Source organism: Muntiacus reevesi, chromosome 11, assembly GCF_963930625.1.
Source record: "Muntiacus reevesi chromosome 11, mMunRee1.1, whole genome shotgun sequence".
Taxonomy (NCBI): domain Eukaryota; kingdom Metazoa; phylum Chordata; class Mammalia; order Artiodactyla; family Cervidae; genus Muntiacus; species Muntiacus reevesi.
This window is the reverse complement of record NC_089259.1, coordinates 25,242,019-25,314,107: the sequence shown is the minus strand read 5'-3', so window position 1 is coordinate 25,314,107 and position 72,089 is coordinate 25,242,019. Positions and strand designations below refer to the sequence as shown.

The window sequence follows — 72,089 nt, the reverse complement described above, 5'->3', positions numbered from 1 at the left end:
ATCTTCCAGCTGAGTTGTGTGAGGAGGAGGAGAAGGGGACGACAGAGGATGAGATGGTTGGATGGCATCACTGACTCAAGGGACATGAGTTTGAGCAAGCTCCGGGAGCTCTGATGGACAGGGAGGCCTGGCGTGCTGCAGTGCCTGGGGTCGCAAAGAGTCAGACATGACTGAGCGACTGAACTGACCTGCGTGGGCTCAGGAGCTGTGGCGTCAGCTTTCTAGTTGTTGCTCTGGCTTAGTTTCTCCACGGCATGTGGGGTCTTAGTTCCCCAAGCAGAGATGAGACCTGCATCCCCTACGCTGCCAGGTGAACCCATGACCACTGGACCACCAGGGAAGTCCCTGGGCATGTTCTTAATGTAGACATCTGTGCGTGTACCGAATTACATAAACTGGTTCATCATACAGACTATGTGTCATGTTTCACTCTGCTGTATCACTGTATGTCATGGACAAGTTTCCTCAGCATCAACACAGATCAGTCTCATAATCTATGCAGGCTGTGTGGTTCCACTTTGGGGATATGTTATCATTTATTCAACTAATTCCAAACTGATGGATATTTAGGTTGCTTTTAGGTGTTTTATAACATCTAAAATCCTAGGCATTATGAGCTTGGGCATATGTCTCTGGATCTCATGTGATAATCTAATCTGGAAAGTTTCTATAATTGGGAAAAAAAGGAGTGGGCATCTTTAAAGCTCTCTTGATTCACTCTGCCCTCTGTAATTCCATCTCCACCAACCTTAAGGATGCTTGTGTCCTCAAGCCTCTGACAAAACAATTTTCCCAAATCTTTTGACTCTTTGCCAACCTAATAAGAAGGAAACAAAGTCACCACTTTAATTTGCATTTCTCTTCTTACATTGAGGATAATAATTCAGTTCAGTTCAGTTCAGTCATTCAATTGTGTCCAACTCTTTGTGATCCCATGGACTGAAGCACACCAGGCCTCCTGGTCCATCATCAGTTCCTGGAGCTTGCTCAAACTCATGACCATTGAGTCTGTGATGCCATCCAGCCAGCTCATCCTCTGTCCTCCCCTTCTCCTCATGCCTTCAATCATTCCCAGCATCAGGGTCTTTTCAGAGGAGTCAGTTCTTTGCATCAGGTGGCCAAAGGGTTGGAGTTTCAGCTTCAGCATCAGTCCTTTCAATGAATATTCAGGACTGATCTCCTTTAGGATGGACTGGTTTGATCTCCTTCCTGTCCAAGGGACCCTCAAGAGTGTTCTCCAACACTTCAGGTCAAAAGCATCAATTCTTCTGTGGTCAGCTTTCTTTATAGTCCAACTCTCACATCAATACATGACTACTGGAAAAACCATAGCCTTGACAAGATGGACCTTTGTTGGCAAAGTAATGTCTCTGCTTTTTAATATGCTGTCTAGGTTGGTCATAACTTTTCTTCCAAGGAGCAAGTGTCTTTTAATTTCATGGCTGCAGTCACCTCCTGCAGTGATTTTGCAGCCCCCAAAAATAAAGTCTGTCACTGTTTCTACTGTTTCCCCATCTATTTGCCATGGAGTGATGGGACCAGATGCCATGATCTAAGCTTTCTGAATGTTGAGTTTTAAGCCAACATTTTCACTCTCCTCTTTCACTTTCATCAAGACGCTCTTTAGTTCTTCTTTGCATTCTGCCATAAGTGTGATGTCACCTGCATATCTGAAGTTACTCAGATTTCTCCCGGCAATCTTGATTCCTGCTTGTGCTTCATCTAGCCCAGTATTTCGCATGATGTACTCTGCATATAGGTTAAATAAGCAGGGTGATGATAAACAGCCTTGATGTACTCTTTTCCCAATTTGGAACCAGTCTGTTTTTCCATGTCCAGTTCTAACTGTTGCTTCCTGACCTGCATACAGGTTTCTCAAGAGGCAGGTCAGGTGGTCTGGTATTCCCATCTCTTTCAGAATTTTTCAGTTTGCTGTGATCCACACAGTCAAAGGCCTTGGCATAGTCAATAAAGCAGAAGTAGATGTTTTTCTGGAACTCTCTTGCTTTTTCTATGATCCGATGGATGTTGGCAATTTGATCTCTGGTTCCTCTGCCTTTTCAAAATCCAGCTTGAACATCTGGAAGTTCACAGTTCACGTACTGTTGAAGCCTGACTTGGAGAATTTTCAGCATTTCTTTGCTAGTATGTGAGATGAGTGTAATTGTGTGTTAGTTTGAACGTTCTTTGGCATTGCCTTTCTTTGGGATTGGAATGAAAACTGACCTTTTCCAGTCCTGTGGCCACTGCATATTTCCAAATTTGCTGGCAAATTTTCTGGCATTTTCTTTCTAATAAAAAAGAACAAAAAGTCACAGCTTTAATTTGCACTTCTCTTCTTACATTGAGGATAAAAATTACCTTATAGCATTTAATAGCCACAGTTCCTTGAGTAGTTACTGTTTTTGAAGGCAGAAAACTCAATCAAAACAATGTCCCTTTTAAGCTTAAAAAATTCAATCAAACTTTCCATGATTCAGAATCCCTCCTTCTTTTTTATGTATAAGTGTGAATATATGGGTGCATGTGTGTGTCTGTGTTTGGGGAAATTTTGTAAACCACTATTTGAAAGCACAGACTTAGGAACCAATCTACCCAAGTTTTGAATCCTGGCTCTGGAACTTAATTAGCTGTGTAATTTTGCCTCCATTTCCTCTTTGATAACATAGGCATAATACTACTTACCTTATGAGACTTCTGTGAGGATTAAAGGAAATTTATGTAAAGTACTCAGAACAATGTTTCACACCTACTAAGTTCCTTAAAAATGTTATTCTAATACTTTCCACAATGGTTTAAGAGGTCATAGTGTTCTTGATTCTCAGGGTAGTAGAGAATATGCTAATACAATATTGAGTTTTGTTTCTTTATAAATTTTCATCCCAGCATAATAAAACATAATAACTCTCCCTTTTTTTTAAGTCAGAGAAATTAGTGACAAAAGCTAAGAGAACTCTGTGCAAACACCATCCTAGTAGTGTGGGAGGGATGGGAGTGCACAAAGCTACTAGTGACAGAAGAGAAGACTTATGAGATCAAGTTTCTTGCTTAGAAATATGTAACCCACTTTGGTCTCAGGAATGAGCTCTCTGTCCCTGGTAAAATCGTAGGGCTCACTCTTGTAAATAGACTTCTTTTTAAACTTAAAAATAAATATGTTAAACTTAAGTAAAATGTTTAAAGTGAGCTTTTTACTTTCCAAACTAACATAAAAAACACCTATTGAAGTAAAATGCAAATTTTATATGATAAAAATACTTTTGATGGAATATTTTAATTAAGGAGCCTTGGAAATTAGCTCTTTGTATGTATCAGTTGTGAATCTAAGTCTAAAATGTGTTTGCCAGGAAATGAGTTTAGTGAGCAGTTTTCAGATATTAAATTCCTTTCAGGATCAATAGTTCTTTCTATAGATTTTTTTCAAATTTTATTCACCTTAAGGTAATTTAGACATCAAAAATTTAAACAATGCATACAGATTAAGCTTTAAGGAATAACCTATAAAGTTTCTTACAGAGGTTATAGGAAATATTTTGTAATTTCAAAGTCAAGACTTCAAAACATGGTGAGAGCTCTCTTATCACTGTGGTTTATTTTTGTCCTTATCTAGCCTTGCCCATGAAAATTTAGAAGACAGAATTTTATCTTTATTTAGCCAAGTACAGAGCTAAGTACTATAACTTTGTGTTAAGGACTGATCTGTGTTTCCCTGCCCCATTATCACCCCCTTCATCCCACATCAATTCATATATTGAAGCCCTAACCCCACTGTGACTGTGTTTGGAAATAGGGCCTTTAGCGAGGCTATTAAGGTTAATTGAGGCCATATCATAGGGCCCTGATCCAATAGGACTGGCGTCCTTGTAAGAAAGTGATGCCAGGAATGTGCAGACACAGAGAAAAGACCACATGAGCACATAGCAAGAAGATAGCTGTCTACACAACAGGGAGAGAGGTCTTAGGGAAACCAACCCTACCATCACCTTGACCTTGGATTCCCCAATCTTCAGAATTGTGGAAAAATAAATTCCTGTTGCATTGGTTACCCAGGTGGCAGAATCTTGTTATGGCAACCTGAGCTGACTAGTACACTTTGGTTCAGGTAGAAGCAAGTCAGAACCTTTTTTCTGTTTCATGGAATAGTTGAATTTAGGCTACCCAGAGTTGAAATGACAGTTCTATGCCATGAGCCATCTAGGAAACCAGGATCCCTCTTTGTTGACATTCCAGCATCACTTGAAACTTAAATTATGTCTGCAATTTAAGCAGCAGGATGAAGGAAGACAGAGAAGACACAGCTTCTCCATTTAAGTCCTTGTGCTCACATCTTGCTGATCATAATTTAATCCTATGGACATATTCAAACTGCAAGTGAGGCTGAGAAATACAGACACCATGCACCCAACTAAAGAGCAAGGCTTCTATTGTTGAACAAAAGAGGAGCAAGCAGCAATCTCTACAACAAGGAGTTGATGATGGTGTGAATCTGGCCTCAACCCTTCCCACCCCTTCCCTTACATATCTCCACAACCCACCAGCACACCGTGTTCTGTTAGACTTCCGTGAAGCTTTAGAAAAAAATACAGTGTGGGACAGACAGTAGATAAAGCCACCCGCTAAATCTGACTTTCCCTAAAGCCCAACATAAAAAAACACAAACACCCTTTCCAGGTGTCCTCTAGCTGCTAACCTCATTCTGCTGTCCCTGGGATACTCCTCACTCCATGGCAGCAACTCCCTTACTAGCCTTTACCAAGCAAATCTACGGACTTTCAGGGAAGCTTCACTTTTTCTCTATAGGAGTTGATCTGGTCATCTCATCTCTGGGCTTGTCACTCTCACCCTGCAGAAAATGCAAAAGATTAACTCAGGAATCATACTGTCCCATGGCTGAGCAATGGAGGGTGTACATGAGGCTTTCAAGAGTAGGAACTGAAGTGGCCTTTAACACATCTCGGGAGTGTCCTTTATACACTGAATCCCGTGAGGTTCACTAGTTCATTCTCTGCTCCCCCACCCCACCTCACAGACAGAGATCTCTTCCAAGGGAAAAACTGAATTCTCAGAAACTAAACAGCCTAAAACAGAGCTCAGAACTCAAGTGCTTCTTGCAAGAAGCACACAGATGAGTGAAGCGTGTTAGACCGGGAGTGTGGAAAGCATGCTGTCCTGACAGGACAGTCAACACTCACTCCAGTGGGTTTTGATCACATGGGACCAACATTTCTTCTCCTGATTTTGTATATATAAAGTAAGCTGGAAATTAGCCATTTTTTAGAGGACAAGTCAAGATTTTCAAAATGTTGGCACAGAATTAAAAAATGTAAACATTGCACAACAGACCTACTGGGTTGGAGCCAACTTAAATGCAACCCAGGAGCCTCCACTCTGAAACTCTTTAGTGAGCGCTGAAGGAAGGAAACCTTTCCTAACTGGCCTTGACAGCTCCATATAAAGTCACAGAGCGTCAGTGATGCCTCAGGCATCCATCACTGAACTCGGGAGAGCTAGTAGCAGTCTCTTCAACAGGGAGCTGCTGGTGGTGTGAACCTGGCTTCCAGCATTATCTTCCAGAGCCATAAGCTTCTTCCTTCAATTCTTTTTTTTTTAAAGTATACCCACTTGGGTGCACAGTAATAGGGCAGGGACTCATTTCTAGCTGTACACCTCTTGTGGGTGCTCCTTGAGCTTCCCAGACCCTAGCGGAAGCGGTGGCCTTAGCACCTGCTAGAGCCTGACTCAGTTATTCGGCAGGATGCTGCCGTCCTCATCAGTCTCTGTCTAGGGAGGGGCCGGCCTCTCCTTCTCAGGAGCTCAGCCAGTCACAGGAAGTGGAAAGTCACCCCGGGCAGCGCCAGGCCCACAGGGTGCTGTCTCTCCCAGGAGCATCTTCTGCCTCCTGCTACAGTTTTCACCTTCCCCTAGGCTTTGCGTTGGTACTCCTATTTCTGGATGTGCCCCAGAAGGCATGAGAAGTTCTGTGTTCAGCTTTATTCTAAAGCAATGGGAAGCAATGGATGGTGTTTAAGCAGGAGAGTGACATAAGCAAAAATGAGTCTGGAAACTGTTGATCTGGGAAGGCCAGACATTGGAGTCAGGGAGACCAGTTAAGGATGCTGGCAGCCGAATAGGCATGGACACTGCAGTGGGCAAGTGGCAGCAGTGAAGGAGAAAAGAAAGCAGAGGCAAAGACAATGTGGAGACAGAATCTCAAATTTTTGCAACTGTTATTAAAAATGAGACCCAGATTTCAAGCCTGGGTGACTGGAAGGATGGTTGTCACAGAAACAAACCAAATTATTAGCACTATGTATTTGTTTGCTTATTAAGTTTTTATATTTTTTTTTCTTTCTTTAAAAATAACTTTCAGGCTGTCAATTGATACTAACAATATTTGTGATTTTTTGTCCTGCTGGAATCCAAGGACTTTTTGTAAGCACCATCTCATTAATCCTCCTGAAAGCTTTGTGAGGTGAGTGGCAATGGTTTGAAAAGCCAAATATATAGAGGTTTGTTTTTAAAAAAAATATTCTTGACTGTCTCTCACATTCTCACTAAGATTTTTAGACTCTCAATAGCAATTAGTAGAGATCAAGCTTGGTGTGTACCGTGTTCCCAATTGTTATCAATAGATTCTAATTGAGAACATGTGTTCGTTTCAGCTGGGGTTATTATCTGGCTGATCACAATGAAGAGTCTGAAAGACAGCATCTGCCAGAGTTATTTTCTGACATCACCTCTCAGTCCCGACTTCCTTCATAGCTGCTTTCATTTAGTATATGACCCACCAAAACAGAGGGAGGTCTGCCCCAGAAACTGCCTCGGCTCCACCGTCCCCGTGAGCTCATCTATGCAATCTTCACGACGTGCACCAGGCACCAGGAATCAATCCTTAAAGTAGGCACCCGTTCCTGTGATCTATTGCTGTGTCACAAATCATCCCAAACCTAGTGGCTTAAATCATTCATCTGCAATTTGGGAAGGGCTTGGAAGGCATGCTTGTATCCATTCCATGCAGTGTTAGCTGGGTTGGTTGGCTGGCGATGGACAATCCACTTCCAAAATGACTCTCTCACGTGGCTGGAGGTTCTGGCTGTCAGATGGGAGCTCAGCTGGGGCGCTTGGCTACGGGCCTCAGTTTGTACTCCTGTTGATCTCTTTATGGGTGTTTGGCTTGGGCTTCCTCACAGTAAGAACACTTGATTTCAAAAGTAAGGGTTTAAGAGATAGAAAGTGGAAGCTACCAGTCTCTCAAGATTGACACCTGGAAGTTGTCAGAGTCACTACTCATTGTATTTTATTGGCCAAAAATGTCACAGAGCCTGCCCAGACTCAGGAGGGGACGTAGACTACACTTTTCATGGGAGAGTGACAGAGACTGCATAGCCAAATTTCGTCTCTCACAGTGCAGATTGTATTTAACATTTTGGAGGAAGAATAGTTTAGTTTGGCATCTCCAATTCAAGACTGATATATTAAATTGCACCAATGGCCAATAATTCTGGATTCCAAATATATATTTTTCTTAGTCTCCATAAAACTTATCCACATTCTGACTCTATTGTTTGTCTCTGACCCTTATTTCTCCTCAAGTTCCAGGCTCTTTTAAGGGCTTCCCTCATAGCTCAGTTGGTAAAGAATCTGCCTGCAATGCAGGAGACCCTGGTTCAAATCCTGGGTCAGGAAGTTCCCCTGGAAAAGGGATAGGCTACCTACTCTAGTATTCTTGGGCTTCCCTGGTAGCTCAGACGGTAAAGAATCCACCTGCAATGGGGGATACCTGGGTTCGATCCCTGGGTTGGGAAGATCCCCTGGAGAAGGGAAAGGCTACTCACTGCAATATTCTGGCCTGAAGAATTCCATGGGGTTGCAAAGAATCCAACAGGACTGAGTGACTTTCACTTTCTTTTCCAGGCTCTTTTACTTCTGGTATATTATATATACTGTGCCAACTCCTGCAACCTATCTACTAACTCTTCTGGAAAATTCTCTTGAGCTTCCAAATGGAAGTGCCTTTCCTGTGTGCCTTCACAGGTTTTGGTTGCACCTTAGGAAAAGAGTTATCACAGCACATTGGATCTTGGCTGCTGATCTGACTTCTCTTCTACAGGCAGGTAATCTGTCTTGTTCATTTTGATCTCCCCAGCACAGAAGATTATTTCTGGACAGTTGATACTCAATACATATTTGTTGAATGGTTGATCCACCTTTTGCCTAAATGTTTACATTCCAGGAAAGCTCTGCCATTATCAATTACTTTCACATGCTATTTGGCACTGTTAGAACTTACCCTAAGCTTCTTCATCTCCTAACTGGAGGGACTGGATTTTCTGTGATGTCAAACATGAGAAAACGAAAGGAGATGTCATTCAAGTCCTAGGAGAGGTGGCAATGAAAGGAGCTAGGCGAACAAAAGCCTGATCATTTGTGCTAAAGATGAGTCTTTCCATTGTGGGAGACCTGGGTTCGATCCCTGGGTTGGGAAGATCCCCTGGAGAAGGGAAAAGCTACCTACTCCAGTACTCTGATCTGGAGAATTCTATGGTCACTTTCCACAACAATGGTGTTGACTATATTGAGTAGGACATTTCTCCATGGTTTTCTATGTAAAGAGAAGCTGGGAAAGGCAGTGGGGATATTAATCTCTATCAGTCCCCTGGACATTTTGAAGCAGGATGTATAAGCCACTATCTAAATTGATAAGAGGTGTCTGATTCCAAACGCGTGTCACCAATCTTGCCCTTGATGCACTGTAGCAGAACATGATGGGATGTTAGCAGAGCAGCGGGGCATACCAGAAAGAGGAATGGATGTGGGGTTTGCTAACACCATCTTATCAATTGAACTTAAAGTGGATATTAATCTTGCTTATTGAACACAGGGACAGATGAACCAGTGAAATCTTGTATTAGAAGCTGTGGGTAAGGCATATTGTCTTCTATGTCAGGCAGTTAGGAGACATTGATCACTCTGTGAGAGACCTTTACTCAGCATGATGAGAGCCTGATTGGGAGATTTCACCCTTTAGCACTGATGTCAGGAGGGCATTTACTCCTATTTCATTTAACCTCAAAATTATATTGAGTTTTAAAGATGCTACTCATGGTGCAGGGTGGTATAGGGGCTAGAGAGAAAAATACGATACCATCCCTCCCCTCAAGGAGCAGTGGCCGATGCATGAGCATGAGGGTGAGGGGTTAGAAACAGATGGAGTAGTTGGCCCTGGGACTGGACCAGGAGGGAGGCGGAAGCAGCACTTCTTATCTCTGAGTTCTTGCTTGGGTTACTTAAGTGCTCCAAGCCTCGGTTTACTCGTCTTTAAAATGATGTTGAAACGTGAAAGTGAAGTCGCTCAGTCGTGTCCGACTCTTTGCAACCCCGTGGAATGTAACTGGCCAGGCTCCTCTGACCATGGGATTTTCCAGGCAACAGTGCTGGAGTGGGTTGCCATTTCCTTCTACAGGGGATCTTCCTGACCCAGGGATTGAACCCGGGTCTCCTGTATTGCAGGCAGATGCTTTACCATCTGAGCCACCAAGGAAGCATTGACTGCAGCAATACCTACCCACAGAAGATCATGGCAAGAATTAAGATAGAGAAGGTGTGAAGCTATAAGCTCTGTTTATTGTACCTTCAACACGTGCTGAGCACATGGCAGATGATCAGTGATTGTCTGGTGAATACACGTTGACTGAGAGAGCTTAAGCACAGTGCTGGGCCCACTGCTGAGAGAAACTGCAGTCTTAGACAGTCATGGTGACATCAAAGATAAGTACTAGCAACTGTGGTTGCTGGTGGTGAGAGTAATGCTAATAGAGGCGTTAGTCATGCTTAACTAGGAGTGCAGGAAAGGAACAAATAAATTATAAGAGCTAAACCTAAAATGATATGTTAGCTATGTTCCAAGCGGTATAGAATAGCACAGGGAAGAGTCCATACTTCATTGAGAAGGTGAGACTGCTTTTGAAATCCTCTGAGTATGCAGGACACTCTGCAGCCATCAGAAGATGGACTAAGGGGTAGAAATTTCTTAAGAACATCTTGATTTGAGTCTATGACAGAGGTTCAAGTAGGACGTGGTGCTGAGCTAGACTCGAGGCAGGGGGAAGGGAGAGGAGGGGAGAAGAGAGAGAGGATTCAGAATTGACAGCAGTGGGTGGTTGACATGTGATGTGGGAGAAGCAAAAGGACTGGAACACTGAGAGCCCAGAGTGCTATCCTGACATTATCAGAAATGGAGATGTTGGGATTTACAGGGTAGATGATTATTTTGGTTCAACACATGTTTGTGTTGCTAGTGGAGCACCCAGCAAGGAATGGGCTGTAGGCAAGTGAAACTTCTAGTCTGGAGAACAAAGGAAAGGTGGAGTCCAAGGTGAAGAGTTGTTTTTTTAAGATAAGAGAGTTAATGTTTGGCCAGCACATGGCATTGCTAAGGAGGGGGGATGGAGAGAAGATCAGGGCAAGGATCTCTGGGAAGAGCCATTCTGTGAGTGAGGGAGGAACAGCAGTGCTTGTGATGTATTAGAAGAAGCAGTAAGAAAGTCAGAAGAAAATCTTGAAGCAAGACCCTGAAACCCATCATATGACAAAGCCCTGCCATTTGAAAAACAGACCTGAAAGTTGTATCCTGTGCTGGAAAAGATGACAAAGGCAGTGGTCTAGTTCCAAGAACAAATGCCATCCAGACTTTGCTACAACTTTGGTGGCCTCTCTTTTAAACTCCCTCATCAATTCACAGCTTTCCCCAGTTTCTCACCTGAAAGCTCAGTGGAAATATCCTTTAGAGTGCATTGAATTACAGGTAAAAGAATGTCTAAATAAGAAGGAATTAAACCATAAAATTAAACCGTTTTTCTAACTATGCAAGAAACCCAGAGTTTATGGCTCAGTAGTGCTATATCAATGTGACTTTCCAGGTGGCTCAGTGGGCAGAGAATCTGTCTGCAATGCAGGAGATGCAGATTCGATCCCTGGGTCAGGAAGACTTCCTGGAGAAGGGGCATGGCAACTCACTCAACTATTATCTGGAGAATCCCATGGGACAGACGAGTCTGAACCAGGCTACAGTCCACAGGGTTGCAAAGAGTTGGACACAACAAGCAACTGAGCGTGCACAGTGCTATCAATGGCATTTTATCTTTTTGCTCTTCCATCCTCAATGTGTCAAATACGCTTCTTCTCAGGTCCAAAAAAAAAAAAAAAAAAAAAACCCACAGGGAGAGAGGGGGCTCCTGAACCTCCAAGAGTCACATCTTCAAGCAGCAAAGAATGGAGAAAAAGTTTTTCCTTATGTCACTCATACCACTTTCCATGGAGAAGAATCTTTCCTAGATGCCCCAGCAGATTTACCTTGTCATCTCATTGCCAGGGTCTGAGTCAGATGCCAACCCCTGGACTGTGCTCTACTGAGGGAAAAAAGGATGATCGTGATTGGTTTAAGAGTTAGACCAATCACAATTGCTTCTGGACCTGGCACAATGCTGTCCAAACAGGAAGAGGCTTCACTTTGTGAAGGAAAAGTGGTCAGTGTTGGACAGATTCCCAACAGTATCTACCATGTACCAGAGAGAGTGTAAAGCTAGAACTCTCTCTAGTGTGTTGAGGGGGAAAAAAAAAAGACAAAGGCCAGGCATGTTGGAATGTAGACAAATATCCCAATTCAAGCAGAGGATATTATGAACATAAAGCTATTTATTAGGGCCTTTCCAAGGTAACAGATGTACTCACCAAGGTTGCCAGGGCAACCTGGACATCTGAGAGGAAAATAATTTGTTTATCTTTGATTAGCATTCTTTATTCTGCTTAACTAATAAGAGTGATTTCCATATGTTCCTGTCTCACTCTTACTCTTCTCACTCTCCTCTACCGCACTTAGGGTTGTATAACCTTAATTTTGTCTGGGCTGACTCCATGGTGGGCAAAGAAAATACTAACAGAACACTGAGACCAGGCCAGTCCCACCCCCCATTACCCCCATTAGCTTCTTCCACACAAAGGACAAGATTTCTAAGACCATGGCACTCATATATGGCTCTTTCCTCACAGAATCAGAGAAGCATCAACCCTGTGCTATATGTCACCTCAGATCCATCTGGCCCTCCCAGATTTCATCCCTCAATTCATTTTTTTTTTTTTTTTTGCTAACAACATCAATTCTTGATATTGACCCATGGATTTAAAATAATAGTAGGCATCAAAGTTATCTCCTTGGTTTCACTTAAAAGATGCCAACCCACAGGTTCACTGAAGTTCATCCCTGGACATAGTCCCAGGGTCTGATTCTAATCTAGATCCTGGCTTTACTCTAAGGAAGCAGCTCTGACAAGTAAGGGGCTATCTAGGCTGCCCTGCCCTAGATTACAAATAAAACAATGATGAGGAGGCAAAATGGAAACAGAGAAATGCATGTCCACATATTTCAGCCCAGGTAATATCTGAATAGCCATTTATACAAGGAATGGCTGTTTTACAGTAATAAGAATTAAAGTATGTTAAAACATAAAGAAAACTGAGGGCTGAATAATTGATGCTTTTGAATAGTGCTGTTGGAGAAGACTCTTGAGAGTCCCTTGGACTGCAAGGAGATCCAACCAGTCCATCCTAAAGGAGATCAGTCCTGAATATTCATTGGAAGGACTGATGCTGAAGCTGAAACTCCAATACTTTGGCCACCTGATGTGAAGAGCTGACTCATTGGAAAAGACCCTGATGCTGGGAGAGATTGAAAGCAGGAGGAGAAGGGGATGGCAGAGGAGGAGATGGTTGAATGGTATCACTGACTCAATGGACATGAGTTTGAGTAAACTCCAGGAGTTGGTGATGGACAGGGAAGCCTGGTATGCTGCAGTTCACGGGATTGCAAAGAGTCAGACACGACTGAGTGACTGAACTGAACTGAAAAGATAAGTAGCTAAGAAAAGTAGAATTTCACCCTTACTAGCCATTAATGCTTTAGCATGAGTTAGTTTGTCAGATCAAGTCACTCTATTTAGTTAGGATAGAGAAAGGGAAGTTTGAAAAAAGCACTCAAAGCTAATTCCATCTGTTTTACTGTAATGCCCGAGGCTGACCTGAGCTGGTACAGTGTTGGGCAGAAGCCCACTGAATTCTGTCCTCTTATGTTCTTGTTTGGAGATGTCCAAAGGCCAAATTCCCTCAGGGCCCTGAAGAAAACCCTCTATGATCATCTCCCTCTTGCTCAGTAAAGACAGTTTTTCTCCTGAAAATCCTAGGAGGTATTGTTTACGTCTCTGTCATAGCATTTATAATGGTCTACTTTGCATGATGCTTTTTAAATACTGTTTCTTTATATGCATTATTTTTTCATATGAGAGATCATTTGTTTAAAACAGCATCATGTGCTCTATGAGAACAAGTGCCATGAACAGAATCCAACTGTGATTCATCTTTATCATCCGCATAGTGTCTTGCAAAGCCCCTTCAAGAATATGTACTCAAAATATAACTATTGATTGGCTATATGAATTATATTTGAGAACCCAGCCCATATGTTAATTTCAATTTCATTTGCTTTACTTGTTTTAATATTTTTTAGCAGTCAACTTTAAGTCATATATTTGCTAAAGGTGGTTTAGATCGTGAGGCATAGCAAGTAGAACATACTTTTCTTTCCATATATTTCAAAGTACGATGTGTCAACATAGACACACATCCATGCACACGCACACACTGTATGAAGTTAGAAAATTTGAAAATGATCCTGGCTTCCACTTCTTCATTCCCAAACATCTGTGTTAATATTTATTTGTGAAATAGAGGCAGCAGGTAGAAATTCACATAACACATACACACACACACTAAACCCACAGTGCGTAGCCACAAGGTATTCCAAACTCCACGTCAGTCCTGCCCTTCAGGAAAAGCATCGCTTGCTCACCCAGGTCATCAGAGAAGTTGTACTTTCTGTATAAGGATACACTTATCTGTATAATTTATACTCTTCCTTTCTTCCCATGCTGTTGTCTGAGGCTGCTGCAGGGTGGTTATGTAAACTTCAGGAGGGGGCTCTCCTGTTGTGTGATAAGAATATTTTCCCAGACTAACTCTGAGACAGAAATCTGCAAATCCTTTATATGATCAAGGTTCTCATTTCAGTATGACTCGGAGGTTCTCAAGAATGGTTCACCCTAAGTAGCATTCATTTTGTGATCCCAGCTCACAGACAGGCCTCTGATTTTAATATAGCCTATGACTCACAGCTCTGCACTTGGAGGCGAACTGCAAGACCATTTAGAAAGTATAAACCCTCCTCCCGGCCCTAATCCCTTCTGTGTAATGGGGCATTTGTTTCTCTTCAGTGAACAGTAAAACTGTGATTCTCTTTAATCCTGAGCCAGGTTGAGAGGGTGGGGATTTCACTGAAATCTTCCACCTACCTTCCCCAGGCTTTTCACTGTCACCAAAAACCTTCAGAATTTTCACAAATCCCAGCATATCGGTCTAGTTAGTCCCTAAAAAATACTACAAATGGAGCTCAGAATCTAGGTCAATTCCATCATCTAGGAAATTCTGAACAGAGGTTGAATTTGGTCCGGAATCTGTGGCTGGCTGCTGCCTGATCTCTCTCAAGCCAATTCCAACGCATTCAGGGCGAGTACAATAAAATATATAAATGAAGACATGAATGTAGTAAACATGTTCGAGGAAAAGCTTTCCTTGGTAAAAGGCCCTCCCCTACTCCAAGGTGACATACAGATTCTAAATGATGAAACATGGAAACCTACTAGAGATGAGAACATGGCTTTTTAGAGTGTACAGTAGCAAGGAAAGGAGAAGAAAAAGAAAAAAGAAAAAAAAGTCCTTAAAAAGGTCCTTTGACCTTGGCAAACTTCATAAGCAAAACGTCCTCTGTTTTGAAATAGAATTTCTAGACCAAACACATGTTTAGAAGACTATTAGAAGCAGATTTTAACTCAGTGCTAAGGATTGTTAAACCCTGGGGTTTAACAATTTTCCATTCCTTGGGGGCCAAGAGATTTAGATATTTGGGGACCATATGGTTTCTGTCTCTAGTCAATCAAATGAAGCCCTTTGTGTGACTTTTGATTTGATCCCTGCACAGGTTTGCCCTTCTGATTGGGATACTTGAGGGGCTGAATCTTATGTAATATTCCCTCCACAATGACTTCATGTCACAGATAGCAAATAATTTTTCCACTGAGGTCTTTAGTGTAGCAGGCGCTTCATTCTACTCTGAAGGTGATTCTTTGAAAGGAATTAAAAAAAAAATGGTCCAACACGATTCATTACCAATGCCAGAGAAGGATTAAGAGGAAAATGCATTTTATTGATAATAAATTGCTCTCTTTTGCTTTTATAGATATGAATTAAACACATTGCTTGTAGCTACTAAAATTTAATTTTAGCAAAGCACAACTTGCAGATTGAGACAAGAAGTTATTATAACTGGAGAAGATGACATAGTTTGGTGTCAGATTGATCTTTTTAATTTCCTGCTCTAACCCCTGATTGATTTCTCTTGGCACAGAACTAGACATGTAAGAGATTTCTACTTGGGTGTTAATTAGGATCTTTACCTTGACTATACCTCTGACAGTGTTTGCATTTAACCCTGTATCTTTCCTAATAGAAAAGGTATGAAAAATTTTAAGCACCATAAAAATATGTTAGGGAAACCTAACTCAAGGTTAGAATTGCCACATACATTTTTCCCCAATGAACTTTTGCTCAAAACTTTTGCTCAAAACCTTCTAACTTCCTCTTTCCCTCCATAAAACATTGTTCTCCTCTTTATTCTCCAGACCTGTCTACAGTTCACCAGAGTATGAATCATTTGTCCTGAATTGCAGTTATTTTGAATAAACTCATTATTTTTGCTTAAATAAAATTGATCTTTGCTCTGGTTAAAGTTGACAGCACCCTTACTTGAAGGGTACATGAAGGGGAGAAAGGGGTCAAGAGGATCCACAGAGAAATGCAGGAGTGTAGGAGAAGATACTACAGATAATTAGGAAGAACAGATCAGAACAGTAGTTAGGATGTAAAAAGAGAGGTCTTTTCTGATCCAGGATGAGATTCTGAATCTATGATTTAATAACCTTGCTCTTACAAATGCTGACTGAAGTGACCAAAATATGAGAAGAGGGGAGAGTTGCCCATGGAGCCTGGCGGCAGTGGAGGAGTGCAGCCCACGCACAGAGATGCTGAGGAGTTCATTTAGGATGTGGTGCCAGAAAGATACACGTAGGAGAGGGAGCAATAAGCTGGTGACTGCATGCGTGCAAGGGAAATGACTGCCTGAGCAAAGTGAAGGGAATCTTAGTCAGATTGTCCTGACAATTTTTGATTGGAAAAAAATGAATATGAAGTGGCACAATATGATCCTAAAAAAAAAAAAGACTGAGAGGAGTGCTGGATGCTGAAACCCACCAAGAAATATAATAGCAACAATATCAACAACCATCATCACAATGAGCTTCTATGGTGTTTTCTATGTGCTGGGCATAGGAGTAAGAGCTTTATGGATATTGACTCCCTCAATCAACACAGCATGGCTGTCAGGTGGGGGCTTTAATTCATCTTTAAAGATTAGGAGAAACTGAGTCATAGAGATGTTAAATTATGATAGACAGGAAGTGATATGATTATCTTCCTGAACAAGTAGATTGAACCAAACATAATTAGAAGTTCAGTTCAGTTCAGTTCAGTCGCTCAGTCATGTCCGACTGTTTCCGACCCCATGAATCGCAGCCCGCCAGGCCTCCCTGTCCATCACCAACTCCCGGAGTTGACTCAAACTCATGTCCAATGAGTCAGTGATGCCATCCAACCATCTCATCCTCTGTCGTCCCCTTCTCCTCCTGGCCCCAATCCCTCCCAGCATCAGGGTCTTTTCCAATGAGTCAACACTTTGCATGAGGTGGCCAAAGTATTGGAGTTTCAGCTTCAGCATCAGTCCTTCCAATGAACACCCAAGACTGATCTCCTTTAGGATGGACTGGCTGGATCTCCTTGCAGTCCAAGGGACTCTCAAGAGTCTTCTCCAACAGCACTGTTCAAAAGCATCAATTTTTCGGCCCTCAGCTTTCTTCACAGTCTAACTCTCACATCCATACATGACCACTGGAAAAACCATAGCCTTACTAGATGGAACTTTGTTGACAAAGTATTGTCTCTGCTTTTTAATATGCTGTCTAGGTTGGTCATAACTTTCCTGCCAAGGAGTAAGTGTCTTTTAGTTTCATGGCTGCAATCACCATCCGCAGTCATTTTGGAGCCCCCCAAAATAAAGTCTGACCCTGTTTCCACTGTTTCCCCATCTATTTCCCATGAAGAGATAGAACCAGATGCCATGATCTTAGTTTTCTGAATGTTGATCTTTAAGCCAACTTTTTCACTCTCCTCTTTCACTTTCATCAAGAGGCTTTTTAGTTCCTCTTCACTTTCTGCAATAAGGGTAGTGTCATCTGCATATCTGAGGTTATTGATATTTCTCCTGGCAATCTTGACTCCAGCTTGTGCTTCTTCCAGTCTGGCATTTCTCATGATGTACTCTGCATATAAGTTAAATAAGCAGGGTGACAATATACAGCCTTGACGTACTCCTTTTCCTATTTGGAATTCCATGTCCAGTTCTAACTGTTGCTTCCTGACCTGCATACAGTTTTCTCAAGAGGCAGGTCAGGTGGTCTGGTATTCCCATCTCTTTCAGAATTTTCCACAGTTTATTGTGATCCACACAGTCAAAGGCTTTGACATATTCAATAAAGCAGAAATAGATGTTTTTCTGGAACTCTCTTGCTTTTTCAATGATCCAGCGGGTATTGGCAATTTGATCTCTGATTCCTCTGCCTTTTCTAAAACCAGCTTGAACATCTGGAAGTTCATGGTTCATGTATTGCTGAAGGCTGGCTTGGAGAATTTTGAGCATTACTTTATTAGCATGTGAGATGAGTGCAATTGTGTGGTAGTTTGAGCATTCTTTGGCATTGCCTTTCTTTGAGACTGGAATGAAAACTGACCTTTTCCTGTCCTGTGGCCACTGCTGAGTTTTCCAAATTTGCTGACATACTGAATGCTGCACTTTCACAGCATCATCTTTCAGGATGTGAAATAGCTCAACTAAAATTCCATCACCTCCACTAACTTTGTTCATAGTGATGCTTTCTAAGGCCCACTTGACTTCACATTCCAGGATGTCTGGCTCTAGGTGAGTGATCATGCCATCATGATTATCTGGGTCATAAAGATCTTTTTTGTATAGTTCTCCTGTGTATTCTTGCCACCTCTTCTTAATATCTTCTTCTTCTGTTAGGTCCATCCATTTCTGTCCTTTATCAAGCCCATCTTTGCATGAAATGTTCCCTTGGTATCTCTCATTTTCTTGATGAGATCTCTAGTCTTTCCTATTCTGTTGTTTTCCTCTTTCTTTGCATTGATCAGTGAGGAAGGCTTTCTTATCTCTCCTTGCTATTCTTTGGAACTCTGCATTCAAACGGGAATATCTTTCCTTTTCTCCTTTGCTTTTCACTTCTCTTCTTTTCACAGCTGTTTGTAAGGCCTCCTCAGACAGCCATTTTGCTTTTTGCATTTCTTTTCCATGGGGATGGTCTTAATCCCTGTCTCCTATACAATGTCATAAAGCTCTGTTCATTGATCATCAGGCACTTTGTCTATCATATCTAGTCCCTTAAATCTATTTTTCACTTCCACTGTATAGTCATAAGGGGTTTGATTTAGGTCATACCTGAATGGTCTAGTGGTTTTCTCCACTTTCTTCAATTTCAGTCTGAATTTGGCAATAAGGAGTTCACGATCTGAGCCACACTCAGCTCCCGGTCTTGTTTTTGCTGACTGCATAGAGTTTCTCCTTCTTTGGCTGCAAAGAATATAATCAATCTGATTTCGGTGTTGACCATCTGGTGATGTTCATGTGTAGAGTCTTCTCTTGTGTTGTTGGAAGAGGGTGTTTGCTATGACCAGTGCATTCTCTTGGCAAAACTCTATTAGCTTTTGCCCTGCTTCATTCTGTACTCCAAGGCCAAATTTGCCTGTTACTCCAGGTATTTCTTGACTTCCTACTTTTGCATTCCAGTCCTTATAATGAAAAGGACATCGTTTTTAGGTGTTAGTTCTAAAAGGTCTTGTAGGTCTTCATAGAACCATTCAGTTTCAGCTTCTTCAGCATTACTAGTTGGGGCTTAGGCTTGGATTACCATGATATTGAATGGTTTGTCTTGGAAACAAACAGATCATTCTGTCGTTTTTGAGATTGCATCCAAGTACTGCATTTCAGACTCTTTTATTGACCATGATGGCTACTCCATTTCTTCTAAGGGATTCCTGCCCACAGTAGTAGATATAATGGTCATTTAGAAGTTAAAAGAGCTCTAATTATGCATGAATAAATTTTCTATAATAAGCAACTTGTTAGAAAACTTTGTGGGGAAAAGAGACCCTTAACAATAACAATAGAGATATAAAGATGTAAGAATAAACTTAAAGATAATATGCAAGATTTATAATGCTTTTATGCAAAAATTTTTGTGCAAAAAATTTTACACAAAATTTTATACAATTTTACTGTAGACACAAAGAAATCCATGAATAAATGGAGAGAACATTTCTAACATTTCTAACAGTCTCCAAATACTCCAAGTAACAATACCTGTTCTTTTTGTCTGGTTAGCCTATAAAATAAATCACTATAAATCAACATCTGCTTAGCATTTTGAGAAGGAGCATAGGATACAATGAGCATATTTGTTTTAATTTTATTTTTAATTAAATAATACAGAAGTATATAATCTCATGGATTAAATGAAACTACTGGAGTAAATGTGGCTAAACATTGGCACAGTTTGGGGATAAAAAGGTCTTCTGCTTATCACTATAGGAAGCAACTCAAAAGAAATAAAATCAGCATTAAAAACTAAATAATAAACAGAAAATCTGGAAAGATAAATGATATTTATTGGTTAAAATTATTGTAAATCAACAGGAAACATGTGAAAACTCAATTAAAATGAGTAAAGCACATGAACAGGCAATTTTTAGAAGCAGAAACAGAGATAACAGCATATATTCAAATGTTTTGTCTCACTAGGACTCGAAGATATAACCATTGAGAGCACGCTATAATTTTCATCTTTGATTTTCAAGATGTTTTCAAATATTTTTCAGTGTCCAGGAAATGGACATTCTGATATATTTCTGGTGATAGTTATAGACACAAGAAGAGGGAAATGGACAATAGCTACTATTTTCTATATTCTTGTTCATTGGATGAATGAATTAATAGAAGTGCTTTTAAGGAATGTCTAAAAGGATGCAAAAATTAATTTGAGTTTTATAAAAAATAATTTATAACAAGCTCATTGTATAAATTGGTATATAACATTGGGATATATTTTGTGTAATTATTATCACGAGGAGGAAAGGATTTTTTAATTTCTCTTGTTGTTCAGTCACAAAGTTGGGTTCAACTCCTTGCGACCCCATGAAATACAGCACACCAGGCTTCACTGTCCTTCTCTATCTCCCGGAGCTTGCTCAAACTCATGTCCATTGAGTCGGTGACGCCATCCAACCATCTCATCCTCTGTCATCCCCTTCTCCTCCCACCTTCAATCTTTCCCAGCATCAGGGTCTTTTCAAATGAGTCAGTTCTTTGCATCAGGTGGCCAAAGGATTGGAGCTTCAGCATGAATTCTTCGAACAAATATTTAGGATTGATTTCCTTTAGAATTGACTGGTTTGATCTCCTTGATGTCCAAGGGACTCTTAAGGAAATTCCTCTTAAAGAAAGCATAGTTATTTTATATTACTTTATATTCTATTTTATCTTATTTAAATACTCATGATAACTTGTTATAAAGAATGATTACTAAACTCATCTCATGAGGCATTTTCTCATTTTTAATCCTAAAGAAACAGCAAGAATACAGAAAGTGAGACCGAAAGGGGGCTTGGAAAAGTAATTGGAGTCTGAGAAAAGCTAGATATTAGCTGTGCTAATATCAACCAAACTCATGAAGTCATTAATATGAGAATATTTTTGTGTGTGTGAAAACAGCCAAAGAACTGAGTGTCGCATGAGATGACGCAATAACACAATATGTGTGCATAGGATCTGGAAGTGAGAAGACTGTGAGGACACAAGCCAAAGAACTGAGTGTCGCATGAGATGACGCAATAACACAATATGTGTGCATAGGATCTGGAAGTGAGAAGACTGTGAGGACACAAGCCCTGGGAATTCCCAAAAATCATGGGAAAGGGTTTGGACATCAGAGGTCCAGCCAGAGAATTATCCAGCTTTCCAGTGTCATCATAACTTAGACTGAGTTTTATAATCTTCACATTTTTATTATTCTCATGTTTCAAATTGTGTCCATTTTTTCTTTGTATTAAGATAATATCTTTTACCTTGAAAAGTCAGCAAGAGAAGAAAATACAGAGGAGCCATTTCCCATAGGGCATTTTACAAGCTACTCATATCATTAGATGTATTTTCCATTTCTTTATGTAAAAATTTTATTTAGTATCCTATTCTTACTTCCATTCATTTAATATTTCTAAATTATTTACTATATTTAATACTCGGCCTCTTGGTTCATGGGTGGTGATGGGTTATTTTTTGTTCTGCTTTAACAAATTGAAGTCATTCAATTTGCAAGTACTATCTCTTAGTACTTGCACTTTGATGCCACTAAGTGGCCTCATGGTGAGGGAGGGATGGGAGCTTTATTTGCCTTTGACAAGTTATTGCTTACCAACCCATCCACCAAACTTCTACACTCTAATTGGATGCTTTATGTAAACTCTGCAGTTAGACACATTCACTTGGGAATAATTAACCATATAGGTGATCAATTATTCATAATGCTCATTCACTGATGGGATTTGAGAAGCACCATTTGGTTTCCCATAGGTTAATTTAGGTCCTTGATTTTTTTAAATCCTTCATGGTTAGTTTGGAAATTAATCAAACTTCAAGGTCAGTTTCCACTCATCTTTCCTGGTAGGATAGATTATTTGATTACTTGGAGCTGCTCAAAGAACTAAAAAGACTAAGTGAATTGAAGAGAATAATGGTAGCAAAGGAACAATTCTTGCAGGAAAAAAAAGGGCAGAGTGGTACACATTTGGTAAAAGAAAAAAAAATTCTTTTTTAAAATTTTTTAATTAAAGGGGGAAAAAAAAACCCACTATCAGAGTAAAATACGTTAAAGGAGCCCAGCCTGAATTGGCGGGGTTGTCTCTTAGGTAGCAATGTCACTTCTAAGTTCATAATTAGCATCTGTTTACCCCCATTTGTTTCTGTCCAGCCCACTGTCAGTGCCTGTAAAATAAGGATCATAAGATTCCACACAGAATCAGGAGGACCCAGAGACGTCTGGGGGTCTGTTTCCATTCCGAGTCTGTGTGCTCATTGGAGGCAGCAAGAAGGGTCTGGGAGACCGTGGAGAAGACTCTCACTCCCTTTATCTCGCCTTGACCTGTTTCAACATGAAACCAGAGCCGCTACTCCAGCCGGCAGACAGCCAAGTTCATTGGTTGCTAACAAATATGTTTTCCCAGTCTCTAGCATTTGTTCTCCTTATTCCTTATCTGATAATATTTTGATCTCAGGCTGTACTGTCACTGAATAAAATAGTTTGGTTTGGCTGTCTCAAAAGTTTAGTTCCAAGTGGCACATGTGTGTGCACACATCTGAAATCTTATAGAGAGAAGACCTAGAAGCCGAGGACCAAGTGTGTGAATGGGCAGAAACTGAACCAAACCTCAGTACTCTAAATTCATTTTCTCTGTACACTGGGTCTTACCTAGGATGCTCTCTCATCTCTGTATGCAGATGGATCCATGGGGAGAAGGGAATCCCCCATTCTGTTCCTCCAGACATAATCAAGCCTGCCTGAGTCCTGTGGTGCGTAGTTATTATCACTTTTCATCATACACTCAGTGCTTCATTCAGTTCTTCATGGCATATTTATTGAGCATTTACTATGTGTCAGGCACCACAGAAAGTACAAGGATATAGCTAATATCAAGATGGTTAAGAAATCCCTGTGCTAACAGAGCTGCCATTCTGCACAGGAGACAGACAGTTAAACAGCGGGCAAAAAAAAACCAGTCCCAGATAATTAAGCTTGTAGTAAAGTACATGTGCTGTGCTCAATGGCTCAGTCGTGTCTGACTCTGCGGCCCCGTGGACTGTAGCCAACCTGGCTCCTCTGTCATGGAATTCTCCAGGCGAGAATACTGGAGTGGGTTGCCATGCCCTTCTCCAGGGGATCTTCCCAACACAGTGATTGAACCCAGGTCTCCCACATTGCAGGCAGATTCTTTACCATCTGAACCACCAGGGAAACCCCTGTAGTAAAGTATAGGAAAATAATAAAGAGAATTCTAAGGTAAAGACATCTTGTGTGGGTAGAGGGTCAGAAAACATCTCTCTGAACGGGGGATAATAAAGCTGAGGCCTGAAAGACATTTTTTAAAGAGCCAGACACACTATTCTTATAAATTTTAGTATTAGAATCTTTTAAAATGAAACTATTAATGGAATATTATTCAAAAACAAGTGAAATGAACTGCTCTGATAGAAGCTAGTTAGTGCCATGGTTCTGATACCTCATCTCTCTTGAGCATCCTCCATCCTCAAGGAGACCTCAGATGGTCTTAGGGACCTACCCTGAGTCCCAGGGTGGGTTATTGACTCGTGTCAATAAACAGCCCTCAAACATGACCCAGGGCTCTGTGAAATACCGTCTGCAAAGCACGGGCCTGAGTGGGGCCTGTGGGCAGCTGCTTCCTGCGGCTCTGCCATGTCAGTCAGACGTGAAGGTGGGCATCTCCGACGCAACAGAGTAAACAGTTGTGTCAGCTCTGACACAGATTTCAAACTTTCCCCTTCATGTCCTAAAATTTTAGATACACAAAGCACCGAGAACTGTGTGTCACCTCAGTTCTTTGTCTAAAGCTTCTTGATCTCTATCCTCCCTGGAAGGCTGGTACACTTGAATTAACATTAGATCATTAATGAGAATAACGAATGCCTCTTAGGTGTGTTTAATGAGAGTGAGAGCTTTGATTAACTGCTGAGAGGCTAAGCATTCCACTTGGACCTCTCATCTTGAGAGAGCTTCTTTTACTTCTGCCTTTTACCCATTCATTCCTGTTTTGTACTATGTGGGGCAAATGTAGACAGTTTATACTGTTTGAGTCGTCAACGTGTTTGTTTTTTTTCTTGTTATTTTAATTCCACTGAAATAATTCAAAGAATTAACTACTTCAAAAAGTAAAGTACTTAATTTAGGCTGCCTCTTACTATTGTTAGTTATGTTGGGATATCCAAGCATAACTGAAAAAATAATCAAATCACTCCCACTATGGTATGGAAAGAGCATTTGCTTATAAACTATCTAGCCCGTTACTGTACAGTTCAGTTCAGTTCAGTCACTGCGTCATGTCCGACTCTTTCTGACCCCATGGACTGCAGTGCGCCAGGCTTCCCTGTCCATCACCAACTCCTGGAGCTTGCTCAAATTCATGTCTATCGAGTTGGTGATGTTACTGTACATGGCCATTTAAATAGTGACCCATAGAACAGACTTCCAGATTTTTCTTATATACTTGAGCTATATTTCATTTGTAATGAAAAAAAATTTAAGCCATGAATGATTCAAGTCCATCAGCTGCAGGATAACTAAGGATGCACGAATCAAATTTTCTCTTTAGGATCACTGGAATTTAAATAAGACAGAGTCCTTTGGTAAACCTATTATATAAAGATCATAAAAGCATTATCTTTCAAATGTCATAAAGAGCTAGTGTTCCCCTGGTGAAATCCAAATAAATGTAAGCTATTTCCAGCTTTGATCTCTGCTTTCATTTTATTAGAACTCCATTTTAACAGCCTGTGCCTAGCATGTTAAGGACCAAGTTGCAAGTCAGTATATCAAATGTGCAACATAAAAGAGAAGGCGATGAACTGAACACTATCCTACTTGATAAAATACTCAAGGTCAGGTAGACTTGGGATGGGAAAGTGGTATAGAGCAGGCTGGTAGAGAGCAATGGCGGGGGGAGCAGACCTTCAAGAAGTAGGAGACACTAGGAATATAGATTTATCCCTGCTCATCTCTTGATTTATATCATGTCTATCCTAGTCAATTACATTCAGCAATTAGAGAGAAGTCAGAGTGCATGCATTCCCATCCTGACTTTTTCAGTACTTAAAAGTTCTATGACCTTGGGGAAATTTTCTTAATTTATTTGAGCCTCTTTTTTTTTCTTATCTGTAAATGGGATTTAGACAATCTATTTCACAACATTTTGTTGAGACTTAACTGACATTCTTCAACATAAAGCATGTAACTCCACATAATAAACTATCTTAATAAATGCCTGCCCTTATTATAAAACAATCGTTAAGGGATCTCCCATTGCCACCACCTAGAGAGGGTCTAGAGACGAAAATACGGGTAAAAGAGTCTGCATTTTCAAAGGGTTAACAATTCCAAAGCATCTTGTCCAGTTTATCATGGGGTGGGCTAACAGAGGTACCAGAACCTGTGCCAAAACCCTGTTGGGGATGCATACCCTTTCTCCACCATGACAGGTCTTGGCTTTGTTCAGGGAGACAAATCCCCTGGATTTACTCTCACTGATGGGTGCAGGCTACCTTGTCCTGGGCTTCATTTGATCAGAAATGACCAAGCAGCCAGATAGCATCCTGACTGGCAACATTCTCTTCCTTGTCAGGTAGACTGACTGCTGTTTCTTTCACCTGGAGTTTACTCTTCTCTAGACATTTAGAAATTTTCCTTTGACCACCTGATGCAAAGAGCTGGCTCATTGGGAAAGACCCTGATGCTGGGAAAGATTGAAGGCAGGAGAAGGGGATGGCAGAGGAATAGATGGTTGGAGGGCATCCCTGACTCAATGGACATGAGTTTGAGCAAACTTCTGGAAATAATAAAGGACAGGAAAACCTGGCATGCTGCAATCCATGGGGCGACAAAGAGTCGGACATGACTGAGCAAATGAATAGCAACAACTAGGGGTGGAGGCTCACGGGGAAATGAATCGAGTACTTTTTGTGGCCTGGCTGGGTGAGCAGGTATAGAAGATGTGGGATGTGATGGCATCTTTTCTCTTCTCCTTCCCATTTTCTTTCTCTCCCATTTCCTTCTAGGGAGGGTATTTTATACATTGAAAAAACCTTAGTCACCCTGGCCATTGTTACAAAGATGGTTTTCTGCAGCTGGGAGTCTTAGAACTTGGCTTAAAACTTGGGCTCACACTTCAGTGTAGTTAAAAGTTCATAGAATACTCTATTACAATATTCAATAAATCTATATTACATATAACCAGTGACTTGAATAGGTCCTAAATTTAATTTAATTTTTTAAGTTAAAGAATGCAATATTAAAAAAAAAAAGAAAAGACTGCTTTAGGTTTTATTTCAACTTTCTGAAAAAAATGAGCCCACATCAGAATTGTTTTACCTCCTTATTATATGTACAGACTTACCTCAGTTCTCAAAAATGTTTTGCTAAGCTTGACTAAGCAAATGGGAGGGGACTGAATGGCACCCAAAACTCCTGCATCCTTTCCCTGTCCCATGACGCTGCCCTGTGAACCCAGGAGGACCTGCAGCCCCTCCAGAGGGCGTCCACTCTCTGTGACCTCCTGGGCTTCGGGCCGCTGGGACTCACTCACACCTGGCATCTTGCAGCTTTCCCCTTTCTCCTCTTTATGCCAGTGCGGCCAGGGAGATCAGCCCTTTCGTTGTTTCCACCAAAAAAGTACTCACCCAAGATACTTTGAGTGTAGCAGATTTTACCAGAGATTTAGGATGCAAATGTGGTTTGTGCTACTGAAATGCAAGAAATTGAAATTGATTATTGGTCTTTCAACTTAAAAAATATTTCTTGGCCCTTTACACAAAATGAGCTCTACCTCAAAAGGCTGAGGACATATTAGTCAGGTCTCTCCCCTCCTCCCCCACCTCCACTTCCCCTCCCCCTCCTCCTTCTTCATATTTTTCTTCCTCCAATTCTCTCCCCTTATATCCTAAATCTAAAAAGATAAGAGACTACTCTGCTACATATTAATCTGACAATATAAGTTTCTCAAATCCTATCAGGAAAGTAGTCTTTTGTCCTTTGAATATTTAAGCCTCACAATGTGCTCTGCTAACAATAGACCATCAACACTAAGGCAGAAGAGAGCAATATAAGGATTTATTTCTCTTCTGATACAAAATACGCCATCCTTCCCTAGGAAAGTAGAAGCATCTCTAGTCACCTTGCGTTTTTAATAATGTTTCCCACCCTCCTTTTTAACACTAAGTGCTGGATTGTTGTTATTTTAATCTAATCCTGGGTCTCAAGAAACAGTTAATTCATTTATGGATTTTACAATTGGTTATCTTTGGTGTGGGGTAGTTTAAAAACAAATATGGTTACTCCCAAGTAAATACAATCCCAGATCAGTTTTCTTTTTCAGTAGACATACTAGAGTCATATTCTAGATCCCCTCTACTCTGGACATATGATCTTGGATACAGTATTTATGCTCCAGGGTGATCATAACCCATAAGGTTGTCATGAGGATTATAGGCAATAACACAGCTGGGTGGTATAGGTGCTCAACACAGGAACAGAGGAGTTACACACAACTCTTCAGAGCTCTGGTGTAAATTTTGCTGTGAGTAGGCCTGGCTGCTAGTCCTCAGTGTCCATCAGCCTCCAGAGCACCAAGAGCACAAACAGCCTCCAGGCTAGCAGAAGAGCCTTAGGAATCTTCAGGAAAATTAATCCCACTCACTCAGCAGCACCACAATTCCTCTGGACTAAAAAAAGAGATATAATTAAGTGGGGGCATTCAGTTCACTTAGAAGCACAGTCCTTCTTACAGAAGTTTCCACTGTTCTGTGCTTCGGTATAATTATTATTAATTAATTGCCTGAGAATCTTTCACACTGACTCATTTCCTCAGAAACAAATAAACATAAACAGGACTTCGAAGCCCCTGTTACCACACCTACCTCATCCTCATCGCAAAGTGTAGGGGCCCTTTCAAAGGCACAATTCCCCATTAGACCATTGTTCCCTAACTCCCATTCTCTCAATGAGAAACTCATCAACCCCTCCCCAGCCCCAGCTCACATTTAGGAGGCCAGTTATACCAAGAAGCTCCCAAAGGAAAAACAGAGGCTGGTCTTCAGCACATGCCAGGTGCAGAGAGATGCCCTGTTAGGCTGGAGCTCAGAATCCCTGACTTAGCTAAACAGAATTACATAATTTTTCACTAATTTACTAGGAAAATGTATCAGCAAAGCTCATTAATTTCTAAAATTAAATTCACAGGGGAACAAATTTAAGGCACAGTTTTTCCATGAATTTCTAATAGCCTCTGTTAGTTATTTCAGTAGAGATATAGGAGCAGATTGCAAGTAAGCCACTTTGTAGAAACAACAGGATGGGGCTATGACTCCCTAGGAAATCCGACTAGAAATTCCCAAGGGCTAATACCCTTTATTCCTCTTTGTAGGAGCCTGACAAACATTTAACTTAAAACCTGCAAACATGACCTTCCCCTTTTCGTTTAAACATTTCAGAGATTTAAAGAGGAAAATATAAATCACACTAGGTATAGGAAATCCAAACGCCCTAAGAATGTCTTTTCCAATATTCTATGATTGGAAATGCAAATGATTCAGATTTGAAACAGAAGTTGATGGCAAAGTTGTCACTCATAAAGAGACAAATGGTCAGTGTGCTGAATTTCATCTCCAGTAAATATGAGAAAAAAGTATATGTACTGGCACTGCTTTGCGGGAATAGGCTAAATAAATTAAACAGTTGGGACCATGAAGGTTGAAATGGGAGGCATATGGGAGTTTACAGAACTCCTAAACTTGGTTTCTTAATATAATATTAAAATCATGATCAACATCGTTTATTGAGCATGACTGTGTGGTACGTGATTGTGAAAACTACCTTTAATCTCCAGAAGAGCCCTACAGGATAGAAATGACTTTTGAGCTCTGAATACCCTACCAGAGTTAAAAGTCCAATTTTTGGAAGCCAGGGCTGATTTCAAAGCCTGAGATTGTATTAAGTAGGGCACTTGGATTCTTAAAGCATATTTACCTCTCTGACTTGTCACCTATTTATGGTTGAGATCTCTGACTTCAGTTTTTATCTTGAGCAATTCCAAAGACAAGCATATGTCAAATCTTCCCACTCCTTTTTATTTAGACAAATTGATATTTTTGTCTTTGAAAGTCTAAATTATTTAAATGAAAACAGGACAGTCATATATGTGGCTGTTATGTTAAACTCATATGTGAAGATGCACTCAGATCTTTCAGGCGCATTTCAAGTCTTGACCTATTCTGTTATTATCCCTGTATATAAACAGAAAAGAAAAAAAAACACATTCCTACATTCTGTTTCTCCTCATTCCTTCTGAATTAATGCCCCTATTTTCAGTTCTGAGATGGGCTCGCCTGTTGGTCCCGGCTTCTTGGATAAATTGGTTCAAAGAACATCCCCCCAAACAACTCTTTCTGCACTCTGTCTCCAAGGACACAACAGAGCCAAGGATAGGGCTCAGAATGGCTGTAAAGTGCTGAGTCCTAATACAATACCCACATCAGTGACGGGTACAATTGTGGCAGCCAACTCCATTCAGGGTTCTTGACCACTGCCCCGAGAAGTGAAAGCTGAGTGAGACTCACCTGTCCCTTTGACGGATGACACTTGAGGACAAGAACTACACAGGCTTCAGGCGTGCATCCTCTGAGCCTAGCACAGTGCCCATGCCATGTTAGATTCTCCATGTATACGCTTGCATATAGGGCTTCCCTGGTGGCTCAGGCTGTGAAGGGTCGGCCTGCAATGCGGGAGACCCAGGTTCAACCCCGGGGTCGGGAAGGTCCCCTGGAGAAGGAAATGGCAACCCACTCCAGTATTCTTGCCTGGGAAATCCCATGGACAGAGGAGTCTGGTGGTATGCTGTAGTCCATGAGGTCACAAAGAATCGGACACGACTGAATGACTAACACTTTCACTTCATGTGCTTACAAAAAAGATGAAAAAAATCTAATTTCGTGTTTGAGCTTCTAGACCTATATTGTAACATATTTGATCCTTTTCACTAAACTAAGAATTCTACAAGTAATTGTGGAAAAAATCAATGATTGTTTCATGCAGTGCAGACACAGGCTAAAATTACATACACACACATACTTTATAATATCCTTTATACCTAATATGTGGGCTTCCTGGGTAGAGCAGTGGTAAAGAATCCACCTGCTAATAGAGGAGATGCAACAGACACAGGTTAGATCCCTGGATTGGGAAGATCCCCTGGAGAAGAAAATGGCTACCCACTCTAGTATTCTTGGCTAGGAAATCCCCTGGACAGAGGAGCCTGGCAGATGAAAGTCCATGGGATCCCCAGGAGGTGGACAAGACTTAGTGACGAAACAACAACAATGATCAGTGTATCAGAGGTGACTCTGAAACTCTGAATTTCATTCTGCAACTCTCCATCCTATGATCTTGGACAAATTATTTAGTCTTGCTCAGCTTCATTTTCCTAATTCGTAACATGAAATAATAATTATATCTAATTAACTGAGTTTTATGAGAATTGAATGAAATGGCTCGATGTTTTCTTTGTGGGTGTTGATTTTGTTAGGAAGAAGTCAAATAAGTCCCTGACTTTGACATCAGGTTCAGGATGGGTTCTGTGTGCAATATTGAGTGAGGCAGAGGAGAGAGGGCAGGGAGAGAGGAGAGAGGCCAGACCAGGCAGGCAGGGGAGCAGGAAGGAGGCCTGTCTGCATCCTCCTTCCTCAACCTCCACATAAGTTCGTTCATCAGCTTTTATAGAAGTACTGCTGTTATGTGGGCTTCCCAGGTGGCTCAGTGGTAAAGAATCCACCTCCAATGCAGGAGACACAGGAGACGTGGGTTGGATCCATGAGTCAGGAAGATCCCCCGGAGGAGGAAATGGCAACCCACTCCAGTGTTCTTGCCTGGAAAATTCCATGGATAGAGGAACCTGGCAGGCTACAGTCCATGGGGTTGCAAAAAGTCAGACATGACTGAGCAACTGAGCACACATACACACTGTTGTAATATATTCTGAATCTGGTCTCACCATTCCACTTACTCCACCAAAGTCAGGAGCAACATAAGCAGTGGAAACTAAAAATAAAGTTGCAGCATCTCCATGTGGCTCTAGAAAAAAAGCAACAATAGTCCCTTCTGAGGAAACAACTATAGGAATTGCAGTGGGGACACAGAAAGACCATTTAACCTCTTGAGCCCCAGCTGTTTCCTGGATGATGATAAGCAGTGGTCCAGTTCTCTGGGCTGCCTGGCTGGGCAACTTCTGAGGGTGCATCCTTTCCTCTTTTAATTCATGGCGTCTCCACTCACTGAGAGGTAACCCAGTGGTGCCTTGCCTACATTCTTTGCAACGTGAAAGAACGACCAAGAACATGGGTTGTGTGCTGCTCTCCCAGGGCTCTGTTACAATATAAATTGCATTCAGATTCCCTAATAGGATATTGACAAAACATGACATAACGCAGGTCACCCTTCAGTTATTCCCATAATGTTTTGAAAGTCTTAATCGCTCAGTCATGTTCGACACTTTGCAACCCAATGGCCTTGTAGCCTGGCAGGCTCCTTTGAGCATGGGATTCTCCAGGTAAGAATACTGGAGTGGGTAGCCATTCCCCTTTCCAGGGGATCTTTCAGACCTGGGTATTGAACCTGGGTCTCCCGTGTTACAGGCAGACTCTTTACCGTTTGAGCCACCGGGGAAGTGCATGATGTCTTGAAACCATGCAAATAACCCTCTTTTACTGAAAGGAAACCCTCAACGATACATAGCAAGTACAGAAGGAGGGGTAAAATGATCTTGTGGGTAGTTGTTTTGTTTTATTGTTGGTTTTGGGTGGAGTCACCTGGAAGCCCACACAGTCACCCCAGAAGGCGCTGTGGTGCCTTCTCTGCTCTTCTTTCTTCACCATTGGCAGTGCTCTTGATCGTTTACGCTGTTCTGCTTTCAGGGCCCTAATTATCTGCTAACCAGTTCTTCCCAGTTTCCTACAGGGATCTGTTGGGCTGGTTTCCTCAGGGCCCGGGACTTGCTGGCAGGGGCAATCTTTAGTTTTTTTTTCCCAAGAAAACATAGCAAGAGGATTTCTCCCCATTGACATTGACCAGCTTCCTCAGCATCATCACGCTGGCAGGTTCACTTTTGCTCTGTGTTACCAGACAGACAGGGGTGGGATTAGAAAAGAAGAGGGTGGGGAAAAAATCCCATCCTGTCACACACATGTGAGAAGACACTGCCACTGCTGCATTTTTCTAGGTCACAGTTAATAAACACTGACAAATTGCCTATGAGCATTTTATTCCTATTATGCTGAGATATGAATATTGGATTTCAGTTTCTCTGTTTTTAATGTTCGGAGCAGTCTGCGTTCATCACAGGAGGCAGAGGAGATGGAGACAGCAGGTTAGGGGCACGGTGCCTGTAACAGCTTACCCCGTAGGTTTAATAATACATTCTTTCCCAAGCAGCATTTGCTTCGTGCACCTTATAGTAGATACCCACAGAGTGACTGTCTAATTTGCAAAACCTGTAATGAGGGTGAATGGCAGCTAGCAGCAGGCAAGGGAGTCTAGACTCCAGAATCACAATTAAAGTAAAAGGGCTTCACCAATATTTGTCATCACACATTGAGCCCGCACTTTGGGAAAAAAGTAAAATACTCAACACATTGCAATAATCACTGTCAGCAATTAACATTCAGTGAGCCTGTTTTTCTCAACACCTAAGTTCTCCTAGTTCACAACGACCTCATTTGCTGTCCTCTCAAAACCCATGAATTCCTTTTCAGGCCAGAGAATACAATTTGTACCTTTGTGCATTGCCCTAAAAAATCAGGGAGCAGTGACCTACAGCCCCTGGGTTGGAACCAGAGCTCTGTAAACTGCAGACAAGTCATAATGGTTAGAGAGCTGAGGAAAGAGAGGATTGAACTTTAACTGGGATTCCCCCTGTGTGTATTTTCAAAAGCTCTCAAGGGTCACCATGTGAGGGTCTTATAACAGCTGGAATTCACTGGCATAGAAAGATAAATCCTTGGAGCTTTCTGTATTACACTGATGAAGCCACACGAAATATATGCTATTTACACTGTCCCTTTCTGAGATGTTCCAGGCCCCTCAATGAAGCATCCTTACTCATGAGTCACCTTCTCATAAAAGTCCTTGTAGGTTATTGTGTTTGATGGTGTGAGACTCTCCAAAGAAATGGGTTGGACAAGGTTGGGTCCTTGACTGTAAAACAAAATGTCTATACTTGCAGTTAGTTTGAATTCTGGAATATTGTGTCTTATCTGCCCACCTGAATCTTCCTTGGACAATCCTAGGATGGTGGCTGGCCAGCTCAGTCATATCCTGCCTCTTAAGGCGTTTGCACGCAGAACCATAAAGAAAATGACGCAGAGCAGAGTATTGTACAAAGTAATATACATACATAGCTTTAATAAAAAAAAAAAAAAATAACTGAATCTCCCAAGCAAAAAGGGTTTATTGGAAGGATCCTGGGCTTCCAGGATTGACTTGGAACTAGAGACCAGGCAAGACCCAATGATCTCTGGAAGACAGATAGCTAGAGCCCCAGAAGAGTCAAGCAGCAGGAAGCGAGTGTCTCTGAGATATTGTGCTGTAGCAGCTGTGAAGTGACTAACAGTCATCTCTTACATCATTGATTGAGTGGTTTGCTCCATGATTCAAGAACCTCAGGCTCATGGACTGACTCTATATCAAATGCTCACTCCCTGGCTGCCCGGGTTCAGAACTGCACAGGCTGACTCCTGAAGCCTTTGCAGCAGGAGTTGGCTACTGCCTCTCTCAGTGATCACACACAATGGAAGATTACTTCAAAAGGCAGGTCGAGGTTCCATTTGGAAGAAAGGATTGGAACACCAGTTATGTCAAATGATGACTGCTGTCACTACTTTCTGCTGCTTAGCAAATGTCCATGGCAGCATTAATCATAATAGCCAAAAGGAAAACACAAACAATATGACCATCAACTATGGTCAACCAACAATCAACCAACAATCAAATATGGTATACGCATATATGGAAAAGTATTTGGACATAAAAAGGGATGAAGTACTAGTATATGCTACAACATAACCCTTGAGGTCACAAAATCCATGCTCAAAGGTACCCCAGCTTCTGATTCAGTTTAAAGATTGAATTTGTACATTGAGAGGTTGTTAATCTCTGTTAGGGTGGCTTATTTCAAGAATGTACCTTTGTTACTTTATTTGACAAGTCAGGGAAAGCCTTAGAGGGCTAGCCATCTCTCTCTGGGATCCCATGAACAGGCAACCACCATCAAAATTCTTAGGAGGTCAGAAGACTCAAATGGCCCCCTCAACTATGCTGCCAATCATGGAGAAAGTAAGGGGCAACTGCATAACCTCTGCTCCTGCAAATCCTTCCACTGTCTTTCTTCTCCCCACTGCAATTAGGAGTCATCTGTCACTCAGCCAAAAGAGAACATTTCTCAAATTCGAGCTTTTGGAAAAAGAAGCTTGTCTTGAACTTCTTAGGGGATATAGTTAGTCATTTACTACAGATTCATTCCAGCATCTCTATCCTTTTATGGCCTTGCTTTTAATCAGGTCTACTGAGATACAACTTATATAGAATAATTGTTGAATCCTTCCCCAAGGTCACAGGTGTGAGACCTTGTACCAAGGCCACAGAAGCAGAGTCCAGAACCAAGGTCACCTCCGAAGCTGACTGAACCACTTTGTAACCATTGCCAATCCCCATTTCCCCCCAACCCTGATCATCACTAACAGCCTTCCTGACTCCAAATTAGGCAAAGATGCCCTTATAGCACCCTAAGCAATCACCTAATGCCAGCCTTTCAGCAGGAATTTTCTTTGTCTTGAGGCTATAGAAATTGTCTACTAACCCATGAAAGCATCGACTTTCTCTGTATCTGTCAAGAGGGTGACCCACTGCACTTGCAATGTCCATATTATCTCTGCTCTTTGTTATTAATAAACTCACCCCCTTCTGAAATGCTGTCTGGAAATTCTTTTCCAACCTGCATTTGGACTGCCTCAACAATAATCATCCCCTATTTTAAGTGTAGTTTCACAAGTTTTGACAAACACATAGAGTCTTCTGTATTAGTTTCTTGGGCTGCCATAACAAAATATCACCATATATTATAATAAATAAATAAATATATATTTCACATATATAATCATGTTGAGTGAAACAATTAGGCATTAAACAGCCTTATGTTTGATTTCTTTTCCTCAAAATAATAATTTTAATATTATTTGTGTATTTTAGCATAGCTATAGATTGTTCCTTTTTTATTGCTAAAAGGATACACCACAAATTATTTATACATTCAATTATTGATGGACATTTAGGTGGTTTCCAACTTTTTAAATTTATTTTTACTTATTTACTATTGACTGCACTGGGTCTTCATTGCTGTGCATGGGGCTTTTTCAGTTGTGAAGAGAGGGAGCTACTCTCTAGATCTGACATGTGGGCTTCTCATTGTGGCAGCTTCTCTTGCTGTGGAGCACAGGCTCTAGGCACATGGGCTCAGTAGTTGAGTCTCTAGAGAGTAGGCTCAGTAGTTGTGGTCCATGGACCTAGGTGCCCTGCAGCATGTGGGATCTTCCCGGACCAGGCATTGAACTGGTGTCCCCTTGCATTGCATTGCAAGGCAGATTCTTAACCACTGGACTGCCAGAAAAGCCTTGGTTTCCAATTTTGAATTGTTATAAATAAAGAAGCTATGAACATTAGTGTACAACTCTTGTGTGGACATAAGTCTTCATTTCTCTCAGGTAAATATCTGGACTGAATTTGCTGGGTCATAGAGTAAGGATATGGTTAATTTTATAAGAAATTGTTTAACCTGATTTCTAGAGTGGTTATGCCATTTTTAATTTCCATTAACAAGGTATGGGAGTTCTAATTGTGTTTCATCGGCACTTGACATTGCCATTAAAAAAAATTTCTACCTATTCTCATGAATACGTAGTTTTATCGCATTGGGGTTTTAATTTGCATTGCCTTAATGAGTAATGGTTTTTCCAGTAGTCAGGTATGGTTATGAGAGTTGGACTATAAAGCAAGCTGAAGGCTGAAGAATTGATGCTTTTGAACTGTGGTGTTGGAGAAGACTCTTAAGAGTCCCTTGGGCTGCAAGGAGATCTAACCAGTCCATCCTAAAGGAAATCAGTCCTGAATGTTCATTGGAAGGACTGATGTTGAAGCTGAAACTCCAATACTTTGGCCAACTGATGCAAAGAGCTGACTCATTTGAAAAGACCCTGATACTGGGGAAGATTGAGGGCAGGAGAAGGGGATGACAGAGGATGAGATGGTTGGATGGCATCACCGACTCAAGGGACATAAGTTTGAGTAAACTCCGGGAGTTGGTGATGGACAGGGAGGCCTGGTGTGCTGTAGTCCTTGGGATCGCAAAGAGTTGGACACCACTGAGTGACTGAACTGAATTGAACTGAATGAGTAATGGTGTTGAATATCTTTTCATGTGCTTTTTTTATTGGTGCTCAAATGGGTTTGCCCATTTTTGTTCAGTTGTTTTTTAAAAATTATTATTGAATTTTAAGATATATTTGTGTATTTAGGATACAAGTCCTTTATCAGGTATAAAGTTTGAAAATATTTTCTCTTACATCTGCCTTTTCTTAACAGTTACTTTAAAAAAGCAAATGTTTTAATTTTGATGAAGGCCAATTTATCAATTATTTGTTTTATAGTTTATACTTTTAATATTCTAAGAAAGATAACAAAAATCTGTTTTCTTCTAAATGTTTGATATTTGTAATTGTTATATTTAGGACTATGATCCATTTTGAGTTAATATTTGTATATGGTGTGAGTTAAACCTCAGATGAGTTTGGGTAAACTCCAGGAGTTGATGATGGACAGGGAGGCCTGGCGTGCTGCGATTCATGGGGTCGCAGAGTCGGACATGACTAAGCGACTGAACTGAACTGAACTGAACTGAAACATCAGAGTTTAGTTTTTATTTCTGATGCTCTTCCTTTTATCATGTTGATTTATATTTCTACCTAGTAACATTTTGTTTCAGCCTTAAGATCTTTGCTTAACATTTTTGCTTTACATTTCTTACAAAGCAAGACTTTTGGCAATACATTATCTCATCTTTTGTTTGTCTAGAATGGACTTGACTTAGCACTTATATTTCAAAGTCATCTTTATTAGTTGCAGAACTGTCAGTTTAATAATGTATTTCAACTCAAAAGACATTACTGTATAGTCGGGATAACATAATTTCTGGTGAGAAATCTGCTGGTAGAACTTTTGTTTTTCTGTATGTAGTACCATGTATTCCTGGTTGCTTTAAATATTTTCTCTTTATCAGTGTTTTTTAAAACTTTGATAATAATGTGCTTTTGTGTGATCTTTCTTTATTTTTTTTAATTTATAAAGCTCCTCATAATATGGGTTTATAAGTTACACTAAATTTTGCAAGTTTTAACCTGTTATCTCTTCAAGTGTTTCTCCCTCTTTCTCTCTCTCTCATTCACTTGGACATTTGTCAGATTTACAGTGAAATAAGTCTATTCATTTTTTCCACTGTGCTGCTTCATTTTGGATGATTATTGCTTCATTTTCAGATCCACTGATCATTTCTTTACAATATCTAATCTACTCTTAATTGCTTCTAGTGCATTTTTCAGTTTATATACTTCAGCTAAATCTTTAAAAGTTTCATGTGGGTCTTTTGAAAATCTTCAGTTTTTCTTATCATCATATTCACATTTTTCTTTACATTATTGAGCATATATTTGTAATTATATGCTTGGGCTTCCCTGGTAGCTCAGCTGGTAAAGAATCCACCTGCAATGCTGGAGACCTGGGTTCAATCCCTGGGTTGGGAAGATCCCCTGGAGAAGGGAAAGGCTACCCACTCCAGTATTCTGGCCTGGAGAATTCCATGGACTGTATAGTCCACGACTGAGTGACTTTCACTTTCACTTTTCATTTGTCATTTGTATTTTCAGTATTAAAACCATATTTACTAATTATACCATTCCCTTATTTTCTTAATTTTTCCTACTGTTTCTAGGTCATATTTTCCTGCTTTCTTTCATGCCTAATAATTTTTTAATGCTAGACATTGTGAAATTTATGTTGTTGTTTTATAGTGAATTTTGTTGTGTTCATTTAAACAATGTTTTATTTCTGGCAGAAAGTAAAGTTACTAGCAAGTCAATGTAATGATTTTAAGGTTTTCTTTCAAGCTTTGTTAGGATGGACCCAGAGCAGCCTTCATGTTAGGTAAAAGTGAGTCTACTGCTAAGGTAAGAACTTTCCAAGCAGTCTACCAAATTCTTCATGTAGCATGAGGTCTCTCCAGTCTGGCTGCAGGGGAGTAGTATCTGCGTTAACTTGGGGTATTATTCACCCTATAGCTTTGGGGGCTTCTTTTTCCTATCTTATAGAGATTCATCTCATGCATACATAGATAAGCTTGTGCTCAAAGCTTCAAGGACATCCCTACAGATCTCAGTAGTCTTCCCTGTGCACAGCCTTCTTCCCTTCAATATTCCATCCCATAAATTCTAAGAACATAAGTGTCCTTGAATTCCACAGTCCGTCTTCATTGAGAAAGACCACTGGGCTCTGCTTGAGTTCCTCTTCCTACATTGCATTGTAGAAACTTGGTTGAAAGCAACAGTAATTGATATTCCATTGTTTCATTTATTTATATAATACATAGCCATTGAACACTCATTCTGGGTCAGACAATGCTTGATGCACTAAATACTTACACTGAACAAGCAGAAAAATATCCCAGTGCTTACATTCTAATATTTCACAAGAAAAGGAAATTTACTGGAAAGAAATCTCTAAGAAACACAAAAAAATACAGGCATACCTCATTTTATTGCTCTTTATTTTATTGTACTTTGCAATAATTTTTTTTTTCCTTTTTACAAATTGAAGGTGTGTGGCAACCCTGTATCAGGCATTTTCCCAACAGCACTAATTTTAAAATTAAAGTGTGTACATTATTTTTATAGACATAATACCATTGAACATCTAACAGACTGCACTACAGTATAAACATAACTTTTGTATGCACTGGGAAACAAAAGAAAAATTGATGTGACTTGGTTTATTGCGATATTCACTTCATTGTGATGATCCAGACCCAAATCTGCAGTATCTGTGAGGGTCGCCTGTATGAGAGATGTACAGAAAATGCAGAAAGTCAGCAAAATAACAGGAGCCAAGGTCATGCACAGAATCACCATGTTCTGTACATGTTACTGTTGCTGAGATGAAAAATCACTCTTGTCATTTTCAAATTCTTGCATCATTCACTCAAGATTTGAAGTTTTAGAAGAAATGATCATATTGGCAAAATCTAAGATAGTTCTTTCTGAGAACTAGAAGAGTTCTAGAAGGAAGAGAGAAATTCAGGGTCCCTTAATTTTTGCAGTGGAAGTGAGGCCTTGTCTCCGCCAAGATTGATAGAGATGGAGACCTCCATCTGATGGGATGATGGAGAATTCCTTCCGAGAAGGATTTGGTTTGATTAGGAAGAAGGCAGTGGTGAGAGGCTGAACAGTCAGAAAGTGGAAACAATCCACTACAGCTGCATGGAGATGGCAGCAGTAAAAAAGCAAAAATAAAGTAGAAACTGAATTCAAGAATTAGAAAAAAAAATAAAGGTTATGTATTCATTAGCAGAGACAAAATAGCCATCAGGAAGAGGAGAGCTGAGTTCTGAGCAACTGGGGTGGCCATTCGGTCACCAGAGCTCATGCAGGCTAACTAGAGCTACTGCTGTATTCTGGATGGCAAAGACTGTGTTCCAGTTGCTCAGAGGACTGGATTTATGGCAGACATGATCATTTTCCCTCCCTTTTTATTCCCATATGCATTTACAATGAACTCATAATTAAACAAAGAAACGGAGTGTGTCTGTTTTTGATATCTGAGAGAACCTTCCTCTCCTAAGCAGTGGTGAAGTTTTCCCAGGGCCAGGAAATGCCGGAAGTCCTCCAGACTGTGTAAGTTCCTTCGTCCCCAGTGACTGGGGGAATCCTATCTATATTCTCACGGAACCTCCAAATCTTCCCCACCTACATTGGGCTTTCTGTTCTGGGACTTAGATTCAAGGGTTTGATTATTGTGTCCACCTATGACTCCCTGTAGGCACGATTCACTCAAAATTATCACTGAGCACAGAAGGTTTTGCTCTGCTATTTACAGAAATCATTTGTCCTACTTTGATTTTTCAAAATGCAGACCACCTTGGTTGTCTCAGAGGACCAGACACAGTGGAAGTTCTCTCCAGAGAACAAACTCTCCTTAAGCACAATCGGCTGTGAATCAGGAGTTGTAAAGTGGAGAGAACAATTAAAATCAATGACAATATTTAGCTTCCTGCCAAGAGTGGCTTGCCCAGTTAACAGACTGCACTCAGATGCCTGCAGTGCGCGAGAACACCCCTGGGCGAGTTGGCTGCTCAGCTGGGGCCACACTAATTGCTTTTACTAATGAGGAGGGCTCCCTTTTCTCCACTGATGTTTCTTGAACTTCTATCTCATGCTTGGTTGGTGAAGCATCACTACTACAAGCTAAACCACAGTTACAATATTTTCTGCCTAATCGAAATCAGTAGAGCATGTTTTAAAAGAGGAAACGGGAAAAAAAACAGTTATATTTAATTCCTAAGTGGTTCTTTACAATCATGAGCAGTTTAGAGTGTAAGATCAAGTTTTTATCAAGTGAGTGTCAACCAACTATCATGTGACACCTCACGCACTGCATGTTAGTACTAGGGGTGAGATGCTAGCTTTGAAGCAGAGCACTGAATTTGGGAAAAAAAACCAGGTTCCTATACCAGTTGCTCAGGGACATGCAGAGTATCACTTAATGTTACTGGACTTTAGCCTCTTTCTTGGGTATGAAAAAGGGATGAGGCAGGACCACACTGAATCACAGTCCTGGGGCTGGGGTTCAGTGAGATACTGAATATGAATGAGGTGTTAGGCAGATACACAAATACAAGAGACCGTCATCTGAAACAGTGGAGGCTCACAGACATTCACTCTGTTTATCCCACCAGAAGAGGCTCAACCACCCATCAGAGAGGACATGCATACCACATCCCAACCTTGTGCCGAATCAAAGTGTTAGTTTATGTCTGTACTCTTACCTTTTTCAACTGCTTATGCTTCAGAGAAACACCAATAGTTTTGTTAATAGAGCCATGGACAGTTAGAAAGAAAAGACATTCACTTGTTCCAAGATCCAGCATGGCCCAGAATTAAAGGGATTATTTGAGGGGAATTATTGTCCCTCTGACAATATTTTTCCTTCAAAAGAAAATTGATTCTCCTACCAGTAGGATAATAATACAAGAAAAGCATTGTGTCTGGAGAAATATTGCAGATATGGGCGAAGGTGACAGGAGAGAAGAGAACAACAGAATGGACAGGAAAATAGGTAAAAGACTATAGAAGGAGACAGTACTGGAGGGGGCGTGGAGAACAAATATTTAACAGCAAAAAATATATATATATTTGCAAAGAGAAGTGCTAATTTAGCAAGAAAGACCAAAAGACATGAAATCAACTTAGAAAACTGTATTACAAAGAGATGATTTTGAAATAAAGATCACCCAATACACAGAGCTGTGCTGAAATCAATGTGTGGAAAGAAGGATGGTCTAATTGAAACTATTTATGTAGCTTAAATTCTAGCTCTAGTGGTTTAATACCTCTGTGATTATGGATATAATTGACACTCTTATACTGTTTTATTTATTCTTCTGGGTCATTTTTATTACAGTCTGTCTCCCCTTAAGAGTTATTTATGTCCCTGTCTGTCTCCTTTACCAGAGAGTAGATCCTTACGGGTGAGTCTTACTCAGTTCTCTGTTATCCACAACACCTAGCACAATACCTTCCATGCACTCAAGGTTTAATAAAACTTTAAGTTGAGTTGAATTATTTCAAGATTTTATTGCCTCCTCTGTGTGTGTGTGCGCGCACATGTACATGCATGCATGCCACATGCTAAGTTCCAGAAATCGCATTTTAGTTTTAACTTTTCTAGTTAGAGATATGACAAAAGTGTGCTGAAGTACAGGAGAACACGTCTGAAAATCTGTTCACTAAACAACGCCCAGGGAGTAGTTATCTGTCTATTCTTGATGAGGTCTATGTGTCCTCATGTTTAGGGAGTAAGGAGAGGAAGTGGGGATAAGAGAATTCATATCTGTGCTGGCTGGTAAAGCAGGCAAAAGGGAGTAGCGTTGTGTCTAGAAAAGAAATACAATACAAGCTACAATCCTTGCTGTTTAGAAAATATCAAATCTACTTGGAGAAGAAAAACTGAAACAAGCGACTATTGATGGGAGCAAGCCACATGTATTTACATAACGGGACTTTTTTAGCAATGAGTGACAGAAGGTGCTACAATTATTCTCCACCAGGCAACTAGCTGTGCTTCACTCTCCTCTGTTTTTTTTCTTTAGTTATCCTGAGGGAAAATTTCTAGCCCTGCTCTTCCCATGAGGTACTCCCACCCTGTCAGTGTTTGCAAATGCCCCCCAGCACCAGCCTCTGACACTGTGGGGGCTGGTAGGTCTCAGCCTGCACCAGTTGACGATGGAGGAGCAGCATTTAAAAGTAATTTGCTTTCTCTCTCAGTTAACAGTAATGTGCAACTTCCTGATACAAACAGTAAAGCTGTTTCTTTTCTCTTTATCCCTGTGTGACAGTCCATCCAGACTGTGAGTGTCTGCAAAGACCAGTGGGTGAATGTGACTGTGACTTTAGCTAAATAAGCTGGACATTGAAAGATCAAGCCTGTCTCACGCACTTGGTGTTTCCACTCATGCTGGCTTTTTTCATGCTATCTCCTTAGGTTGAAGAAAGCTGCCATCTCCTATTCACTATAGAAGTTTCACTTCTCATTTTCTTTATGATAATTTTTGGATTTTTAGACTTAAAAATAGTCAGGAATTGTTTTCTATTGGAGGAGGACAATGATAAACATAAGAAAAAATATCTCTTTGTTATATGAAGAAGGAAAGTTCTTTTCAGGAGGCAATGACAACTCAGAGGATTTTAAATGTTTTCTTCATTTTTCTAAATCCAAAAGAAGGCAGTGAAACCTAAGGGCAAAAGGAGAGAGAGTCATTCTTAAAGTAAAAATTACCTGCTTAGTGATTCCTTTAATAAATTGGCTATGTTCCTATCCAAAGTTGTTAATGGATTGTGCTTATGGTACTAGACAATGGCCATAATTGTAGAGTTTAATATTGTAAACTTGTGGGACATATTCAAGTGGTGTGAAGTCTGTAAGAGAGAAGGGAAAGATGGGATAGAAGGGAAGAAGAAAAGGAGAAAGAGAGATGATTTTGAAACAAAAAGACTTTGGCATTTACATGGCCTCTATTTAAATCTGGGAACATGAAATTTTGAAGAAAACTAAATTCACACTGTCAGCTACATACATACAGATGCCTTTGACATCTAGTTGTCTTTCTCTTTGTCCCAAATCTTTCCATCATAATTATAAACATGAGACAGTATACTGATAGAATCTAAGAACACAGACTTTGGAACTAGATTAATGGGATCAAATTATGATCAACCTCTTATTTACCTACTGGATGAATTGGGGAAAATACCCAGTCTTTCTGTGCCCTTACTTCATTGCTCATAGGCCTCAGCCTCCTCATCTGTAAATCAGAATGCAGTAAGAGTATGCATGCACACGAGTTTAGTCACTCAGTCATGTCAGACTCTTTGTGACCCCATGGACTATGGCACACCAGGCTTCCCTGTCCTTCACTATCTCCCGGAGTTGGTTCCATTGAGTCAGTGAGGCCATCCAACCACCTCAACCTCTGTCGTCCCCTTCTCCTCCTGCCCCTAATTGCTCCCAGCATCAGGGTCTTTTCCAGTGAGTCGGCTCTTTGTATCAGGTGGCCAAAGTACTGGGGTTTCAGCTTCGGCATCAGTCCTTCCAATGAATATTCAGGACTGATTTCCTTTAGGATGGGCTGATTGGATCTCCTTGCAGTCCAAGGGACTCTCAAGAGTCTTCCTCAACATCACGGTTCAAAAGCATCAATTCTTCAGCACTCAGCCTTCTTTAGAGTCCAACTCTCACACCCGTACATGACTACTGGAAAAATCATAGCTTTGACTATGTGAACCTTTGTTGGCAAAGTAATGTCTCTGCTTTTTAATATGCTGTCTAGGTTTGTCATAGCTTTTCTTCCAAGGAGCAAGCCTCTTCTAATTTTGTGACTACAGTCATTGTCCAAAGTGATTTTGAGGCCCAAGAAAATAAAATGTGTCACTGTTTCCATTTTTCCTCCTTCTATTTGCCAGGAAGTGATAGGACCAGATGCTCTGATCTTTGTTTTTTGAATGTAGAATTTTAAGCCAGCTTTTTCACTCTCCTCTTTCACCCTCAAGAGGTTCTTTAGTTCCTCTTTCCTTTCTGCCATTAGAGTGGTATCATCTGCATATCTGTGGTTGCTGCTGATATCTCTCCCGGCAATCTTTATTCCAGCTTAGGAATGATTTTTGAATATAAGGCTGACAAGAGCATCTGATGGTTTGAATAGGGGATATGAGGGAAAAGAGAGAGAAGGTAATTTATAGGGTGTTTGGCTTAAACATTAGGTAAGTGGTGGCACCCTTTGCTGAGATGGAGAAGACTGGAGGGAAAAGAAAGGAATTTTTCTTGTATACATTGCATTTGAGAAGCCTATTCAATATCTCACTACTCCCTTGGCCCTGGCTGGAGGAGTCTGGAATTCAAGAGGTGAAAGGAGGTGACATGTGTCTATGAGTCAGCAGTATACAGATGCTATTAAAAGGCATGGAGTTCTGTGGATTCAGTGTGGGCAGGAGAAGGAAGCTGCCCAAGACCAAGTCTTAAGGCATTCCAGTATCCACTGGGTAAAAAGAACAGGGGAGGATCCATTATGAAGCCTAAGAAGAAGTGACCAGTGGGGTGAGACAAAAACCAGGCGAATGTGGGGCCCCAGGAGCCAAGGGAAACACTTAGAATGGGCCCTAGTGCACAGTAAATGCTCATAAAATTAGCTATTATTAATTCTTGTTTGAAGCTCTATGATTTCCAAGTAGCCCCTCATGTTCCGACCTCAAATAGGGTTGAATTCCACGACAGTTTTGTCTAATAGAATATGGCAGGAACTGCAGTAGATTCTAAGATCAGGTCTTAAGTGACAGAGAAATAGATCAAGCTGAGAATTTAGAAGAAATACCATATTTGGCCTTCCCTGGTGGCTCACTGGTCAAGAATCCGCCTGCAGTGCAGGTGTCGGAGGAGAAGCAGGTTCGATCCTTGGGTCTGGAAGATCCCATGGAGGAAGGTATGGCAACCTACTCCAGTATTCTTGTCTGGAGAATCCCATGGACAGAGGAGGCTGGCAGGCTACAGTCCATAGGATTGCAAAGAGTCAGACACAACTGGAGCAACTTAGCACGCATGTACCATATTTGGAAATGTGAGGGTCATTAGTGACTTTGAGAAGAGAGGTTTTAGTGAAGGGAGATACAATTCTAAATGAATTGCTCTCCAGAGAGAACAGCAAGAGGAGACAGGTACATGTCAAGTAAGAAATTTTGTTTTAAAGAGGAACAGAGAAATAAGGTAGTAGCCAGAGGAAGATGTAAAACAAAGGAAGATTTTATTTTTGTAAGGTTTTTTCCTTTTTTTTTTTTAGGATGATTTCTGGTGGTGGAAATGAGCCAACAGAGAGTCTAAATTAATGACATGGGAGGGAGAGTAGACCCTGAGTAGGTAAGAAAACATCTGATCCAGAGCCTAGGTGGAGACTCTGACTGCAGAGAGGAGCACAGGTCATTCTTCCATTGTTTAAAAACAACAACAACAACAACAAAAAGCAGCAAAGCAAATCTCCAGGTGCGGAGCAGGTAAGCTGTTAGGTGTTTTAGCGGGAGGACAAGAAAGTTCAATTCTGACCAATTTCATTTTCTCAGTGAAAAAAGGTCATCAGTTGAGGATGTGGAGGAAGGGAGTATTGGAGGTTTGTAAAGAGAGGAGAATGTGTGAACTGATTGTTCTGATTAGATGTGGACAGTGTGGCAGCCCCAAGGGGTCCTTAGAGATATATGGTCAAGTCAAAATCTGGGTGGTGTTTTTTAATTCAGCCATTGTTATGCATTTTTGTTCTCAAGTTGTTTGTGTTGTTTATGTTGTTATTAATGATATATAAGAATGCTTTTCTCCTTAATGTAGGTAGTTCAAACCTGTCAATTTTTCCTCTGTAAATTCTGGGATTTATATATTCTCAAGAAGGCTCTACTTCCATTCTAAATTATTTCTTAACTATTCTAATGTTTTCATAATAAAAATTCACAATTTTATTCTACATGGATTTTTGGATGTGTGCATAAGTGTCTAACTTCATTTTTATCAAAATGGATAATAACCTGTCCAAACATCATTTTTCAAAAATCCACCATTACTCTTAAATGCCCCATTGTTCATATGTGCACACTGATTTTGGACTTTTCATGGTTATTTCCTTTATCATTTCTCTGCATCAGCATTACTAATGCTTCTCTGCTTTCATCACTATAGTATTTTTCAATATCTGATAGTAAAAGTCACCATTCAAATTTCTTTCAAAATTCTCATGGCAAAACTTGAGAATTTTATCTTCTAGATGAAAATTATCTTCCAGATAAATCCAATTCAATACAATAATTGCCTTGTAAAATATCATTTAAAATCCTGAAGGAGTTTTGATTGGAATTAAATTGAATTTACGGATTAATTCAGGAGAATTAACATTTACAGTCTGAGGACTTTTCACTGAGAGACCTGTTATTGTCAGTATTTATTTGGTTCTTCTCTTACGTGCTTTAGAATAATTTTATAGATTTTCTTCAATGAGGAATCTCTGTGGCATCTTAAAGGCATTTTCTGGCTCTGACACCATAAAACAAAACTCATCTATTATCTCCTACATGGCACCTTGAGGAAATTAATCTTCTTGTGCCATAGTTTCCTTATCTGTTAAAAGGGGCCTGTTGTTTGGAATAAATGAGTTAGTACATGTGAAGTACTTAAAATAGTGTCTGGTGCTGCCTTTACTATAACTCCTTTCAAAGCTCCATATCCTGAGACATCCTTTGTATTCCAACAACATCAAACTGCTATTCCAAAAAGAAAAATGTGCCTGACCCTTGCACACATTATTCCAATGAGTCTGAAAAATCTAATTTCCAGACTTTCAGCTTCTATAATACATGAGAGAACCTGCTAGAGCAAGTTCAGTTCAGTCAGTTCAGTCACTCAGTCGTGTCCATGCAACCCCATGGACTGCAGCACTCCAGGCTTCCCTGTCCATCACTAACTCCTGGAGCTTACTCAAATTCATGTCCATTGAGTCAGTGATGCCATTCAACCATCTCATCCTCTGTCGTCCCCTTCTCCTCCCACCTTCAATCTTTCCCAGCATCAGGGTCTTTTCAAATGAGTCAGTTTTTCCCATCAGGTGGCCAAAGTATTGGAGTTTCAGCTTCAGCATCAGTCCATCCAATGAATATTCAACTGATTTCCTTTAGAATGGACTGGTTGGTTCTCCTTACTATCTAAGGGGCTCTCAAGAGTCTTCTCCAACACCACAGTTCAAAAGCATCAATTCTTCAGCACGAAGATTTCTTTATAATCCAACTCTCACATCCATACATGACTACTGGAAAAATCAAAGCTTTGGCTAGATTGACCTTTGTTGGCAAAGTAATGTTTCTGTTTTTTAATATGCTCTCTAGCGTGGTCATAACTTTTCTTCCAAGGAGCAAGCGTCTTTTAATTTCATGGCTGTAGTCAGCATCTGCAGTGATTTTGGAGCCAAAAACAATAAAGTCTCTCACTGTTTCCATTGTTTCCCCATTTATTTACCTTGTAGTGATGGGACCAGATGCCATGATATTAGTTTTCTGAATGTTGAGTTTTAAGCCAACTTTTTCACTCTCCTCTTTCACTTTCATCAAGAGGCTCCTTAGTTCTTCTTCACTTTCTGCCATAAGGGTGATGTCATCTGCATACCTGAGGTTATTGATATTTCTCCTGGCAATCTTGATCCCAGTTTGTGCTTCATCCCGTCCAGCATTTCTCATGATGTACTCTGCATATAAGTTAAATATGCAGGGTGACAACATACAGCCTTGACGCATTCCTTTCCTGATTTGGAACCAGTCTGTTGTTCCATGTCCAGTTCTGACTGTTGCTTCTTGACCTGTATACAGATTTCTCAGAAGGCAAGTCAGGTGGTCTGGTATTCCCATCGCTTTCAGAATTTTCCAGTTTGTTGTGATCCAGACAGTCAAAGGCTGTTGGCATAATCAATAAAGCAGAAGTAGATGTTTTCAATGATCCAACAGATGTTGGCAATTTGATCTCTCCTTCCTCTGCCTTTTCTAAATCCAGTTTGAACATCTGGAAGTTCACAGTTCACGTACTGTTAAGCCTGGCTTGGGGAATTTTGAGCATTACTTTGCTAGCATGTGAGATGAAGATAATTGTGTGGTAGTTTGAACATTCTTTGGCATTGCCTTTCTTTGGGATTGGAATGAAAACTGAACTTTTCCAGTCCTGGGGCCGTTGCTGAGTTTTCCAAATTTGCTGGCATACTGAGTGCAGCACTTTCACAGCATCATCTTTTAGGATTTGAAATAGCTCAACTGGAATTCCATCACCTCCACTAGCTTTGTTCATAGTGATGCTTCCTAAGGCCCACTTGACTTCACATTCCAGGATGTCTGGCTCTTGGGGAGTGATCACACCATTGTGGTTAACTGGGTCATGAAGATCATTTTTGTATAGTTTTTCTGTGTATTCTTGCCACCTCTTCTTAATATCTTTTTTTCTGTTAGGTCCATAGCATTTCCATCCTTTATTGTGCCCATCTTTGCATGAAATGTTCCCTTGGTATCTCTAATTTTCTTGAAGAGATCTCTAGTCTTTCCCATTCTATTGTTTTTCTCTATTTCTTTGCATTGATCACCAAGGAAGGCTTTCTTATCTCTCCTTGCTACCCTTTGGAACTCGGCATTCAAATGTGTATATTTCTTTTTTTTCCCTTTGCCTTTTGATTCTCTTCTTTTCACAGCTATTGGTAAGGCCTCCTCAGACAACCATTTTGACTTTTTGCATTTCTCTTTTTTGGGGATGGTGTTGATCACTCCTCCTGTACAAGTCATGAACCTCTTTCCATAATTCTTCAGACACTGTATCAGATCTAATCCCTTGAATCTATTTGTCACTTCCACTATATAATTGTAAGGGATTTGATTTAGGTCATACCTGAATGGTCCAGTGGTTTTCCCTACTTTCTTCAATTTAAGTCTGAATTTGGCAATAAGGAGTTCATGATCTGAGCCACAGTCAGCCCCCAGTCTTGTTTTTGTTGACTGTATAGAACTTCTCCATCTTTGGCTGCAAAGAATATAATCAATCTGATTTCGGTATTGACCATCTGGTGATGTCCATGTGTAGAGTCTTCTCTTGTGTTGTTGGAAGAGGGTGTTTGCTATGACCAGTGCATTCTCTTGGCAAAATTCTATTAGCCTTTGCCTTTTCTGTACTCCAAGGCCAAATTTGCCTGTTACTCCAGGTATTTCTTGACTTCCTACTTTTGCATTCCAGTCCCCTATAATGAAAAGCACATCTTTTTTTGGGGGGTGTTAGCTCTAGAAGGTCTTGTAATCTTCATAGAACTTTCAACTTCAACTTCTTCAGCAAAACTGGTCAGAGCATAGACTTGGATAACTATGATATTGAATGGTTCGCCTTGGAAATGAACAGAAATCATTATGTTGTTTTTGAGACTGCATCTATGTACTGCATTTCAGACTCTTTTGTTTACTACGACAGCTACTCCATTTCTTCTAAGAGATTCTTGCCCACATTAGTAGATATAATGGTCATCTGAGTTAAATTCAGTCATTCCAGTCCATTCTAGTCCACTGATTCCTAAAATGTTGATGTTCACTCTTGCCATCTCCTGTTTGACTGCTTTCAATTTGCCTTGATTCACGGACCTAACATTCCAGGTTCCTATGCAATATTGCTCTTTACAGCATCGGACTTTACTTCTATCACAAGTCACATCCACAACTGGGTGTTTGTTTTTGGCTTTGCTCCGTCTCTTCATTCTTTCTGGAGTTATTTCTCCACTGATCTCCAGTAGCATATTGGGCACCTACCACCCTGAAGAGTTCATATTCAGTATCCTATCTTTTTGCCTTTTCATACTGTTCATGGGGTTCTTAAGGCAAGAATACTGAAGTGGTTTGTTAGGGTAGGTTACTACAGGCAATTTTAAGAAAAGAACAACATTCTCAAGTAATCATAAAACATGTAAAAAAATTATCTGGGAACTACTCTGTTGTTGATTATTTGTGTTTGGTAACATTTTTTCCCCTTTAGATGTTTACATGATATAAAATTCTAACAAGGTAAGTTTAAAATATTTTAAAGGCAGAGGAAGACTTTACCATAAATGAGTTCTCTGAATATCAGTGTATTTTTATATAAACCAATATAGTACATCCTTTGAACCAGCCATGCAAACACATGACATTCATTTCATATTTAGCAACTTAAATCATACCACATTATGTTATTTTTCATGTGTTTTAACACTGCTGCTTTTACACATATACCAGCTGCCATTGACTGGGTAGAGAGTGTAAATAAAGATGGCAAAAAAAGAAAACCTGTATCTATTACTTCCCTACATCATTTCTCTCTTTCTGTCTCCCTCATCTCTCTCTCTGCTGAAATAAGGGAAAATATCTAATTATAGAACACAGTGGGTTCTCCTTCATCTAAGTAGCAGTATAGTACCTTAAGAGAAGAGCTATCAGTGTGTTTTGAACCACTGCCTCTGAGAGCCCTGGGATCATTTTTGGAGGCATGTCCTAAGTTCCAAGAGTTCAACTAACTGAGAAAGCACTTAAAAGAGGCAGCCCAGGTCTCTGGAGAATGTCTTCTGCAGAACATAGTAACTAGGGTACTAGGTCACTGCAAAGGTACTTCGAAAAGTAAATGAAATAGAAAGGGAAAATAGCACATGCAATATTGATGCAGATTGCATTCAAGGAAGAGATATGCCGCAATAGCAGTGCCTCTATAACCCACTGCCCTATTTTTCAGGTCCTTAAACTTTTGTCCTCCTGAACCAGCAATTTATGGTTTCTACTCCTCAGAGAAGTGTTCATTTCCAAAACTATTGAGTTCATCATTTTTCAAAGAGCAAAATAAGCAAGGCATATTAAAAATATGTCTCTGACAGAAAGACGGACATTTCTGAGAGAATTCTGATGGAAGGATGGACATTTCTGACAGAAAGATGGATGTTTCTGAGAGAATTCTGACAGACATATTTCTGACAGAAAGACAGATGTTTCTGAGAGATTTCTGACAAAGACAGATGTTTCTGACAGAAAGACAGTTGTTTCTGACAAAATGAAGGACGTTTGTGACAGAAAGATGGACGTTTGGATGTTTCTCAGAGAATTCTGACAGAAAAACGACGTTTCTGAATGAAAGATGACTGTCTTGCTAGAAAGAGAGACGTTTCTGGGAGAATTCTGACAGAAAGATGACGTTTCTGACTCAGTGATGGACGTTTCTGACAGGAAGTCAGACTTCTGAGAGAATTCTGACAGAAAGACAGACGTTAGTGACAGAAAGACGGACGTTTCTGAGAGAATACTGACAGAAAGACGAAGTTTCTGACAGAAAGATGAGTGTTTCTGACAAAACAAATGGACGTTTGTGACAGAAAGATGGACGATTCTGACAGAAAGTCAGACGTTTCTGAGAGAATTCTGACAGAAAAACAATGTTTCTGAGGGAAAGACGAATATTTTGATAGAAAGACAGACATTTCTGGGAGAATTCTGACAGAAAGATGATGTTTCTGACTGAAAGATGAAGGTTTCTGACAGGAAGTCAGACTTTTCTGAAAGAATTCTGACAGAAAGACAGATATTTCTGAGAGAATTCTGACAGAAAGATGGACGTTTCTGAGTGAATTCTGAGAACCATGGGGAGCCTGAAGGAATTCTTGGAAAAACAGAATGTTCGAGAGAATTCTGAGAGATGTAGTGTATATGCAGTTTATGAGATAACAAAATGGGAGGCATTTCTGATTGAAAATGGGTTATAGGTAATTCTGAAAGCACTAAGGTGAGTGAGATCTCTGAGGGAAGAATGATATGAATGATCTGAGAGAAGGATATTATAAGGGAATTCTGAGACAAGGAGGATGAGATGGAATTCTGAGAGAAAAAGGATTAGAGATTTCTCACATTAGGAGAGTCAGAGGGAATTTTGAAAGAAAGAGATTCAGATGGAATTCTGACAGTCAAAGAGTATGAGGAAATTCTTAGAATGCAGGGGAATATGAGGGAATTCTGAGAGGAGTGTCAGAGGGAATTATGAGAGAATGGGAAGTTTGTTGGAATTTTGAGACTAGGAAGGTGAGATGGATTTCTGAGAGAAGGAGGTTGGTAGGCAACTTTGAACCTGAGATGGTGTGAGGGATTTATGAGTGAGGGAATTCTGAGATAAGGAGGATGGGGTATTTTGAGTGAGTGAGTGCAAGAGGGAATTTTGAATTAGTAACGGTGTGAAGGATTTTTGACTGAAGTAGTGGTTTTTGTTATTGTTTAGTAGCTAACTGGTTTCTGACTCTTTTAGGATCTCCTATGTATTACATATAGCCTGCCAGGCTCCTCTGTCCATAGGATTTCTCAGGCAGGAATACTGGAGTGTGTTGCCATTTCTTTCTCCAGGGATCTTGAGGACCCAGGGATCGAACCAGAGTTTGCTGCATTGGCAGGTGGATTCTTTACCATTGAGCCACCTGGGAAGCCATGAGAGAAGGTGGTGACAGGGAATTCTGAGAGAGGGAATGTGAGAAGGAATTCTGAGAGGAGAATCAGAGGGAACTGTTCTGTACCTTTATGGAAAATTAAACATTTGTCAAAATGAAAAGCCATTATGAGTTTAACCATAGTAACCAGCTAAAAGCAAAAGATTAACAATAATTTAAGGAAAAAGTATAGCAGAAGAGGTCCCAGACCATCTTACACCCATCACACAATAATGTAATAGTTACCAAACACTCACACCAGGAACTATGTCTCCAGAAAACTGGCAAGGCTATGGGAAAAAAATATGATTTGCCCCCCTCCCACCTTGCCAAAAAAAAAAAAAAAGCTCCTTTGAAATGGTTATTCAACTTATTATAGCACATGCCTTTTAGCCCCTGTGATTTCTTTGTCATTTGTTTTCTGAGAGAGTGTTGCTCTGTTGATTTTTACAACAGTTTTATGTAGCTAGAAAAGTCAGTTTTCACTGCTGACTCTCTGCAATTACAACTAGGTCCTAAAGGATTCTCCTCCTGTAGAGACAGGGCTAGAGCTGGGGAACCATAGTCTGTGTGAGAGAGAAAGCATATTCTAAGATAGAACTCACCTTTATGGAAATCAGTCTGGTTTGGGTTTTATGTTTTCATGCAAACCTATTTATAAAACATAATTCACACAATGTTAGATAAAGTCTACCATCTAGTTTTCAAAAGACTAAAAAATAAGACATATAATTGGCCATCTCCCTTGCTCAAAAATATCATCTTTTAATACTACATGCCTTTTCTTTTCAATTAAGCTGATCAACCTGAACTTAAATGCAATAAAATAACAAGAACAAGACATTCAATAAATAGCTGATTGATTGAGAGAAGTAAGAAGATATTCACAGAGTAACTATGGGCATGATGAGAAACACTGATTAAAATAATATAGTTGGTCTGGTGTTTTTTGTTTCCTAACAGGAAAATGGATGCCCTCTCCCCAGAAATCAAGTTCGTCATATGGAAAATGCAGGTAAATATAATGCAGTTAAAAATAAGAATCTATATGATTACAGTTAACAATTAGTAAGAAATTGAAAGATTATAAGGAAAGTGGGAAAAGATAGAGACATGGGGAAAATTTGACCTGGGAAACTCCACAGAGAGGAGCATGAGAAGGAGAGAGTCTGAAGTACATGGTGGTTTTCCAGTCAGTCACTTGCTGTCTGTAAGAGACCATTTTCATTCTGGAAAGGTCTCTTGGATGAGGTGAGTTTTTAAATGAAGGATTTGGACAAAATGGTGAGACTAGCTGTCAGAGCAGAATACCACTCTGGAGCAGCAGGGGAGAGTGCCTGCCTGCTAAAAAGAAACGAGGGATGGAGCAAGGAGCCAGTACCTAAGGCTGAATTAAGAAGAAAGAGATGGGGACGGTGCACTGACGCTGTTATTATGCAGCTGCCTCTGGGGACAGCAGGCCTAACAATAACCACGTCACAACTCAATTCACTACTGAGAAGGAAAGATGTGAGGAATTGAAATCAAATGAAAGTAAAGACCATAGAGAAAACAAGGATGTTAAAACAATAAGGGTCCCCTCTCTCTACCAGCGGCATTACATCATCAGCAAACTTCCCTCCTCTAGATTCTAAAGGCATTGTAACTTGGGGGACCACTTGCAACCTTGCTGTTTCCAGAAACAGCAATAGATGATGCAAAGCTTCCCATCAGAAACCAGACATTTTTATCTTTCTGTCATCTTTAAGGAAAAATTAAAAATAACCATAGCGTGTTTTACCGAGTGCTTGTTTGGCAGGCACTGTTCTAAGCACTTCCTACATGAATTCAGCTATCTTCGGAATAACTCTATTCTATTATTATTCCCATTTTTCAATTGATGAAAATGAGGTACAGGACTGTTAAGTAACTCCCCTAGAGTTACACAGTGAGTAAGCAAGGAAGATTGGATGCAAATTCAAGTAATCCGGCCCGAGTCCAAGTTCATGACCAATGTATGTTGCTGTCTCCCCAAGATACCAGCAGCAACACTGCAGATGACCTTGGAAACTTTTTCACCACCTTCCAAGGGCCTCATTGTCATATGCAGGCAGGACACATAGGTGCAAACCAAGCTGTTTCTATTTCGGTGACAGTGTGAAGACAGGAGTGCTAATACTTGTAATGAGGGAAATCTGGTTCATTTACCCTTCCTATTTGGTCCATTTCTGAGGACAACAACCTGGTCCTAGACCGTTGAGAAATGTTTAATGTCATCTCATGTCTCTTCCCAAATCTGAACACCTAGTAGGCTCTTTATAAATCCTGGTTTGCTATCAGATTTCTTTTTAAAAATGATAAGACCATCTCTTACAGATGCCTAAGATAGCTTGCCAAATACCCAGTGTTTACACACTCTTGTCTGTATAGGTTTGAACTTAAACTTAACTGGATTTTCTAATTATTGCCATTCTTGTTTTCCTGATGTTGGGCTTCTGGATTTGCAGATTTGTAGAATGTGTTCCTTTATGTTTGTCTTTTTGTGAGCAGTACAATCCATTGCTGATTTACAAGGTCAGGTTCACCTCACAGTAATGGCAGTTTTGGACCAGAGTTAGAAAGGTGGAAGAGAGGAAGAATAATAGGAGTTGTGCTAACTGAAAAAACACAGATAAGTACATACTCTAATTAGAGAAATGATATCTGAGCAAATCAGTTATAAAAAGACTCTAATCCTTCGTGAAGAGAAAAATGCTGATGGGAATGTGTTTTCTTTTAATATTTTGATAGAGGTCTTCTCCTTGAAGACAGTATTTGCTGCTCAACAGCTTTTGCAATTCTCCAGGCCCTCAGTCCATCCTCATCTTGGTAATTTTAGAACACAATGTGGCATTTTTTTCTTGATTTCGATACATTGCAGTGTTTGCTGCTCATCTTCTTTAACAAGAGTTCTTATCCTTCTATAAAAATAGGTATCTGAGTGTAAAAGACAGTTGAAGCCCTTAAAGATATCTTGTTTTGAAGAGAGACTTTCAAATGAAGTGATAAAAAAATAAATTACACAACATTAAATTTCCTAAGTAAGCGAGATAATAGAGTCTGAAAACCAAAGGTGCTGAGTGAGCAAGCTTCCACTTCTTTCAAAACTGAGCTCTGATGTGACCTGAATGTTAGTCCTGCCGTGTGTAAGATGCATTATTGAGATGGTATCATCTGTTATTGGCATTAGTTATTCAGTTTGTATGCCATTTTTCATTACTAACCTTCTCTTTTCCAAAGCCTATAACTCAGTAGTAAAAATTTATATTTTCCATTATTTTTAAAGGGCCAAATTTGGCATACAAATTCTAATGCTTAAAATGGAATTTTATTTCAGGAGAAAATTGGGCTGCATTCAAGCAAGATTCTGTGAAATATTACAGAAGCTTACTAGCTTAACTTTTACATCGAAAGATGAGAGACATAGTTGATATTGTGGGAAATAATATTTTTATTTCTGCATGCACAACACAAACAGACTTGCAACCATATGAAAATATTGGTCTGGAAAGCTGGGAGCCCCCAGGAGAGTCAAGTGCTTTTCTAGGTGCTCACTGAAGGTATTTCTTGGAATGAAGTTTCTAGAATACAGCCTTCAGTATAGCCTTTATGTTTTAAGGAAAGCCAGGGGACTTGTAAATGTGAACAGCCCACAAGTGAAAACAGAGATGGGATGGATCCCACCACTCAGGTGGCTCTAAAGACCCAGGGCCAGAGGCAGGTGTGCGTAGGAACTTCCAGGGGACTTCCAGTGGTGTGGTCTCTTCCCAGAGAGCTGTTCATGATGTCATTAGTGGACATCAGGTCATTGGCCCAAGACAGCATTTGTAACATTTTAAAGTCACAACCCCCTATAACTCACTTGATAATCTTGCCATTTCCCCAAGACTCTAGTCTTGTCCACAGTGCTCAAGGTCAAGTCTTATTAAAATGGAAATATAATAGTCACCCTAAACATGACTTCTCATTTGTTTACTTATTATTAATTATTAATCAACTAATTAAATACATTAGATCCTCCTCTAAAAACAGGTCTTAACTGGAGGGAAAAGAGTATGAGGAAAAAAGGCCTTTCACCATGCCTGGTATGTAGTAAAATAGCAAGATCTCAAAAATGTTAGTTCTCTAGCTGGGTTACTGGTGGTAAAGATGGAGAAGGGAAACAAGGGTCTCCACCCATAGTGGGTTCTGTACCTACTTGACAATCTATACTCAGGCTTGGCTTGACTGTAGGTCTCTGACAGTGATTGGAGAAAATGTTACTGAGCTGATTGTCCAAGAGAAGCTGAGCTGTTTCTAGCTAAGAGAAGAAAGGTTATAAGAGTTAAGGAATGCATAGAGTTATCGACTCATTGCATAAGGTTATCTTTTTCTTCAAGGTGTTAGTATCCTGAATCTTCATATTTCCTATGGTTTTATTTTACATGTCATCTTTCCCACTGTCCATTCAAAGGCAAGCTCTTTACAGAAAATACAGTCTTCTTTAAGCCTCCAAGAGCCCCCAGCCTAGAGCTCTAAGCCCCCAGGCTGGATTATCAGACAGAAGGTTAGTCTTTGCTCCACATTGTGACACCACTTTAGTCCCTTTTTGTTGTTTCAAGCAATGCCAAGTACACAATTCTCTCTCTTAGGTTGCTTTAGCATTGTTTGTATAAAAGAAATTGATTCAAATTGTACTTCATGTTGGGTAGAAAAGACATATATATTATCTCTGTTCCATCTCCCCAGCAGTAGATACTCTTTGGATGGAGTGAATAACTAATAATACAAATTCTAAGTAGAGCACAAAATGCTCTATTCAGAGCAACGTGTGTTGACCATATCCCTAAGTATTAAATATCTTTAATATAGCAGTATAATATCAGTATATTAGGAACTAGAGTTATAGGAAATCAACTGCCTGTGAATTATAAGGTAAATTTTGCTTTGTTAGATATTAGTTCAAAAAATTTTTGGCTTATTTGGAGATATTTCTATTGAAGGCAGGCAGGGCCTTTTGGCCATTTTCTTCATTTCTGCATAAGGTCTTACTTAGATCTCAGGCACTTAAGTGTACATCTGTTAAAGAACAATTTGCATTCTTAAAAGACCGTTACAACTAAAAGTTTAAACTATCTATGTGCCTACTTCCCATGAACACCATTCCTATTCATTTTGTTCATTTATAGCTCTTTGAGAACTATAAATTCCCAGCCAATGAAATCATTTGATTCCTTCCTCGGGGGAATTTTGAGTGAGGAGAAAATTGGTTCCATTTAAATCATGTGTATGGCTGGCACTCACATTGTGCTAGGCTCCACTCATTCAGCAGAGCTCTGATGTATAGAAAACGGAGCTGAAGAAAGTTAACCTGCCCTAGATGCCGAAAAACAGTGTGGCTCAAATACCAGATGACACACCGGGTCTCACTGAAGGTGCCCCCCAAAAGACCATGTGTCCACCCCTCCATACACTGTCACACTGGCCCTGTGTCCTTCATCAAGAGTAACCAGGAAGCTGGGCTTCCCTGGTGGCTCAGTGGTAAAGAATCTGCCTGCCAATGCAGGAGACACAGGTTCCACCCCTGGTCCAGGAAGAGCCCTCACTCCATGGAGCAGCTAAGCCCATGCACCACAACTACTCAAGCCTGAGTTCCCATCAAGACAAGCCATGGCAATGAGAGGCACTTGCTCCACAACTAGAGAGTAGGCTCTGTTCTCCACAACTAGAGAAAGCCCTCACACAGCAAGGAAGACCAAGCACAGCCAAAAATAAACTAATCTTTTTTTTTAAAGAGTAACCAGGAAACAGTGGGGACATCAAACAAGACTAGGGCACTGAGAGTGCCGCTCACCACCAGCATCCCACCTGCTCTGATAGCACACCCAAGAGCTGCCAGGCCCATCCTTCAGCCTCACTTTATCCTTCATCGTCTCTCGACTTCATTCCCTTTTCCTCTTCCACTCTTCATGCTCTCACACCACAGAGGACCTTCTTGTTTCACAGGAAGCCAAATCTCCTCACTCATTTATTCAACAATATCTATTGAGTACCTCATGTGTTCCAGGTTCAGTGAAGGGCTCAAAGTTAGCTCCTTGCTGCAAACAGCTCTTTACTGCGGGGAAGCCGACAGGAACCACTGACACTGATTTAAGTGCTACATTTGAGGTTTTTTCAGTATCGATGATACACAGAAAGGCATGAACAATTATGCTTTGGAGAGAGATGAGGGACCACAGAAAAATACAAATAAAGAGGTGTCAAAGCAGAGTTGAGAGGAAGGCGCATTTTATCTAGGATTGCAAGAAAGCATATAACGACTAATAAATTAATTCACACTCTGCATGACAGAATCATTTTTCTGGATGTCTCATAAAAATCTCAAACTGAGCTGACCACTCTGAAACACACACTGACCCACATTTGACCTGCTCTCCTAACTGATTTCCCCATACTAGTTTTTGGTATCATTAATGAATAGCATCAGATCTTCAAACTGAGAGGCAGCTCTGATTTCTGTGTCTCCCTTATACCCCACATCCTAAGATCTCCAGGATGAATTAATTGTACTCAAGAAATGTCGACTTGACCCATCTCCTCGTCTTCCCCATGAGAAATCCACATCAACCTTATCTTGGACTAGTTATTGTAGACTCTTTACCACAAGTCACTCCCTAACAAGGAACAGGTAACATATATATATTTTCAGCCTCCAGTTGTATTGAATGCCATCCCCCGCCCCCGTGTACACCCTGGGTAATACATGCTGTACCACCACGTGTCTGCTGATCATGGTCCTCCCTTAGTTCCTGTGTTCTCCTGTGGAGTGTGTGTGTCTGTGTATGTGTGTTCGCCTATGTGCACATAGACTTGCAGCCTGGAAACTCCTCTTTTTTGCTTTAATGCAGCCCTCCTGAGTGGACTTTTCATGTGGAAAACTCTTTTCATCACTCTAATCCACTGCTGTCTCTATAATTCTTCTACCCTTCTTACATGTATATCTTCAACAAAACATAGCACAATGAATTGTAAAGAATTATTTGAACAATCTGAACACATTAGGATACAAGCAGAAAGTAACTTGAGTATTTTTGGTCATTACTGCCTTTTAAACTTGCACTTTTGAATAGATTTTTTTTTTCTCCCCCTCTGTTCCCTTGGGTAATCTAGGAGTGACCCTATAGTTTTTATAGCATTCTCAGGTACTAACTGATGATGTAGGCTTGCAGAAACGTAAAGTGTAGACAGATCTACTATCGATCATTGATTCTGTCAGTTATTCAATAGAAAGCACAGGGAACTGAGGGTGACATTAGTGAGTTTAGTGGAAAATTCACATTTCACATGGCTAATGTGGTAGTATGCTGGGTCAAGGCCAGTTGTGCATGCCCAGTGACCACAGGTTGTCTCTTTATTTTGCAGGGATTGGCAGGGAGGTGGTCTTCAGAAAATCTCTCTACTTGTCCTCTGCCACCTGGGCCATGTTACTGTCATCTCCTGAACAAGTTAACTTCTCCCAGCTGGCCATGAATGATCCCTTCACCTCAGCTTCTGGCCATCCACCCAGTGGGGTACTTTTCTGATGGTCATCTTGCCTCAAAGATATTCAATTCCACAGGAGTTTTTTTCAAAACAAACATAATTTAATTTTATTTAAAAAAATTTTCATTCTTTTGACCATGCCACGGGGCATGGTTCCCTAACTAGGGGCCAAACCTGTACCCCCTGCATTGGGAGCATGGAGTCTTCACCACTGAACCTCCACGGACGTCCCCAACTTTTTTTTATAGGTTGCAAAATATGTTTTTTTTAATTAATTAATTAATTTTAATTGGAGGCTAATTACCTTACAATATTGTGGTTGTTTTTGCCACACATTTGACATGAATCAGTCACGGTGTACATGTGTCCCCATCCTGAACCTCCCTCCCATCCCACATCCCTCCCCATCCCATCGCTCTGAGTTGTCCCAGTGCACCAGCTTTGAGTGCCCTGTTTCATGCATCAAACTTGGACTGGTGATTTGTTTCACATATGGTAATATACATGTTTCAATGCTATTCTCTCAAAACATCCCACACTCACCTTCTCCCACAGAGTCCAAAAGTCTGTTTATATCTATGTCTCTTGCTGTCTTGCATATAGGATTGTCATTACCATCTTTCTAAATTCCATATATATGCATTGATATACTGTATTGGTGTTTTTATTTCTGACTTACTTCACTCTGTATAATAGGCTCCAGTTTCATCCACCTCATTAGAACTGATTCAAATGCATTCTTTTTAATGGCTGAGTAATAGTCCATTGTGTATATGTTCAGTTCAGTTCAGTTCAGTCACTCAGTCGTGTATGACTCTTTGCAGCCCCATGAACCGCAGCATGCCAGGCCTCCCTGTCCATCACCAACTCCCGGAGTCCACCCAAACCCATGTCCATTGTGTCGGTGATACCATCCAACCATCTCATCCTCTGTCGTCCCCTTCTCCTCCTGTCCTCAATCCCTCCCAGCATCACGGTCTTTCGAATGAGTCAGCTCTCCACATCAGGTGGCCCAAGTATTGGAGTCTCAGCTTCAACACCAGTCCCTCCAAAGAACACCCAGGACTGATCTCCTTTAGGATGGACTGGTTGGATCTCCTTGCAATCCAAGGGACTCTCAAGAGTCTTCTCCGACACCACAGTTCAAAAGCATCAATTCTTCGGTGCTCAGCTTTCATTATAGTCCAACTCTCACATCCATACATGACTACTGGAAAACCATAGCCTTGACTAGATGGACCTTTGTTGGCAAAGTAATGTCTCTGCTTTTTAATATGCTGTCTAGGTTGGTCTTATGTACCACAACTTTATTATCCATTCGTCTCCCAATGGACATCTAGGTTGCTTCCGTGTCCTAGCTATTGTAAACAGTGCTGTGATGAACATTGGGGTACACGTACTCTTTCAATTCTGGTTTCCTCAGTGTGTATGCCCAGCAGTGGGATTGCTGGGTTGTATGATTTTAGAATATTTTTAGATTTACAGAAAAGTTATCAAGATAATAAGAGAGCTCCCATGTACCTCACACCTAGTTGCCCTTATTGTTAGCCTCTTATATCAGCGTGGTACATTTGACACAACTAATGATCTAATATTTATACTTTATTATTAACTGGTGTCTATACTTTATTCGGAACTTCCCTGGTGGCTCAGATGGTAAAGCGTCTGCCCGTAAGGCAGAAGACCAGGGTTCAGTCCCTGGGTCAGGAAGATCCCCTGGAGAATAAAATGGCAACCCACCCCAGTACTCTTGCCTGGAAAATCCCACGGACAGAGGAGCCTGGTAGGCTACAGTACATGGGGTTGCAAAGAGTCAGACACAACTGAGCGACTTCACTTTCACTTTCATACTTTATTCAGTTCATTATTTGGTGGGGAGGGTGCTTCCCAAGTGGTGCAGTGGTAAAGAATCCATCTGCCAATGTCTGGCCTCGTGTCACCTCAGGACTCCTTTAGCTGTGAAAGGCTCTCAAACTTGGTTTTGATGAGCTTGCTAGTTTTAAGGTGTACTAATCAGGTTATCTGGTAGAATGTCCCTAATTGAGAACATTTCATATTACACTAAAGTTATACACTAGGTTTTAAGGAAGAAGACCACACATGTAAACTGCTGTTCTCATCACATTGTATCAAGCGTACTTACTATCTGCATTAATTTTTACTGTTGATATTGACCTTGACCAACTGGCTGAGGTAGTGTTTGTTCAGTTTCTCCACTGGAAAGTTACTCTTTGTATTTCCCTCTTTCAACACTGTACCCTTTCGAAGGAAGTCACTATGTTAAGCTCACATAGTGGGAAGTTTTGCTCTACCACTTTGAAGACAGAGTAGCTACAGAAATTATTTTTCACACACTTAGCTTCTTCTGCATAGGTGGCCTGCCACTTACTGTTCTCTGAATTTGAGGCATTTGCCCCCCAAACTCTAGGGGGGAGTTGTGTTTATTTTCCTGTTACACCATCATAGTTCCATGATTCTGCAAGCATTGGCCTGGACCAGCAGCATCAGCATCACTTGAGAATTTATTGTAAATGCAACTTCTCAGCCTCACCCCAAACCCACTGAATCAGAGATTCTGGGGCTGGGTCCCAGCAGTCTGCATTTTATGAAGTCCAACCACTGTTTCTGATGCAAGCTAACGTATAAGCACCACAGTGGTTAACAGTTTGTGTGTACTCTACCCTGAACTTGACTCTAAGCTCTTGTGAACCTATCAGCTAGCCTAGCACATAACTTAATACAGGGCAGGAGCTCAAAAATGAGCTGCAATTTTATTCTAGATTATTTTCTACCATTGAAATTGCACTGTTTTATTTTTCCTGCTATTGGGCCCTGAGTGCTTCCTCGTCTTTTATGAGTTCCTTCGATTCTGCCCATACCTTTTATTCAAATCTCTTTAGTTAAAACTTCTTGAGTATGCCATCTACTTCCTATAAAACCCTGATGGATACAATGGCCTCAGAGTTTATTCATTTCTGTCAAGGATCGCAAATGGAACACTTTTTCCAAAGAAGAAATAGCTAATGATGTGTTTTTAGGCTTTCCTTATTTGAGAGTGAAGAACCCCCCTACACTGTTCTGAAGAAATAGCTGGATTGAGCTTCTGTGTTCTGTGTGCCAGACTTATGCCCAGTCCATTGTACATTATACATTTAATTCTCAGAATAATAATCATGAGGTTTTATTATTTCAATTTTACTGGAAATCAAAGGTCAAACCAGTTGTGACTTGCATCATATTATAAAGCTAGAAAAAATGAGACCAGAATTGTAACATCTGTCTGATGACAAAACGGATGTCCTTAAGGCCCCTGTAGGCCCCAAGCATTGTCCCTTTGCACAGGGGACACTGCAGCTACTATACCAGGAAGGGGCTTCTGATCAGGCCAGTCGGGGCAGAGGAAGGAACACTGGAGACAGCTGCACCTCAGTTTCTGCTTCCCAGACAAGAACAGAGAACTTCAGCAGGGGCCTGACAGCATTACAGGGAAGAACCAGATCAGGAGAGAGATTAGAAGTCAGAGTTAAGGGCAAGAGTATCACAGAAATGTGTAGGATTAGGCTGGAAAGTCAGAAGAAAGTTGCACGGTAGTTACAGATACAGAAAGAGAAAAATAGACTATATTGCAACTCAATTTCAACAAAAGAGGCAGTTAAGAGAGACAAATTATAAGGATGGTGCTGTGCTGTGCTTAGTCAGGTCCCACTCTTTGTGACCCCATGGACTGCAGCCCACCAGGCTCCTCTGTCCATGGGGTTCTCTAGGCAAGAATACTGGAGTGGGTTGCCATGCCCTCCTCCAGGGGATCTTCCCAACCCAGGGATCAAACCCAGGTCTCTCCCACTGCAGGTGGATTCTTTACCATCTGAGCTACGAGAGAAGCCCGAAAATACTGGAGTGGGTAGCCTATCACTTCTCCAGGGTATCTTCCTGACACAGGAATCGAACCAGGGTTTCCTGCATTTCAGCTGGATTCTTTACCAGCCGAGCTACCAAGGAAGACCCATAAGGGAGGTACCAGTTAGCATTTGGAGGGAGAATGAGATTAAACTATTTTGTCAACTTTTTTTTGTTTTAGCTGCACCTCACAGCATGTGGGATCTTACTTCCCTGACCAGGGACTGAACCCACGTCCCCTGCATTGGAAGTGCAGAGTCTTAACCACTGGACCACCAGGGAAGTTCCCTGTCAATGCTCATCGCTGGGGCTTATTCCCCTGGCCTAGTTGCCCCTGGGAAGAGGCTGGCAGTCACTAGAACATGCCAAGACAGAGCATACAGGGAAGCAATGCCAGATGGGGGAGGGAGGACTTTACCCTTTATCACACTAACTAATGGCTCTTCTCCTCCTGAGTACAAACAGCACCCGCCACCCAACCCCCCCAAAAGCGAACAGTGGATCTTAACTCAGTCTCCACTGAGCACAGCAAGACTTTGCCTTCCATAAATAGTCTTTTTAAGAACCTGCCTTGAAAATTACCTTTTAGTGAGTGGATCATATAGTCATAAATAAATAAATGCCTGTTGAATAGGAGCGAATGGGAATCATAGCTAGATTGGAATGTCACCTTCTTGATTACAGGGCTCTGAATTGTGACACTTCATCCAGACTCTGTGATTTGTGCTGGGGAGGCCGCGGTGAAAAAGCCCTCGTGGAGCTTATCGCATTGCAGCAGGAGGGTCAGACAAGAGAGAAGTAAACTGCCGTATCACGAGAGATGCCATAAAGGAAATAAACAAGATAGGATGGGGGATAGTGGAGTAGCCAAAGACCTCAGAGGAAGAAATACTCAGGCAAAGACTTGGAGGGCTTAAAAAAAACTCACACACAAAGACTGCCCATTCAAAACACACAGGCAGAGGTTTTCAGGTGGAGAGAGGAGTGAGTGCTAAAGTCTGGATTTGGGAAGGCTCTGGTGGGAGAGGGAAGGAGATGACACTGGAAAGAAGGGTCAACTGGAGACCACACGTGAGCCCTGAGGATTAGGAGAATATGTTGCCTCACCAATTTAGGGACAACACCCCTGATCAGCTCGGAAGAATGAAAACAATGCCCCTTTCTCTAGGCAACAGATTTCTCCTAAAAGAAAAGGGGGAAATGAGAGGGTAACAGGCAGGAAGGCTGCTGCTACTGCTAAGTCACTTCAGTTGTGTCCGACTCTGTGTGACCCCATCCCTGGGATTCTCCAGGCAAGAACACTGGAGTGGGTTGCCATTTCCTTCTCCAATGAATGAAAGTGAAAAGTGAAAGTGAAGTCGCTCAGTTCTGTCCGACACTTGGCGACCCCATGGACTGCAGCCTACCAGGCTCCTCCGTCCATGGGATTTAGGGGTCACCAAATGGAGGAAATAGGCTGCAAGTGTCAGACATTTTTTATCTCTCTCACAAGTGGCAGGAGGAAACAAACTACAAGCGTCCGATTTTTGGCTTCCCTGGTGGCTCAGTTGGTAAAGAATCTGCCTGCAAAGCGGGAAACCTGGGTTTGATCCCTGGGTTGGGAAGATCCCCTGGAGAAGGGAAAGGCTACCCACTCCAGTGTTCTGGCCTGGAGAATTCCATGGACTGGGGTCACAGTCAGACACAACTGAGAAACTTTAAATGTAAATGCAATGTGAGCCCTGGAAGAGCTGGTGGCCTCCCAGCCGTGATTCTAAGGTGCCATCTGGCCCTGGATCTCAGAAGGTGGACGCACTTCCTTTCTTTGCTGCGGATCAGGTCCCGTTCCTGGCAGGCTGTCAGGAGAGCTCTCACTTGGCAGGTATGGGCTCCCTTGATTTCCTAAATGCACAGCCTGTAGTCAAGAATTTCCAAATGTGATTAAAATGAAACTGCCATGGAAATCAGGTCTGGCGGCCCATCTCTCTAGTACTCAGAAGGAAGAGTGCCTCCCAGACCTGGCAGGCGACCTCAGTGACATGGTTTGGAATAGATTTAGGAAGGGCTGCCAGGTAGACAAGAGATTTCAATAACTAGGCAGCCAAATTAGTCATTAGAAGGACTGGGTACCAGGGACGCACCAGGGAAAACCTCCTGACCTCTCAATAGTCGAAGTCATCGAGATAAATGAGCTCTGAAAACAGTGTTTCATTTGAGAAGGAGGACGTACTTTATGATTAACTCCAGATGACCACAGTTTCCGGAGGCTGACCAAACCCTGTTCCTGGAAATCAGAAAATGATAACTTTGCAATAGCTTCTTTGGCCAGTTCAGTCCTTGAACAGTTCAAAAGAGGGAAAAATTGGCCTAAAATGTCCTATATAAGCAGAGAAGCAGAGATAAAATTCATTTTCCTGGCTAGATTCAGTTTGGATCCAAGGCCAGCAGACCAAATTACTACATACAGTTTCCTCTCTCAGTGGTTAGTCGTCCCATGGAAGAGATGGTTCCAGAAGGATAAACAAAGGTAATGCTTTAAGCAAACGGACCGTACCTGCTTGTGAGCATAATGATGGTCTGCAGCCAACACGACCACAGCCCACTTCCTCTGTGGCTGGTCTTAATTGAAACTGACGGAGCTGTGGAGCTAGCTGGGTTTTGCATAAATCATCATTGGTAATACACTTTCAAGGGTAATCACAACATTAATATACCAAGCAGGAAGTGAAATAATTAAAATTTATCACAGTACGGTATTGAAGTTTCCAAAATTAATCTGAAGCACCTTTCCTCAGTACAAATGAGCAATTGCTTCAGTCCATAGAAAGGGACATTCAAAGAAGTACTACATAGGCCATCAGCAACAAAAGAAATTCTACTCTTCTTCCTACATTGTAAATTGTCTGCTTATATTTTAATGCTTTTTCCATTCTTCTCTAGTGGTGCAAGTTTTTTTTTTTTTATTTGTTTTACCTGCCTTTAAGCTAAATACATGTCATAAAGCCATGTAGAATTAAAATCTTGCAAATCTGGGAGCATTAAGAGAGAAAAATTGTTCCCTTATGACCCTTAGGAAGACAATTCCAGCCCAGAGAGTGAACAAGCATATGTACCTAGGGTGATAAGCATCTCATTTCAATATATCTGCATAGAAGGTAATAAAGTACCCAGGCTGGGTCCCCTAGTGAGTCACAGGGGTAAGACAGCGGCACTAAATGGTTCACTGCTTCTGATGGAGTGTCTTTAATGCTGGATGCTTTGAAAGATAATAAGCAAAAAGCTCCCTGTTGTCCTATGTAATCTCAAAGGCAGACAGCTTGACAACAGCAATATTTTGCAGAGAACCACATCCCAGTGTTCCAAGACTGGGAACACCTTGACCTAGAAGCACAAAAATATTAATTGGTCTTTGAGTAGGGGCTCCCTCCAATGGGCAAGACTCCTGGTACCCAGGCAGCATCCCAGCTAAAAGTCAACACTCCCTGAACTGTACAGCAGGTAAAGCCTGTACTCTGTCGGGAGTAACTTACCTTTTAACTCACACTGGTGTTACTTCCTTTCTCCTCAATATCACACCTTCCATAAGGACTTAGAGGTCTCTGAGTGCCTGGAGAAAAAAGTGGTAATGAGTTCACATCACCCTTGTAAGAATTACTTGAACAGGCAATTTCATCTAGATGTTAGTGATGAGAGCAGACACACAAAAGAATGTTCAGCTATGGAATCTCAGACCCTGGGGAAGGCGAATTAGCAGCAAGATATGGGGTAGGGTCCCCATGCATCTTACAATGCATTGTTCAAATCATACTCCCCACGCTGCCTGTGTTTAGAGTCAATTCTTAGGACTTATCATTTGAAATGGACACTGCCATTTCCTACATTGAAAAGATCTTCTAGTGGGGTTGGTCACCCTCAAGTGATGGGAAGTGGGAGAATCAATGTAGAGTAAGGAGAGTCGTCGGTTAATGTTAGGTTTCTTCATTGTTCACCTGAAACCATCACAGCATCGTTAATCAGATATACTCCAGTACAAAATGTCTTTGGTGTTAAAAAATAAAATTTTATAAATTAAATAAGTTTTTTAAAAAAGGTTTCTGAGGGTCAACCAGCCAATGAGAATGCCCAGCAGACCATGACCAGAAAAATGACTTCCTTTGGAAAATACTAAAAGCCTTCACCATATTATCTTGTGCCCTTTTGAAGGAAATTTTACTCTTGTATGTTCTTCCTGTTAATACCAGAGAGCTCAGATGCAAACAAGTCCCATGGAAATTCTACAGGCAGAACCTAAGCACAAATGGGTACTCATGTCCTTGACCAAAACTTCAGGGTCTTCAAATGTTTCTCATCTGGCAGATATCCAAAAGCTTGCGCTACTGTTAAATCTCCTGTCTCAACTTCCTTGATGCTCAACTTGCTTGATGACAAAGTCATCAAAATTTAACTTGATCATGCATCAAGCAACTTTCTCTCAATTTCAAGGGAGAGAAAAATTTAGTTGATACAGATGCCTTCAGTTCACATCAAGTCAAGATATGTTGAATGAAGGCCTATTATGGGAGGAAAGGCAAAGTGGGAAGCAGAGGAAAGAGGAGGAGGAGGAGAAGCAGCAGAGGCACAAGCTGAAGAAGGAGGAGAGAGAGGAAGGGCAGGAGCAGATGGAAGCAGAGCAGAAGCAGAGAGAGAGTTGGGCAGGGGAGAAGGAGGTGAAGTCAAGTGGAAACTGCCCTCAGCTTCACTGAGCATCATTGCTGCAAACATTTTCCCCGTCATCCTCAGATGCTGGCCTGTCACTGCCCACCCTCCAGTTGTGTGGTGATGACCCCTAGTCACACTTACTCATACATAGGAGCTCCCATATTTCCATGACATTCACCATTTGGTTCCAATGTAGCCAACTGTCAGCGTCACTTTGAAGAAGAGTCTAGTTCCTTCCTCCAGGAAGTGCAAAGTGTCCTGTAACATGTATAAACGGCTGTGGTGGTACAGCAACAGGCATTTGCTTCCAGATTTTATTTTACTTTTGATCAAGTTGAATTTCGATAACTTTGTCATCAAGCATAATTAACAAAAATAATGTAATTATGGAGTACATAGCACAGGTGAAACTTAATTATTTGGACTCCCAGGAAATGAGCTCTTACCAGCAAAGTAGCAACTTGAAGGAGGACCAGGAAACCGGGTGTCATCCTCTCTGATTTAGCGGTGATGCCATCTGTACTGGGCTGAGTCCAAGCAAGCAGGCAGCCAGCCAGGAGGCTAAATGCAGGAGCAGTGGGTCACAACCCCAGGGAACATCTGGTCCCTTGAGTAGCCAAGGCAATTCCATAAATGGTGAGAGCCAGTGGGCCTTCAGAGAAAACATAAAAAATGAAAAGTTTAACATTTTTCTCCTGCCAGCTATCCTACCCTACTTTGACTTTCTTTCACAAGAAAATACAAAGCAGAGCATATAATAAAATAGTTGATATAGACTGTGTCCCCCCAAATTCATGTGTTCAAACCTTACACCCAGTGTTATGATATTTGGAGGTGGGGCTTTGGGGTGTCGAAGAACAGAGCCTCCAGGAGTGGGGTTAGTGCTCTTATACAAGAGACCCTAAAAAGCACCTTTACCTCTTCCTCCAGGTGAAAACTGTCATATGAGAACCATGAAGCTGGTGCTCACCACACACTATACCTGCCAGCACCTTGAATTTGGACCTTCCTGCCTCTCTAACTGTGAGAAATAATACCATAATCGCACAGTCTGTGTTATTTTGTTACAGCAACCCAAACAGACGTAGACAGTGGTAATTAGGGAAAAAGTTTTCCGGTAACCAGTGTGTAATTTGAGAACAGAACCAGCAGAATGCACAGCACCAAGTTGTGTTCAATTTAATACGTGCGTTTACCCATTAGTTCTGCCCCAACTTGGGGCTGGACTTGGGACACATTCCTACCAAGAGCAGACCCAGGGATCACAGAGAGTTCTGAGTTTTCCCGCCCTTCAAACCAGGGGATTTTAGAAGCTGGTTCAGAGACCGAATCTTCAGAGGATAGTCCCAAAGTTGGCAGCTGGACAGCGACGAGAAGTGGGAGATCCTGGCTTATGTCTGCCATCAGATAAAATTAACATTTGTTCACTATGGAAAGCATTACGGAGGTCCCTTAAAAAACTAGAAACAGAGTTACCTGTATGATCTTGCAATCCCATTCCTGGGCATATAGCCAAAGAAAACTCTAATTTGAAAAGATACATGCACCCCAGTGTTTGCAGCAGCACTGTTTACAATAGCCAGGGCATGGAAGCACCTGAAACTGTCCACTGACCCACTGACAGATGAATAACGAAGGCGCGGTGTATGTGTGTGTACATATACAAACATAATACACACACACATTACAGAATGGAATGTTACTCAGCCACAAAAAAGAATGAAATAATACCATTGATAGCAACAAGTATGGACCTAGAGATTATCATGCTAAGTGAAGTAAGCCAAACAGAGAAAGACAAATATCATATGATATCACTTACATGCGGAGTCTAAAAAATGGTATAAGTGAACTTGTTTACAAAACAGATATAGACTCACAGACATAGAAAACAAACTTAGAGTTACCAAAGGGGAATGGAAGAGGGATAAGTTAGGAGTTTGGGAGCAACATATACATGCCACTGTATATAATAAGATAATGAACAAGGCCAACTGTATAGCACAGAGAGTTGTATTCAATATCATGTAATAGCCTACAGTGGAAAATAATTTGAAACAGGAATATATATATATATATATATGTATATATGTATGTATATATATGTATATCTCCATATATGTATGTATAAATGAATCACTTTGTTGCATACCTGAAATAGAACATTTTAAATTATACCCCAATTTAAAAGTTTAAAAATAGTTTAAAAAATAACATTTGTGCCAAAATTTCAAGTAATAACTCACTTCAGTTTGTGCATTCAGCAGAAGTACAAGGGATAGGGAAAAAGAATAAGCAAAGTGCCAGGTATCTTTGGAGCAGTCATTGAAGTCTCCTCATGCAGGATGCAAATGAGTTTTTCTTTGGGTTTTGATCTTAGTTTCACCTCAAAAGGAAAATGCCTTTTTATTTGGCTTGTTTGCAATTTTTTAAAACTTATTTTGTAAATATTTCATAATATTTAAAACAGTATATAATGAGGACTGCATGCTCTTGCAGCAGAAAATAATTAATAATACTTGGCACTTAATGGCACTTTTCATCATTAAATTGCTTTGTAGACATTAATTAAGGAAAAGATACTTCATCTTTTTAAAGTTGCTTTTAGGCTCCTGTCAGTGAATTTCATGAATGTCGGTTCAAACAGGAAGTGAAATATGTAGAACCCAAAATACAAATCTGCCAAAGTTTTTCTTGAAAGGTAAAAATAAACCTTTGTATGTTTTCCATTATACTTTTCCCTTTGAATAAGTTTAGAAACAAGTTTTATTCATGGCTCTATATTAAAATTGGGTTTTCTTTGGTTATAACTACTGTGATATCATATTAAATACTTCATTTCGATTATTCAAATGTAAAAGCTTCATAAATAAAGGCACCAGAACTACTCATGTTTCAGGAGAAACATTTGT

General features: G+C 40.8%; 1 long non-coding RNA gene across 1 annotated transcript; it reads right to left on the bottom strand.

The window, feature by feature from the left end:
• Positions 1-39,098: 39,098 nt before the first annotated feature.
• LOC136144066 (uncharacterized) lies at positions 39,099-69,435 on the bottom strand. The gene is made up of 4 exons (XR_010658471.1): positions 69,319-69,435; positions 68,010-68,086; positions 53,670-53,715; positions 39,099-39,325 (listed from the first exon to the last, which is right to left on the bottom strand). It is a non-coding gene; the product is annotated as an uncharacterized lncRNA (long non-coding RNA).
• Between the last annotated feature and the right edge of the window lie 2,654 nt (positions 69,436-72,089).